Source organism: Aulostomus chinensis, chromosome 22, assembly GCF_037954235.1.
Source record: "Aulostomus chinensis isolate RoL2024-O1b breed Wild chromosome 22, RoL_Achi_v1.0, whole genome shotgun sequence".
NCBI lineage: Eukaryota > Metazoa > Chordata > Actinopteri > Syngnathiformes > Aulostomidae > Aulostomus > Aulostomus chinensis.
Window position 1 is genome coordinate 2,541,515 of NC_141341.1, and position 60,948 is coordinate 2,602,462.

The following is a 60,948-nucleotide window of genomic DNA, read 5'->3' on the forward strand; positions in this document are numbered from 1 at the left end:
GGATTCCAGGGGTGGTGCTGGTCGTTGGTTGTAGTTTGAAGTTTATTTTTCACGAAAACGTTGCTCACAGGTGAAGGAGCTCTGTTTACCCTCCCTTAACTCACTGTTAACTCTCTCTCTTAACTCTCTCTGAACTCCCTCTCTCTCTGTTAACTCCCTCTCTTAAGTCTCTGTTAACTCCCTCTCTTAACTCTGTTAACTCCCTCTCTTAACTCTGTTAACTCCCTCTCTTAATTCTGTTAACTCCCTCTCTTAACTCTGTTAACTCCCTCTCTTAAGTCTCTGTTAACTCCCTCTCTTAACTCTGTTAACTCCTTCTCTTAACTCTCTCTCTGCTCTGTCTTCCAGAAAGCTGCCCTGAAAATGGAGTAGTTGGATATCCACTTTTCCTTTTAACCCTTAAGACTTATTTTTGATAGCAGAGGGAAGATCAAATATAGAGATGCAGAGTAAATATTAGAATCATTTTTTCTCCATTAGTCTTGAAGAATCCATGATTAATTCATATGGCGTGCGTATTTACGTGCCTGGAGAGTCTTGCAGCTTCTCCTGAATGTCCCACTTCTCTTGTTACTTTTGGAAGTGACGGTGTTTCACCGCGTCAGTAAACGTGCCATTTAAACCGTGTGAATGAAAGCTGTCCTCCTCTGACTGTGGAGCCGATGAGCTGAGATATTTAGGAGGCTGCAGTCCACCTGCGCAGGTGAACTCAGGATCCTGGCTGACGGAGCGTGTGACGAATGCAGGATTCTGACAATCTGAGAAATATATTCACACCTTAAACCAGTATTTTGAGGTTTTGGGGAATGTTCCTATTCCAGGAGGAAGTTCTAAGTAGGTCTGGGATTTGGGAATCTTGGGGTTTTTTTTGGTTTTTTTGTTTGTTTCTTCTAATTTCTTTGCAAAATATTTGTAACTGCTGTGGGAATGAAGGAAGATATTTGTGAATGATATCAATACATGGGGACTGACGTGAGTGTTTTGGAATGAGCAGGAGTAAACTGGATATTTTGTTGGTATTTGTGCTCCAGGGAACTCTACGTACCGCTGAGAACATTTATTATTTCAACTCATGTTTTTTTTTGTTTTGTTCACTGAAGGAATCTGCTTGTTGATCAAGTGTTTATGTCTCTATGTGACGAGGTAAAGCAGTTGGTAGAAGCGACCCTGAAATCTCCACTTCATTCCTTCTAATCTCCATGGAAAGTTTCCAACTGTTCAGAATTCTTCGCCTCTAATATTATAGTTGCTTGCCGCTGGCTAGGTTAGCTTAGCTTGACAGAGCTAACTAAACCAGGCTGCTAGCAACGCTAAAACTCACGAATGGTGAATTTTTTGGGATTTGTCCACGTTCGTCCCAACAAAGGGCAGCTTGCCACCTGAGCTAACGTGCTAGGCGAACCCAGAACGATGCCGGTGATGGTTTTATTGCCTTTGATTGTCGTAACGGCAGCAAATGAAATGTTAATAAACGCTCAGAAAAGGTTTTGACTTCACCGTTTACAGGACGGACGGACAAAACGCTTCCTGACTGAACTTTCCTGTGGGTTGATTATCAATCCACGTGGACTGTGCGTCACTGGTACGAAGAGACAGCGCCGATTGTTCCGACTTGTTGGATTTGTGTGTTGTGTTTACGTTGCTTGTATCGCTGGCTAAATTATAAAGACGCCTCCCATGTCTCACTCATTCCATTGGTGGGCATCACTTGAGCAGTTTCATGAGAAAGAGGCAATAAATCCTTTGAAAGGACGTGTGGAATCTTCTTGTACAGACTTCCACTCAGATCGGTGGTGAATGAAGCAGCTGAGTGGTTTCTCTTTGTTTTGGGGTCATTAATCAGTAAAACCAGACGAGCAGTGGCGGTAACGCTGGCGTGAGCCATGCAGACGACCGGATGAACCTGATGGTGAGACGCAGCGTGAAAACACATGTCCAACATTGATTGTCTTTGAATTTCTTCAATTATGGCTCAAAAGACTCGAGGGTGAATTAAAAAACCTTGTTGGAGGTCAAAGGTCAGGGTCGCTGTCTCCTCACATGTCCAGGAACCCGGTGCCATGTCCTGAGGTCTCGCACAAACGTCCACTGGGACCCGCAGATGATCTCGGGGGAGCAAAGATTATATTTTAACTCTGAATCGGTGTCCACCCGTATCAAAAATTTTGGCACTTAAGAAAAAGCAACATTTGCCAGGAAAATAACGATTTTTCTTGGGGTTTTTTTGTGTTCCTGCTGGGTTCTCTCTGGTACTCCGGCTTCCTCCACAGTCCAAAGACATCAAGAGGGGACCAGGTTGATCCAGACTCTAAATTGACCGTAGGCGTGGCTGGGAGAATGTTGAATGTTTCACTGTATTCCAGTTTGCCTGTCAGACTTTGATGTCGCGTCTCTCCATGGCAGGAATCTTACGACTCTAAACGTCCCCCGACCGTGAAACTAAAGCTGATCCTGTTCCACCCAACTCAATTAGAACTGCGCGGCTCTCTTGAGTGGAGGATCTGAACGCTTCCTCCTGTACGTGGAGGGATCTCTCCTTTCGCTCTCTGTCAGAAGGAAGCTAGTTAGGCTGGCGAGAAAGTGACATTCGAGGTGAGGTCAGGACATGACCTCATCGCAGCTTTTAGCTCTGCTGACAGACAGAAAAAAGAGAGCATCAGACAGCTGGAGAGACAGAGGGAGGACGAGAAGAGGAAACCGGTGGAATCTTCACTTCTCGCTATCCTGAGAGCTTCGGCTCCGACGCGATTCGTCTTCCTCTGATTTCCACGTTACCTCTCCTGGCCTCAGAGGCTCTTTTAGTGTTTTGGCATGTAACTAAAACTATGACGCCACCCAACATCAGGCTCCGTGTGCGTGTGTGTGTGTGTGTGTGTGTGAAAATGCATGTGAAACCATGAGTGTGTTGATGTGTGCGATCCCCCCTCGATCAGGGTCACCTCCTGATGGTAACCCAAACCCTGTCCAGCTCGCGTCATTTCGACATTCCCATCTGTGCTGCTGCCAAACATAAATTAAAGAGAAATTCAGGGCTTTTAATGCACCTGATACTCCGTGTGCCGGCTGAAGATTCTGTTTCTGCTCCCGGAGAACTTTCCCCTCTGTCATCATCGCTGTGGCGAAGGATCACATTCAGAGATTCCTGCTCCGACTCGAATACACGCTGTGAGCCAGAGACGGCGCCACCGTAGAGAGGGATTCTGTATCTCACACACCAGGTTCCAAACTGAGCCGATCGGCTCGTAGAACACCTTTGAATCAACGCAGCTGGAAGAAGGGAAGGTTCCTCATCCTGCAGAATTGTTCTAAATGAACCTTTGAGTTTGTGGAACTTGGTTGCACGGATTTGATGGTTGTTCACGTCAGGTCCACTCAGGTGTGACAGGTGTGCATGCTGAGTCACTGGGATGGGTGTGGCTGTAAATAAAATGGAACCGACAGGAACTCGTGTGGTTCCTGCCTCTCCCTGGAAGAGCTGCTCTAAAACCACCATTGTTCTGTCTTCCAGGGGGAGATGGATGTAGGAGTCAGTTCAGGCTCCACCCATGCTTATGCTAGCAGTTCTCACCAACCAAATTAGGTTTTAGCCTCTGGGAAACTCCTGTTTCCATTTCATTTTTCAAGTTTTCCTGTTTTTCTTATCTACATCACATATGTTGGAAAACCTGAACTGTAGGAAGAGTGTTGTAGTGAAAGCTAACAGGCTAACATGAGTTATTGGTCCTGTTCCTGTCTTTTCAAATTAGCTACTCACTCATGGTTAACAGGACACACCGTTAGCATGTTAGCTAGCATGCTAGCTAGCATGCGCCGTCTCCAGCCGTGTGTAAATAAATGCAGTTCCTTGATTAGAACAGCAGGGGGCATTACCTTTTATGTTTTAACACACTGATGGACAAAACTACGTGGACTAAACGAGGCGTAAAGGTGACGCTATGTTTTTGTGGTGGACATCAGGGAGCAACCACTTAGCTTTTTGTTGGAAGCAGCAAAACATCTTGTGTTTATTGACCCCCCCACCGTCCAAGTCCCCTCTGAGGGCCTTTACCACCGGCAGGTTTCGTAGGTCCCTGTTAGCCCTGCTAGCTCGTGTATTTGGGGCAGGAGTGTGTGGTGATCACACCTGCTCAATAACCGCATCACAGTCTAATTAGCTGTTTATGACATAATGCCATTAAATTATATGGTATATTATGATACACCCTCTCCCATTTCTGTTTGCACGTTCTCTTCCCCCTCTCTGTCTCTCTCTCTCACACACACACACACACACAGACAACCTGGCATACTGAAGACAGATGGTGTTAATGCAACACATCAGTTGAAATTTCAGGAGTGGTGTTTGGATTGGACGGACCACTGGCCGGTGTCCCCACCTGGGTGCGCTTGCTTCCCCAGCGTGACATGAGAACCTGTCTCTCCTTAACAAGCTGCCTAATTGATGCTATCTGGACAAGGAAGCTCCTCCTCCTCCTCCTCCTCCTCATCTCAGCTCTGCCACTTGAGCGACTCCACTGTTCGTTGTTTCAAACCAGGAGCTGATGTGCGACATAAAACCCGAAGCGCCGGGCCGACTGAAGGCCTGACAGATGGAGAGGAGAGGGTCAAAGGTTAGAGTCACTCAGGGTTACATTTTCAGGGGAACTTGAAGCATCAGGCCGTGCCGGGGGGGGGGGGGGTCGGCGCTGGTTAGTTGTGTTTATGACTGAGAACCTTAAGGTGTAAATCCATCCTTAGAACCCTGTCGTCTCCTCCAACTGACCACTCAAAGCCCAAGAATAACATTTAGTTGTTTGTTTCCTGTTGTCCTCCAAATTTAGGACACTTGGACACACAGGACCTCCACCATCAGTGTGTTTGTGTGTGTGTGTGTGTGTGTGTGTGTGTGTGTGTGTGTGAGAGAGAGAGAACAGGTGTAGCTCACTCTGAGTGCTGTAAAGACAGAGCGGTGCGGTATAAATACAGCCCACTGACCATCAGTTGACCTTCTGGAAGGTTCTGCTTGAACTCAAATCATTCAATTAGTACAAGAGTTGAAGTCAACAGTCCAAAACCTCCCGACAGCCGCGAGGGACTTTGGTCAGATAAGCCAAGCATGTCCAGGATGAAGCGATGAAAGCTCAAAGGTCAAAGTTCACCGTGACGCCATTTCTGGCGTGACTCAAGAACTCACACGCTAGTAATGATGACAAAACAAAAAAAGTGATATTTTACTTTCAGGTCATAGGTGAACCGCAATTTGTAGACGTAAAGTGCAGCTTTTGCAAGTGTTCTCCAGGTCCTGTGTGTGGGCACAATTAAAATACTGAGGCATAAAACCCACGTCAAACAGAAGCCAGCACTGCAGGCCACTGGCAGCCTTCGGATCAAACCTCTGTAGGCTCAGTCTTCAGGGCAGAGTTCTAGTTCCAACACAGACAACAAAAATAATCTGGAGGCCATCAGGGGTTTGCTGTTTGTTCTCTGACTCCTCAGATCGTTGCGATCTTTCATTTCGTGTGACGAATTTATCGTTCGTGTAAAATAATCTATTAATAATTCATGCGCAGCTGCGTGTCTACAATTTTTGCGCGGCTGTCAGCGAGCACTCAACTGCATCTGAAGCAAATGAAAGGTTTCAAATCCTTCGGGGATGAACGTGGATAAAGCACATCGGGGACATTTTACAGTGTTTTGGAGTCTTGTCGAGTTTTATACTCGCGGTATTTTCACCGAACCAAGGATTGTAGGCAGCTCCTCATCTGAGATGCTGTATGTGGCGTGCTTGTGCTGATGGCTGCAGCTCTGCGGTCATCAGAATTGGCGCGTTCAGCGTGTGACTCGGCTGATCTTTGGCGGCTGAGGGATCAGAGCTGAACCAACATGGTGCTGAAAAGACGAAGTGTCAAGTTTACGGTCCTGAATCTATTTTTGATACCACCTGGGGAAGCTGGCCAGATGGGCCCCACTCCGCGTTGACGAGTGTATTCATGCTCAGACTGCTCTTCAAATGGGTTGAATTTGTAATTAATCTGGAGAATAAAAGTTACTGTGTATAAACGGATGTGCAAGGCATCATTTTGATTATTTTTAAAACACCTTTTATTTAATGGCATCTTGTCTATGAACTCCAATCCGTAGAAATAGTTACAGAAACAAGGAACTTCACGGACATGGACAACACCTCAAGGCATATTGTACTTACTCACAACAATCTGTAAAAAACTATAAAGTGCTGATGCTAAGATAGAAAAAGCTAAATTTTGCTAGCTAGCTGCCAACTTCTACTCTGGTGGAAATGTCTGCCAGTGCCAAAGCCGTTGAGATTATGTCTTTTTAACCTTTGAATCCACGACGAGGAACTGGCCGCGGGGTTGAAACGGGAGCCCCACGCCTGACTACAGTCGTGTTTACAGCTGTACAAACTGGCACTAAAGTTTGTGCGCTTCATGGCTTCCTTTGCACTCGCAGTTAAAATTCTCGACCCAAATATAGTTACAGTGCAATAAGATAGGTTTCTTTTTCAGTGCTGCGAGGACGTTACAGCTCCACCACACATAAATTATCTCCATCTGTGTGGAGGCTTTTCATTCGTGGCTGCTTTAGACTGGAGTCACAATGACATGACTAATAACTCCATGTCAGTCTCCTCAAGGCTTCAACTGGGGATGCCAGTTTCTGTTCATTTTGATTCAACGTGTTTCAACCATCAACTCACTTTTTCCCCAGGAACTTTTGGAACCTTGGTTGTTGCCGGCGTTAGAACCACAGCTGTCGGCTGCTCCACCAGACCCCCGGGTGGCTGATGGTACTTTCCGCTGGCCCGCTGTTGCTAGTTTCATCTGCATCACAAGCAGCTATTGAGGCCTGGACCTCGTCATCGGTCCCTTGGTCGTAAGCTTTACTAAATGTGGTCGTTGCGGCTGATAAAGTCTCAGGTCCTGGAACAGCTAGGACTCTGGGGGGGCGGTTAAAGTCCCTGAGACTAAATTTTGTCCTGTACTTTTGAAATCAAGGTGGTTCCTTCTGGGGTTCCTAGTTCCAGGGTAAAGTTCCAGTGGTTGAAAAGCGACTTGTGGTGCCTTTGCACTTTCCATGTATTTGAAGCAGTGAACTCTCTAGAAAAGGCGATAAATTAACCAATAGACCAACATCTACAATCTGAATAAAAATATTTTGTGTTTAATCAGCTATGTTTAACAACTGACATCCCCGGTTTCCAAGACTGATCATTTCCTCACCTCTCGACCAAATATCGAATTATTTGTTATATCCATCATCATCTTCCACTTATTCCTCACTAGTAAGGGTCGCGGGGGGTGGAGCCTATCCCAGCGTGTACGGGCGAGAGGCGGGGTTCACCCTGGACAGGTCGCCAGTTTATTTGTTATATTATATATTATATTTGTTTCTCCATTTAAAGACAGCAGAAAGTTATTCTATCAACATCAAAATGCTGGAAAGAGTTTTACAAAGGATAACTTCAACGTCACTCTTGGCTGCAGTGTCCACAGTCGCGGAGGCTAAAAGCTGCGCTCGAGACGCTCGCTAAAACAAGTTAACGTTGGGAAAGCCCATGTTTCATGCTAGAGGAGACCAAGACTCATCTGGTCATCGCTCTCCTCTCCCCTCCATCTCTTTCATATTCCTGATTGCTCCTTTCCGTCTGCTCTTCTTCCTCTCCTCCTCTAGTCGAACCTTCTCTTGCTCCATCATCCAGTCCCCTCCGAGGTATGCCAACGCATCCTCAGGCCGCCCACGGAGCTGTGGCCTCGGGTCAAGGAGAGACCGGAATAGCAAGCAGGCCAGCGGGGTGAAGCAGGCAAACTGGGGTGCAACAGGGGGGCGATCCTTCTTTCCAAAGTCTGCGTCGTTCAAATTAATATCGCGGTCCATGCTGTCTTGATGAGGCTCCGTCCACACGTCCAGCTCGTCTTCTGGGCCTTTCGTTCTGTCAGACCATTCCTGATATTTCAGGTATGAGTAGCAATCGCTGGTTGTCTCTGCCCAGGGGTGACTACCTGTCAGCATGGCATAAGTCAGGATTCCTAAGGCCCAGCTGTCAGTGCTGGGCTCCACAGACACCCAGACTCTTTTCTTCTGCTCCTCCTCACCCTCTTTCATGTTATCATTCTTGTTATTTATGCTACTCCAGCTATCCTCATTTCCTCGCGCAACCTCAGCCTCAGGGGTGCAGTAGGGAGAGCTGTACCAGACCTCAGGGACCCGCGTGCCTCTGGCCTTCACCTGGGTGGAGTATTCAAATATTGAGTATCTACAGGTACAGGATATCCCATTGATGACTGTAGCTTGATTTTCACTGACAGGATTATGGCGAATACATGTATTGCTTAGCTAGTCATACCAATCTATCAGGCTACCGGCTCATGCTGCACACTGACCATGCCGAAATCTCCCAGTTTGACCCAGCGGCAGGCCGGGTCACACAGGAAGACGTTCTCTGGCTTAAGGTCTCTGTGGACGAAGCCAAGGGAGTGCAGGTGGGACAGAGCGCCGCACAGCTGGGACACAACCCGCTGGACACAGTCCTCCTCCATACCAACCTGGCAGAAAAAAGGAGCATCATATTTGTAAGGGGATGATTCCGCAGTGGTCCATCTCAGCCAGGACCAGCGGCTGCATCCTGATCTTTCCCTGGAGTTCATCACTCTGCAGTAACATCCCTGTCCTGAGATGAAGCAGCAGCCAAAGACACTCAGCGATCCCATCCTTTCACCACCCAAAGCTTGTGACCCCAGCCGAGCATCTCCGTTTCAACCCTAGGGTTTGACTCAATATTCTGGTCTTACACTGCCAGCCAGTGATTTGGAAAATGAAATATGAAGCACTAGCTTGTTGAGATGGGCCACATATTCTTCCTCTAAACCGCCCTGCATACCTCAGGCATGATGATGTCATAGAGATCACCGTGGAGGCCGGCTTGCTGAGCAAAGATGTAGTGCGAAGGTGTAGAGTAGGCGATTCCCAGGGCTCTGGTCAGGGACGGATGCGTGCAGAATGACAGAGAGAGGTTGTACTCTCTCAGGAAAGAGGCGAGGCAGGTGGACTCTCGGGGGAAGAACTTCAGAGCCATGGGAGTTCCTGCAGGAGCGGGAAAGACATTTGCATGGATCTAGAAATATTGCTTTGATAACATCCGTGATCATATCCTTTTCTTTTTCCTTCCTCACCTTTCTTCCGGTGCACTGCCAGCATTACTTTACCATACGAGCCTTCACCAAGGAGCTTTAGGACCTTGAAGTGCTCCGATGTGTCCATTGATGTCAGAGACTGAGCCGTCAGATGGCACATCTCATCGAGAAGCTTGGTGGCAGCCTGAGCACAGACGCAGAGAACAAAATGGCCATTCACTGATTTGTGCATTGAATGGAGTTGGAGCACAAGTTTGACCAGTGCCACTCCCAACCTTTTCCTCAATGGAAACCGGCTGCTTTAAGTTTATGTTTTGTAGATAGGATAGAATTGAATATAAGCGGTTTCTACTTGACCCTAAGATAAGTTGGTGATGTCTGCACGCAACAAATCTCATCTTGTCACTTGAAAACAACAGCATGGAAAGAAAAACATAAAATTTTAGGCAAATGTGATTTGAAAAGGGAAGAATGTTCCCTCTAAGGGATGATACTGGTCTGCAAGAGACCAGGAGTGCACCCTTGTCAAGGGTCCGAGGTGGACTGAAGGGTACACATTGCCCTTCAAAAGGCACTCCCTCAGTGACCAGCGTTTGTACACTATCAAGTACACACCAGTACTTCTATTTATGATTGTGCACCAACAGCAGTGATAGAGGAATGTGTTATACACTTCCAAGACTGAAGCTGCAAAACCAAAAGGCAAGAAGACGAAAAGGCAATGATTTATTCTGGTGGCTTTTGGACGGCGAGCGTTGGTGTGCTGGCTTCCTCCTCAGAGGGTCTGAATATTACCTCTGACTCCGAGGGAACAGTGAAACAACTGTTTCCCCCTGGAACATTTGAAAGACAGCAATGAGGTGATAAATCTTCTTTCACACCTGCTCTGGAACCAATCACACCCAATGCAGCGATGTTTGTCGTCATGGCGATGCTGGCAGCGCTGGTCCACGGGTATAAACACGTCTGTTAATAGCTTGATGAAATCCTCTGAGAGGGGGTTCTTTATTTTGTCTGGTGGTCCGTTGATGTTTCCACCACAGCTGGCAGGTGTTTGGTGTCACCCGTTCATGCAGACACGTGCAGGAGAAGCTCATTAGCCTTCGTAAGAGCTGCCAGTGTCCCGTCCACGAACGCTATCCGTCTTGTTTACGCCCACAGTCACAAAGACAGGGGGGGGGGGGGCACATTTCATCGGGTCTTCCTGATTAATGGAGTGAAATTTTGAATAATGAAGCTGTAGGCGATCACAGGACGATGACGCGACTCTCTATTAGTGGAACAGAAGGAAAGGCAACACTGCAAAGACACCAGTTACATAACCCTTTTGAGGTGGTGAGAATGATGCCTGGAGAACTATCGAGCACTGCTCTGTTCCATCCTGGTCAGCCGTGTGATCAAAAGTGTGAATTCATCTGTCCAGTGGGTGGTCTGAGTGGCCTGAATTCTCCGGGCTCTAAATTTCTGAATGATTCAAGTCAGAGGCAAATTCCTCTCGATGCTAGAAGGCTTCAATACGCATAATTTACGAGAGTTTTGGCTTTGCATGAATGATTGTGTCGGTGTATCTTTGATTGATGCACGACAGGGAGGAAGTTAACATTTTTTAAAAGTAACTGCTTCAACCTTCAAGCATTTTTCTCCTCTTGCACCACTTGTTGGCAATTCCAGAAAGCAGAAAGAACCAGCCGTGCACATTTAGCTTGAAGCTAACTGAGCTGATGGCGGATGGGGAGAAAGCTGTTAAAAAAGAACGAATAATCTTGTGATCTCCAGAGGGTTTTCTTGTTATCTCAAGAAAGCAAAAGGCCAATGGGGCGACTCCATTAACTGCTTGTCGCGAGCATTAATTGAGATGTGTTAGCAATTAACTGGGTAAATTAAGGCTGAAAAATCTTTATCATCCTTATGGGGCATTAATACCTATTAATTATTGTTTATTAACTCTTTGATATAAAAAGCTACTGTGTGTTGAAGTCATTATTGGGAAAAATCTGTCTTGGTGTCTTTAGATAATGAGATACATGAATCTGTAATCATGAGAAAACAAGCTGTTATTGTGAGCCAACACAAGAATAAATTTGCAGTCTCAAGATAACGACAATAAATTAAAAGGTAAGTACAAGAATTCTGGGTTTAGAATTTCTGCCAGATGAAAAGATCTTGAAACAAATGTAGCGGATGTTCATCCTCCATCAAAGACATGAATGCAACTGCAGACACTCACTTGTAAATTCCTGCTGTGATTAGTGGAGCATGACAGGTTTTGCTGACAGTGTGATGGCATGTGGGGGTTTGGGGACGGGGATTCCAGGGGTATTCAGTGAGCGGCATAGCAGACGTGCCTGGAGCTGGTTGGGTTTTTAAATCCCTGCGAAGAGGCGACACCGGCCACCGCTGACCAACAGCTCCTCCGTCAGCCGCCGGACCGAATACTCTGGTTACATAAGAGCTTGGCCCTATTTGACCGGTGTTTGTTGAAGAGATGAATGTCCCGCCGATGTCCTCTACATGGGAGGGGACCCCTGTGGACCGGAGCGATGAATGACAAGATGTTTGTCTGTGTGGATATGACTGGACGAGGAATATCCACATCCCTGTGTGGTCACACGGATGATGGAGACAGTGGTTATGGTGTCTGGCTACAAGGAGGAAAGGTTTTTGAGTTTCTGAGGGCTCAGGGAGGTTTGAGGTGAAAAATATACCTGCTCCGCTGCTAAATAAACAATAATCATCATCATAATCTCTTCATTGTTCATAGGGTGCCAAAGGCATGACATATTTTTATGTAGTCCAACAAAGAAAGTCCTAAGAGAAGGTAGCAGCTCCATGGGTCCCCTGCAACAAGTGCCAGCGGGACTTTTACACTGGATTCCCGATCACTTCTTTAAATCAACGCTGTGGGGCACAAACGTTCATGAGATTCAGGGTTTTGAAGGGCAAATGCAATCATTAGAAGGAAAAAGCCAACGCGAACAGATAAACTCATTTTGTGCTTCTTCTGCTTTTGGCTCGGTTGAGTGTCCAATGTCCGGAGCTCATTTAACCACTTGTTTCATCAGCGCTGTTTTTGGGACAGCCGGAATTCAACAGCCATGACATTTATTGACGTATTATTTTGCTGAGTAAAGCCGTGGTCTTATTTTAGGGTAACTCGCGAACCGAAAGTCCATCCAGACGTCTGTGAGACGAGGGGGCCGATGTTCACCAATGCTCGTTTGTTTTTGTTCTCAGGGCTCAGACCCTCACCTGCCTGCTGAGGTCGTCCTCATTGATGCAGGTGATTGTGATCTCCAGTGTTTCTTCCCAGTTGCCTTTTGCAAATTTGCCTCTTTTATTTTGGGGGGTGTTGCTGATGCTAGGCTGCATAATGTTGCCCCTCTGTATTCTCATAGCACATACAGTAGCAGGCAGAAGTGATCGAGTGTGTGTGTGTGTGTGTGTGTGTGTCAAAGAGAGAGAGAAACACTATTTCAGCTGGCAAGCGAGGCACGAATTCAACTTTGAAAGCATCGTCCATCCAAGACGGGTTTTATTTTAAGAGCTGGCATGTTCATGACATTTCAAATAAACAACTATGAACAGAGTTTGGCTGCGTTACCGTACCGCGTGACTGCGTTCTAACGGACGACAGGAGAATTTAGTTTACACGGTCAGATGTTTATATTCGGTATTTACAATGAATCAGAAGATATTGCACATGAAAATATAGAAAGTATAACATGTAAAACGAGACCATCAATATGACACCAATAAAACAGGACCTTCCTGACTAAATGGCGTGTTTGAAGAACTATTTATTTATGGGCTTTGGTAGGTTTGTTAGATAACCAGGCGGTTCTTCATGAGGTTGATATCGAACTAAATAGTATTTGAAGACATCCACTCTTCCTGTCCAAAGGCAGCAATGTGGCGTTTTGCTGGACTGTCAGAGAACTCATAATTTAACTGCCCATTCATAACTGAGGTGTTGAACGGGACGGCTTTAAAATTGAGAGGCGTTTCTAATATTTTGGCTCGCCTCGTCACATACTTGAGAGGAGCAGAATATGAGAAATACCTCTCAGTATGGCGAAGCCCAGTTCAACCTCGCAGCTCACCACAACGTCAGTGAGGAAACATCGATGACCTCTCTGACAGTGACGACAGAAAGTGACGAATTATACGCTTCGAAATTTACAGGAACTAATTCCAGAGCCGCTGCATCAGACCCTGGGACTCTGTGCAAGGGATGAAGTCCATATTCTGTGAGTAACTTCAATATTAAAGGGTTGGATTTCGGAGGCTAACCCCAAACCTGGATTCTGCTGGAATAAATTTGCTTGACGCAATGTAACTGTCAACGCACAACGTCCTCAGCTGACTTGATAAGCACCTGTTTTCCACCTCCAGTGACTTTTATCAGCCCTGACAGTTTTGATTTAGAGGTTCTCTTCTCTTTCACCAACGCCCACCTCCACAGCTCTCAGCGGGACTTTGTCTTCTCTGGAAACGCATTGCAATGACTTATCCAGAGAAGCTGCAACAGTGATACCAGACGGATGTTTTCAGCGTCTGTTGTTAGTCGCTCAGCACCTCCAGCCTGTTGTCTTACAGAAGCAGGTCATTTTTAGATGGACGGTCACTTTAAACGCATACAAACATTCCCATAGTTCGACCAGTGAAGGAGCTCCTAGACTTACTGTCATTTTGCAGCCTCCGTTTAGAGTCATCGATCCTCAGTTCCGTCTGACACTAACGCCGCTCTCAGGTGGACTGGTCCAAAACGGATCCTGCAGGGTCACAGTGCCGTCGATGAGCAAACACCCCCTGATGGGGATTCTCACGGCTTCTGCTGTAGAAACTTTTACTCTAGACTGTTTTGTTCTCACCTCCACTGCTCCTCCTTTTCCTCCCCCTGTGCGCTGCAGGGCGGATCCTGGAGAGCGGTGCATGTGTGTGTGTGTGTGTGTGTATGACAGAGAGAGAGAGAGAGAGAGAGCGAGAGAGATGGTTTTGTTGCCAACTACTGAAGACCTTTTCTGGTATCAACACTAAACTTATCAGGATTTCTAATCCTCGTGAATCCAACACTGGTCCTAATGTGGCTAAATGTGATTTTTTTTTAAAGATTTAAATTTAATCAGAGCTACAAAGGATGGCTGTGCAAACCTGTGCGTTTGCTCACAAACAATGAGGGGACATACGTCTGTCATACAGCTACGTTACGAGGACTCAATCCTTTTCTTTAGATGAAAAACGAGTCCCTGTAATGTGGCTCATTAAATTTTATGGTGGAGACTTGATTTAGAGGTTGAACGAGCCCCCAGGGGAGGAACACAAGTCAGTGTGTGCCAACATGGAAGCACCCCAGTTCTATTCTTTAAGGGTGGTTCCCTTGCCACAGTGGTACCAGAATTGTGAGCCAGGCAGGCAGACACTTCTCTTCATCGCCCAGGTCACTCTCTGTATACTCAAGACTGTGACATATTTTACCAGAGGCCCTGCAAGCATGTGGAACCACCATAAAAACACACTCCTCTCCATCGACTCCCATATGAGCAAGGATTTTCAAGGAGACAGCTTGTTTTTCTTACCTCCGAAGTTTGACATCCTTTCCCCCCACTGGTTACTGCTTAGAAATGCTGTGTCATTATGGCTGCCAACTGGCATACGGAGCTTATTTGGCGGGAGTAACCATAGCAACCTAACAGCTGCCAAACATGTCCCTCATCAAGTCTGCTCAAACGGGCAGTTGATATTTAACATTAAAGTGGTTCTCAACAGACTCCTTCGAGTCCAACTCAACTGCCTCCCTGTGCCCCCCCTCCCCCCCGCCCAGAGGAATTCAACCAACACGTTTTTTTTAACTCTTTAACTCTATATCTCTCTATAATCTTTCATATTTTTTCAGATTAGCTCACTTTTCGTTTCCAGTTCTTAAAAATGTAAATGTTCCCCATGAGTCTAAACACTGACACCCTAAGCCCCCTCTCTTCCTGTGTGTTGCCCAACATGGAGCTTTGTTGCGCGAGCTCAAGCCTGGAAGTCCTTGAGTCACAATTACAGCTAAAAGTAACTGCAATACGGTAAAACTGCGGTTCACGTTGTTGGCAGTGACATCTGACGACACCAAAAATGTTTTTAAAAAAATCTATTAAAAAGATCAAAACTTTTTCTGAAAAAGAACCCCAATATCACACATCGTAAATGTAATGATAAATAAATGTAATTATTATCAATTAGTAGGGTTTACAGAGATTATTTGATCAGTATCCATGACAAACCAGACCAGTCGTACCACAGTCATTTAACAGATTTCACTTGTGAAATTTAATGGATCACTTAACATTCCAAACACTCCATAATTACTACAACTACTGTCAAAATAACTCACACAATTAAAGATGAAGACTTTGTGCTGAAATGGTGAGGAAAAATCCATTTAACCACTAACACAATGTGGTTTTAGCCTCCAGACCTCAATATAAAAACAATTCATAAAAAAATAAGATTAATTAAGTATTTCATGGATCAGAGCATTTCATGATCTCAATGGGAGATGCGTAGAGAAGGCTAATTTCCTCACAGCACAATATGACAGTAGAAATTGCTCAATGTAGGAATTCTTATACAGTATCAAAAATAAAATGATTTTCTTTTACTCCTCTTTATAGAAGCCAATTATCAAGTTGCGATTAACATCCTCCTCCAGCCTGCTGAGCTTTATTCAATGGAAGTGGTTATTACCTCTGCAAATGACATCATGGCGTTGGTCAAAATGTGATGTAGTTCAAAAACAAGAGCATAAAAACCCTGATTTGTTGCACTTCGACAATTTCATGCAGCAGACGCTTTTGTCCGAGGTCACGTACAACACAAGCAAGTTGGAGCCTCTACAGAGAAGCATAAAGCGTGATGAAGATTTAAATTTAAAATAAGGAACTGAAACTGCAAACGTACAGTGTCACAGGAGGACGCAAGAGTCTGACCCGACAGACCCGACCTACTTCAGATTAAAATCTTAATCACTACATTCAATTTTGTGAGCCTGTCTGCGTGTGTGCCAGACTATGAAGGGTAAATTACAGAGGCAGGTTTTATTCAGTCGCAGAGGGAAAAAAATGCCAGTGTCAGAAAGGCCCTTCAAGTACAAACAGGTTTTAAACTTGGGAGTTTTATAAAAACGTAATGTCACATTTGCTCCACCCACACACTTTGAGGAGCGGCAGTTTCACGCTGTACTGACGCTTTTTTTCTCCCCCAGTCTGGAGCAAGTAGCAGTACAGTGGCATCCAATCTGATCGCCATTTCTTAGGGTGCATTCACACTTGGTTTGGCTGCGCTGCTGAGGTACGATGGTCCCGCCTCCACACTCAAACAAAGCCGCTCTGACCTGGGCACGCTGACGCCATCGCTGAGCTACAGAGTTTGCGTTTGGCCTGTAGAATGATAATATTTCATTTTTGCAATATAACTTGCTGCATCCACTAGATGGTGCTAGAGAACATTTCCCCAGCAACATGATGGCAACAGTGTGGGTTTGATGTTTGATATGTCAGGCTTGCTTAATGGGTGTGGCGCCATTACTTAGTTTCAGCTTGGAGATGACATCACGTAGCAGGAAGAGATCCGACTCTTAACAGGCGGTTCTATGGTTAAATTAACCACATCAGAAAACCACAAATTAACAAACCTCACACTGACCTATCAACAAAGTGTCTGACTGGGTACCACTGGGTAGCGCTATAACTGATCTGCCTCAAAATGTAACAGTTTCTTCCTCAGCCTCATAGTTTTTCCATAATCCTGTTCACCATTGCCATCAAATACATGGAGGAGCTTTGAAGAGGTAACGACGTGACACATTCAGGGAGTCAGATTCTGTAAATACACGTTTGCTGTCGCTGCCACACACACACACACACACACACACACGTGTTTTAGCTGCATTTCTAAGCAGTTGCTACTGTCGCACCAATGAACCTCCCATTCTTCCCTTTACATGCTGGTGCATCTATCAATCTATGAGTTTAATTCAAATGCATAGAAGAAAAAAAAGATGTCACTTCACTCAACGTCACTCGAGAAATTAGCTGGACGGAAAAAGAATTAGGGTTTCTAGCACCAGAAAGAAGAGACTAGTTTTCCTACTTCCAGCAGAATGACAATGCTTGAAGAATGCGTGTGATTCCCCTCGGGCGACGCTCAGGCTGTCCTACAGCCGTCTGCGGCACCATCAAGATGCCGGAGTGTCAGATTACAACTGGGAATTGAGTGAGCAGATATCGCCGTGGTAACCGGTGCGTCCTCATCCTGAGATGGCTTTCAATTTTTTTGGACTACCTGCACCTGTCAAGAGGAATAGAGAGTAAAGCAGCGATCAAACTTTGCCCAAACAGAATTAAAAACGTTTCAAGGTATGACAGTGGGACGGCCCGGTGGAGCAGTGGTCCTCACTGTGGCCCCCATCAAGAAGGTTGTGGGTGGAGCCCCGGCTGCAGCACGGGGTCTTTCTGGGTGAGTCTCCATGTTCTCCCTGTTCCTGCTGGGTTCTCTCTGGTACTCCAGCTTCCTCCACAGTCCAAAGACATCAAGAGGGACCAGGTTAATCCAGACTCTAAATTGACCGTAGGCGTGGCTGGGAGAGCCAATGGTTGTCTGTCTCTATGTGTTGGCCCTGCCATGGACTGGTGACCTGTCCAGGGGGAAGGCTGCTGGGATAGGCTCCACCCCCCCCCCCCCCCCCCCCCACGGTAGAAAATGGATGGAAGGATGGTAGAATACTTACCAACATCAGGGAGGCAGCCTGAAATAAAGATGGGAGACCAAAAATTACAAAATGAATCATATTTCCATGCATGCCAGAACCACGCAGCTGGCAGTGCGGCACCCACGTTGGGTCACAGGGTTTTGTGCTCCTGGGTCTTCATCGTCTCTCCGTCGATCACCTTCTGCTCTTCTGTAGAAAAGAAATCCAGTGATGGCGACGGCCAGCAGCAAAAGTCCTGCCAACCCAGCCCCGAGTGGTACAGCAAACCTGGCGGGATGAACTGCAGCCAAAACACAAAATATGCACAGTCAGTTTTCACCAACCCTGCTTTCATCTACGTTTGAATTAAGCGCTGATGATACTGTCAGTCTCTTTTGGAATATTGATTCATGATTGGGGTGGCACGGTGGTGCAGTGGTCCCCCGGCTGCAGCACAGGGTCTTTCTGGGTGAGTCTCCATGTTCTCCCTGTTCCTGCTGGGTTCTCTCTGGTACTCCAGCTTCCTCCACAGTCCAAAGACATCAAGAGGGACCAGGTTAATCCAGACTCTAAATTGACCGTAGGCGTGGCTGGGAGAGCCAATGGTTGTCTGTCTCTATGTGTTGGCCCTGCCATGGACTGGTGACCTGTCCAGGGGGAAGGCTGCTGAGATAGGCTCCACCTCCACCACCCCGGCCACCGTTAACAGGATAAACAGTAGAATTGGGATGGATTTGTGATTAGTCAAGTGTACCGAAACAACCTAGCAGGTGGGAGCTCATTCTACACCTCTCTTTATCTCTCTCTCTCTGCGGTTTCTCAAAGTCCCCCTTGGTACATACAAACCATCATCCCCTGGGCTATGGTCCCAAACAAGCTGCATTAGTTTTGATTCCAGTCTCACCCCAGTTCGTCTTGATGGCTGTTTTGTCCAGCTTGGTGACAAACAGGTCCTTGGCACCAGAAAGACGAAACACACAGTCGTACTTCTCCCATTCCTCAGCTGGGATTGATGTCACGTTCAGGTCGGCGGCCATCTGGAAGGTTCCGTCGTGGTTGGGGAGGATCTCTCCCAGGTCCACGTCCTCGTGAAGCTCCTCCCCACCTTTCCTCCAGAACATGGCGGCTCTGTTGGGGTAGAAACCTGTAGCGAAGCAGCTGACCGGCGAGGAGGGAGACTTCTGGAGGAGAGACACTGATGGAGGCACTGGGGGGACAAAGAGTCATGAATCTGCCTTTTAGTTCAGATCTTCCATCACATTTGCACTGATTTATCAATATAGACAGAAATCAAAATCAATGTCTTTGTAGGGCAGCACGGTGGTGTAGTGGTTAGCACGTTCCCCCCACAGCAAGAACCCCGCCTCTGGCCTGAAGGCTGCTGGGACAGGCTCCATCCCGGCGACCCTTTACAGGATACATGGTAGAAGATGGATGGATGTCTTTTGTATTTTTATTCAACAAAGGGCCACAGCCTTTTAGTTCCTTGACAAAGTCAAAATGCACCTTTTATGAAGCACTTTTGAGTGCCATAGAGACAAATGTGCTCATGTTGCAATGAGATGGACGCCCATGAGTAGCGCCATTTATCGCTGAGCCAGCAGAAATGGTACATCCTGGTATTCTCTTGCCCCAGAATACTGTGGTTGCACACCCTTTCATGTGGATTTTGACTTCTTTACCATTTTTATGTGTGCTTGAAACAGCAGACGAAGAAGCCAGCTGGTCCTACCTGTTCTCTGCAGGGTGCTCTTCCCATAGTGCAAATACGTCCTCAGCAGCTCGGGGCATTTCTCCATGCAGAAGTACTTATTAAATTCCAATCGGGTTTTCTCAATATCCCATCTGTGTTTGGTGGAGACAGCCTGCTGAGTCGGAGCGACCCACGTCAGCGTCTCCAGGTCCAGAGCTATGAAGTCTTCTCCATTGTAACCATACTGGTTAAAACCAACCACCTCTCCGGTCTCATCGTCCCACTCACAGCCACTCATCCTCTGTAGAATGACGGAATCTGAGAGAGGCAGAGACAAAGATCTCAGCAGTCGGTCGGTTACCACGGAGACGCGTCATGGAGCGACAACTTCTCTAGTGGACTCAGAGGACAAGGGTCAATAATTGCCTGGACAGTCACAAATCAGAGGGATTCTGTTCTGAATCAGTCAATCACACATTCCCTCTAGAAGGAAGGGCAATGTTTGATTGGCCATGATTGTGTTAGTGACCACACTGGCAGTCCTCGCAGGCAAGTTACCACAACTGGAAGGCTTCGCTGGTCCATCCACACGAAGACGTCGACTCGATTTTCCCGAGTGTGACCGGATTTAGGCTGACAGGTAAGCAAGCAGAGGATTTGGAAGGAAAAAAAAAAAGTTGAGCATGTGGGGGGAAAAAAAACATTCAAGGAATTTGACAGGGCTGCAGAGGACACTGCCGCCACGGCAAAGGCTGAAAAGACAGTCCCCACGACACCGAGGCCGATAAAACAGTGACACATTCGGCTTCCCTCTGTGCTGCCCTCTACCTCCACAGACAGCCAGCTCTCACACGGTGATACATTTTTTACCAAATTTGTTAGTCCGCTACAAAATAAACAGGTACAACTCTTGTCCCGCAAGCAGGGAAGAGCGTTGACCCTCAGAAAACCATCCCGTGTTGCATGCTACAGCGGAGCTCCTGGACCGGGCGGAATCATTTCAGCAGGAAAAACTTGAACGGAAACACAAAGATACTCTACCTCCAGTGTGGTTTAAGCGAACCTTCAAGCTGAAAATGCTGGAACTGAAGAACTGCTGGGCAGTGAAACACTTCAGAGCGTACCACTTCTTATGCTCGGGGTGCTCCTCAAACAGTCCCTCCATCCAGGCCTGTTTGGGTACGGTGGTCTTGATGATGCTGTCGTACTGACCCACTGGAACACCATCAACCATGGCGACGCCCACAAAGTCTGGGAGGTTCTCAAAGCCATTCATGGCAGAAACAAAAAATCGGAGGGTGTGTTTCACTGCAGGAAAAGGAAAGTTGACACTCTGTTCAGTACAGTTCTTTGGTGGATTGACTTACAGGTACTGAGTAGCCACAATCAAAGAGTTTAACAACTCAAAATATATCTGCAGTAAAAGCTGGCCTTAAAGCAATACTTCACTTTCAAATACTCACAGTTACTGCGAGCTAAAGAAAAACTGGCCTTTGTTCGGTCTTTCTGACTCCAGAAAGCAGAAAAAGCCAGCCACTTATATTTAGCTTGAAGCTAATGGCGACTCATGGCTAACAAACGCAAAACTGGCCGAAGCCAAAAGGGCAAGGGTCGGCGTTTTTGTCAAATGTACGACATGTGCACGACACACAGCACGGATGAAGTTTCAGTCCTCTCTGACCCACGGTGCAAACAAGCAATAAGCAAAGGATTACAAAAAAAAAACCAAAGTCAAGAGTGCGAAGAGTGTTTACAGATGTCGGTAGACAATGAACAGGCGGGGTAGAGCGCAAATGAGGTGTGGAGAACAAGCTCTCATGCTTGGTAATCCACAAGTATTTCGATCTTAAGTGGGAACCAACTGATGGGACTTGTAGTCCAACAGAGTTTGCTGGGGTGGTTTAGCTGTTGCTAGCCGTTAGCCGCCATTAGCTTCGAGCTAAACATACGTGGCTGGCTCCTTCGGCATTCAGGAGTCACGAAGACGAAGAGGGAAAAGAGTACCAAAGAAATCCGTTTGTGAGTGTAAAATATAATTTATGAGTCAAGAGTCCCTTTAAGTACCCCCCCCCCCCCATCTTGGATTTACTTCATATGAAAAACTTCCAGCGGGTTTATAAATCACGTTTGAATGTGATTATTTATGATGAACTGTGTGAGTGTTGCATGTGCGGCTATGGAGGAAATAAGTGATGCGCAGAGGAGTGGCGCTGCAGCCGCGTGACCATAAATTACATCAAAACTTAAGCTTATCAACGCTCTGGTCTTCCATAATCCAACCCGAACCCCCCGGAAAAAAGAGAGCACCGTCCATTTTTAAACCAGGAACTGGAGACTTGGTACTGCAGGAGTCGTCTCAGGATGTGGCATTTTCAAACACAGGCATGAAGTTGCATCATGCTGTGACAGCGACTCGTGGAGCGCGCGTACGACTTTGCGGGCGGAATCCAGCCGTTTAGCGGCTCAGTTCGGAGGTCATCGGCGGTTTTTACCTGATGACGCGACCTGAAACAAGACGAGCAGCAGAAGCAGCTTCATCCTGCCAGCAGCCGGTGGGATTCTTGGGGCTGAAACTTTCCAGACTCCTTTAAGTCCCCGAACAAGGCACCCGCAGCTGGAGGAAGCAGAGGCCAGACTCAGGAGAACTGCGTCGCCCCCACGTGAGGGGCTGACACCCAACGCAGGCGCGAGATGCCTCTTGTCGAGTCGCGATGCCGTCGCTGGAACTTGATTGCGCCACTACACGTTTCTTAACGACAAACGTGACGCCGCCATGAGTCACGGAGTGCAGTTAGAGCCATAAAAGGACCCGTGCCGCACTCACAGGTTGTTTGCCAAACTCACAACGTGTCACTAAACTACAGGTGGTCTTTGAGATTCCCGTGACAAACGAAACTGCGCCATGTTCTCGTTACTCAACCCCCCTGGCGTCTTCGTGAGGAGTGTAAATATGTATACTTGGCTTTTTTTTATTATGACGTGCGAAATATGCGTACTTGGTTATGCAGTACATTATGCAGAAACGCATCGTGCAAGACAACTGCATTTATTTTGTTGTTTTTCAAGCCAAACACGATACAGGCCAGGTTGCACATTTGTCATGTTTATTAATCTGTCACCAAAGTTGACGTGGTTGAGCTCCGTCTCCTCTCCAGGACGCCTTACCAGTTGGATCCGTATAATCCCGACCAGGCGCCCAAATAAAAAGAATAATCTCGCGATATTACCAGGAAGCGAATTCCTTTTGCTTCCTACATATGATCTAAAATCACTTATTGCAGTATTTATTGATGGAATTGTGCAGCCAACATGTCCTATATACATTCGCGCACCATCTTAATAACAAAAAGAAACAGTAAACATTTATTTTCCTTCTGTTCACAAACGGCAAGGGAGCACACACGGCGGGATACTCGGGATGGGATGCGTTCCCGCGAGATTTCGAGCGGGATGGGTTCAGTTAAGTAAATGCCACGTCTTAATAAACACAGCTACAAGCACCAAGTAAAGGGTTTTAGCTAACACGGGACCGACAGACACCCCGCCGCAGCGATAGTTGACGCTTCCAGGTAAGAACGACTCGTTTGCTTCTCAGTTGGTGTTGCTAGCGCTGCTGCTGCGACATGTTAGCAAGGCGGTTGTTAGCTAACTAGTTAGCCCGCTAGCTAACTAACTTAGCTACCGTTCCTCCTCGCGGTTCAGTGAAATCAGGGATGTTGATGTCCGGCTCTTCCTGTTTTCCTGGGAGATTAAAGTTGCACTTTTGTCAGCTCTGCACCAACACAATTGCACTCAAAGCTCCTTGTGTTCATCTGCGGCACACCTCAACATCTGAGGAGCTACAATTACCACGCAGGTCGGCCAGAAGCAGGAATTATGGATTCACAGCACTGACGCGGTGACGTCTCATAATTTAAAAAGCGTGATGAAACAAACAACGGACAGTAAAAATGGCTCTTAAAACCAATCTGCTAACAGCAATGGGGGCATGCTCATTCATGTGTGCATCATCAATCATGACCAGAGTATTAATATCGCGTCACGAGTGGAAATGTCAGGATGTATCCCAGCATATTTGCAGGCTGGATGAATTTGCCACCGTGGGTCTCCAGTCCCCCCACAGTGCTGCAGGCCCTGCAGCATCTGGTCTGTGTCTTCAGCCCTCTGGAAGTTATGAATCTGGTTCTGGGTGGATCAGGATCTTTGTTCAGGGGAACCCTGTTGAAGATGTGGTGTGGATGACGCCGTGTGAGCTGGGTGACTGATCACAGCGGCCCTTTGTGTAACTGCTTATTTACTTTGTGTCCTCATTTTCTTTTTTTGTCAAAGGAAGAATATGGGGTGTGTTCATCTGCCGGTGCTGACTGTGGCCACATCTGCTCTACTGCTGTTAGCCTCCCTTCCAACCATTGCTCACAGCCACACCCACGACCATCATGGACACGCCCATTCCCATGGCCACCACCACAGCCACCATCACCACGGTCACTCTCACGGAGAAGATGACCACCAGGAACCTGAGGTGAAGATGTTCCACGGAGCGAGCAAGTGGAGTGCTGAGGCGAACCTCCGCACACTTGAGGAGGAGCTTCATGGACACGCCCATGATCATGATCACGGACATGGACATGATCACGGGCATGGACATGATCACGGACATGGACATGATCACGGACATGGACATGATCACGGGCATGGACATGATCACGGACATGGACATGATCACGCCCGTGATCACGCCCGTGATCATGATCACGGACATGGACATGATCACGGACGTGATCATGATCACGGACATGGACATGATCACGGACATGGACATGATCACGGACATGGACATGATCATGATCACGCTCATGGACACGATCACGGACACGATCACGGACACGCCCACGATCACGGACATGCCCATCACGAGGATGTCGTTTGGGTGCACAAGGAGGGGAGGGGCCACGGGCACACACATGGAGGGGAGCGAGAGAAGAGGGAGCCAGAGGGAGAGAAGAGGAACATGATGGAGCTCTGGATGCAGGTAAGACCTGAAAGAACAGGTGCCAGTTTTGACACTGGAAAAACACTCAGAACCTTGTGCGACACCTGACCTGCATGTCCTGCGTGTCTTTGATGAGTCACAGAAACTCAGTCAATGTGGAAGTAAGATGAAATACTCACATGAGCTGCAGGGGGCAGTGTAGAGGTGGTGTAGGCCAGTTGAACGCCTTGAAGTCTGTTGTTTGCTGCAACTTTTGTGGAGGGAAATGCATCTCTCACTCTTTCTCTATGTGCATTTATCCATGAGTGGTATTTGGGGGTTTGATTGACAGCCTGTCCTCACACAGCTTTCATGAACCGATGGGAGATTTGGGGTCTGAACGGTAAAAGAGATCCACCTGGCTGGTGATCTCACAGCCTGTTTATGTTCTGCAGCAAAGGCTGACGACATCAATGAGAAGTCAACTTGTCTCTGTTCCTGTCCTCAGGCTATTGGCGCCACCCTGTTGATCAGCGCCGCGCCTTTCCTCATCCTGTTTCTGATCCCAGTTCAGTCCAACAGTGACCAGCACCAGAACCTGCTGAAGGTGCTGCTCAGCTTTGCCTCTGGGGGTTTGCTGGGTGACGCCTTTCTCCACCTCATCCCACACGCTCTGGGTAGGCTTCTTTACCTCCACCCTGGTTGCTTTCCTCCCACGTGGGAGGCCTCAGAGGTTCGTCCATGTCTTAATTATGCAACCAAAACAAACACTGGTTTGAGAGCAGAACTTCCCAAATTACAAACATAAGATAGCTTTGTTAGCAAAAGTTTCTACTCTGATTTTTTTTTCTTTTGTATAATTAAAAATATTTTGTAATAATTTCTACTTTTTGGGCAAATAAAGTTTTGCTCCCAAATGAAAGCCGCTGCTTGTGTTTGCCCTCCCTCACGCTGAGTTACCGCCTGCCTTTATTTTGCTATCAAAGGAAACACAACTGACAACTAAACTTCCCACACTGCGATCGAAAAATAGTTTGGATCGGAGAAGTTCCAAAAGTACAAAGATGAAGAGATTTGTCAGCAAAACCTTCCGCACAGCTACGTTCTGTAATGCAGGAATCAAGAATCATGTAGGAAACTGGGTTGGGTACAAGTCGCGTGTCTCGGTTCCACATTCTGAGTGCTAAATGATGACGACTCATCACCGACTGACTTTCTTCATCGGTTTGATGAGACGCAAATCACCTGTTAGCATTAAACTTCCAGAAAATAAAAGCATGTCTTGTGCTCTGCCTGCTGTGCCCAGAGCCTCACTCTCACCACGAAGACGGAGATCACGGCCATTCGCACGCTGGCGAGGAAACACATGACCACGGTCACTCTCACGGTATGCTAGTGACCTCTTAGACAGAGCCGAAAAGATGGGACGGACGTGGAACCGGTCCAAGCTGATTCTCTCTCTCTCTCTCTCTCTCTCTGTTGCACAGGAGCTGCCCACGGTCACATGATGTCGGTGGGTCTGTGGGTTCTCTGTGGGATCATCGCTTTCCTGGTGGTGGAGAAGTTTGTGCGCCTGCTGAAGGGCGGTCACGGTCACGGACATTCCCACAGCCACTCCCACGGTATTCAGGAGCTTCCTGCTCTGATGCATCTTCCTGAAATCCCAGCTTGTGGTTGTCACTTTGTGAGCATGAAGTGCAGAGCTTGTTCTAACATGTCGCATTTCCAGCTGCTGCCAAGGAGAAGGACAGTGACAATGAAGAAGAGAAGAAGACGGAGGAGAAAGAAAGCAAAGAGGAGACGGCGCCAAAGACTGAGGGCAAGAGCACAGGTGACCATGGAGCACTTGATGCAGCTGTGATTAGCACCAAAACACTGGATAAAGTGATGCTTGGAGGTGTGTTTCAACCCCAGGAGCAGGAGCCAGGGGTGCTGGGGTCCTTTACTCCTGAGTCAGGCCAGCCCCACAGTCCCTGCTTAGGGGGTTCATATTTAAAATGGTCCAGGAATGTTGGGGGCAGGGCCGGCGGTGCTTAATGTTTACCTCCCCCGTCAGGTTTAGTCTGCAGCAGAAAGCTCAGTTATGTGCGTGAGTGAACCTGCGGACGTTCTACGCTGTCGGTGGTCAGCATTAGCTGGCGGTTAGCATTAGCATGTAGCTTGCAAAAGTGATGAAACGGAAATTGTAGACTTGTGTGAGATCAACTTCATCAGCCGTCGAAGTTGCAGTCTTGATGAACTTCGCATCGACAGTGCAGCTCTTTGGACCCGACTGGGCTTTTCAAGTGTCCTCGTTTGAGCTCTCAGCTGAGGTGCTGACCATGTTGTCGTGAAGGGGTTGTGGGAACCATCAAGCCCAGCAGCTTCTGGATCCCGTCCTCCGTGAGCTGTGGTGGCAGAACACGCTCCTTGGTGTTGGGCGGTTCTGCCCCGCCAGTGAAGGTGTGTTTCCCTCCGACCGGCGGGAACCTCCTCCAGTAGAGGCGTGAGCTGCCACCAAGGAAATCTCTCCACCTCAGAAGTCTCCTGTAACCGTGTTGAATATCTAGGCTGCACTCGTGTGGCTTTCATACCAGAAATGCTTCCCCGCATGCCTGACCTGCCAGCCCCAGAACCACAAAGAAACATGTATCAGGAAACTGGTTCAAGGGTTCTAAAGAGCTCGTTCTATTTCCTCTCTTTACCTCAGACATCAAGGTGTCAGGTTACCTTAACCTGGCCGCTGACTTCACTCATAATTTCACGGATGGCCTGGCAATAGGAGCCTCGTTCCTGGTTGGTCCAGCAGTGGGCGCCATCACCACACTCACCATCCTGTTGCACGAGGTCCCGCACGAGATTGGAGACTTTGCCATCCTCGTTCAGTCTGGCTGCACCAAGAGGAAGGTAGAGTTGTGCTCGAGCAACACAGACCATTAAAGTCCAATTAGTGAGCATGGGTTCGTCAGGAGGAGACTCTGCTCACGACGGTTCGTCAGGAGGAGACTCTGCTCACGACGGTTCGTCAGGAGGAGACTCTGCTCACGACGTTGTTCCTAGTTTCACAACAGGAGGATGCTGTACTCCTGAAGTTAGTGTGACTACAACATGACCACAAGTGGCTTCGCGCTCATGAATTCCTCCTCTGTTCAGGTTGATGTTTGATGTCCCCTGACTTGAAATCAGCCGTCTTTTCTAGACTAAAAATGAGCGTGAAATCCGGTCGTTGTAGGCGCTGTGTTCGCCGCCTCGTTTTATGCTGTCAGACCAAATGTGAAAGTATCTTGTGCTAAGATGGCGTCGGGCCTCACACTGAAAACCCAACATGAATTTGAAGCAGAACCTCAAAACCAGTTGCCATCTTCTTCCTGTTTCCCATCAGGCCATGTGTCTCCAGCTGCTGACAGCCCTGGGCGCTCTGGCTGGTACTGCTTGCTCCCTGTTGGCTGAAGGCGTGGGCGCCGCGGCAACCGCCTGGATCCTCCCCTTCACAGCTGGTGGGTTTGTTTACATCGCCACGGTGACGGTGCTCCCAGAGCTGCTGGCTGGCCGCTCCAGTTTTGGACAGTCTCTGATGGAGATCCAGGCGCTGCTGTTTGGAGTGGGCATGATGGTTCTGATCGCCGAGTACGAGTGAGAGGCAGTGGAGCAGGGATGGGGGAACAGAGACGGAGAAGAGACGTTTAGAAGAAAATCCTTTTTAAATAAGAATTCAGTGGACTTGTTTGTTTGTTTGTTTTTTGTGGGGGTGCGGAACAATTTTTATGAAGTTGATTTTTCAGACTCAGATGGTTGAATTGTGTTCCAGTTTAAGGAAAGTGTCTTTCAAGGTTGCTGAAGGGCAGAGCTGGGAAGAGACACACGGAGGGAGCGGTCCTGAGAGGACGGATGCTTTTGTCCCTCCAGCAGGACGGGCTTCTCTCCGTTCCCCAGCCTCGCCACTTCCACGCCCGGCTGTCCGAGTCCAACTGACAGCTCCTCTGCAGCACAAGTGGGTGAATTTGTCACCGTTTTCCTGCCGCCGCACCACCAACTGCTCCGCCGCCGGTTACTCTTTAGTCAACATTGTAGGTCGGTCAGTGCCGGGTTCAGTTGTGACCGCTGGTCTGAGAGGAGATCTTCAATCTTGACTTTTTTTTTTTAAATGTTTTTTTTTTTTTTTAACATTCCACAGAATAAACTCTACAATATGAGCTTCTGTTGTTACAATAGTGGATGAAAGGAAACCATGTTGACATTCCCGTACAGTCGTCGTTGCTCTCCAGTCCGCGGTAACACCGACCGCCGTGACCTGCTGCCCCAGGTACGCTTTAGAAACCATGAATGCGCCTCAGCGTGAATTACAGCCTTGACGCTGCAGAGTGAGGAACCTGGAGGTTGTTGAAACACGACTGACGGGCAACCTGCCGTCCCGCCGGCGGTCATCAAGGTGGCGGCGGCGTCGGTAGTGGATTTCTTTGCTCGGATTAACCCGTGAAACACATTTGACTGAAACTGTCGTCGTCGTGTCGTGACTTTACAACTTCAAGGAAGCGCCTACACGGAATGTGCTGCACGTGTGCGAGTGATGGTTGGGTTTGAGAAGGAGCTTGAAAAAATGTCTGTGACAAATTAAAGAACAGTAGAGGGAGGAGGCGCTCGGCTCATGAGAGAGAATAAGTTACAGAGGGGGAGGTTTAATGAAATAAAAACCCAAAAGTAGCCGTTTTGTTCTTTCTTGTTGGCTCTGAATTTAACGTCCGGGGCGGAGATCGTTTTAGTTTTTAAGATGAAATTCAGCTTCGTTTGCCAGAGAGGCTGTTCTCACCTTGTTTTCTCACATTCATGTCCTTTCAAATGCATGAAAGTCCATCCGTCCATTTTCTCCCACTGATCCTGTTAAAGGCGGCTGGGGGTCTGCACGTGTCAGACCTGAGTGCTGTGGAGGGTTTTTATTACGTGTGTGTTTGTGTGTGTGTATTTTGTCGCGTTCCCTCTGCTGTGCCACATGGATGAAGAAACTCCATGAAAACACGTCATTGCTGTCCGTCGCCCCGTCTTCAGGGGCCAGCTGGGACAAACGGAAACCCGCCAGTTTAAACTGCTGCGAGTCGGTGAGGCAGCGGCTCGCCGACCCCTGGCGGGCCGAGTCGGGCTGAGACGCGTCAGTTCCCCTGCTGCCCCCTCATCGGGAATCTTTGGAGTCAATTTCAGTCAAACAGATTCGTGAAACGTTCCACTTGACCTTCTTCAGCAGACAAAGATCTTCTATGCAAGCGCGTTGTTGCTCCAACACAAACCAGGTGAATTTGTAGCCACAAGAAGAGTCCCAGGAGTGACCAGCGGAGGAGAGGAACGGCGGCAGGGCTCGGACCTCTCGTCCTGTGTTTCTGTGTTTGATTAGAAGCCGCAAACGACTGCGTCCGCCTGGGGGTTCATGTTGCCATGAGAGCTGCTGAATCCCCAGGAAGGAAGCACTCAGGCTGGGTTCACCCTCCTCCTCCTCCTCCCTCTGGGAAGGCCTACTTTGTACCTGCTGTGGCTCTTTTGAGCGCTTGTCTCAACACAACGTTTTCATCAGAAACTATATCAAAGGTCCTGATGACGTCAGTCAGCGTGGGTTCCATCGCTGAATGAAGCGCAACACAGCGCTGCTGCGGGTGGTGGACTTGCTGCTGCGTGCAGCCGCTCACCAGCTCCCGTTCAGTGACTCACTGAGCGTTTATCGTCGCGCCTGTGTGCCAAATCAGAAGTAGGTCATGCAATTGTGAATGACCTGTCCCTCAACAATCCAGTGCAATTTTTATTTTCTACCTTTGGGTGTGGCTCAGTCGTCAAAAGCTCAGGTTATTTGCATAAACAAGGAGCGCTCGAGTTTGTCCCGCAAAGATCAGCTGCCTCTCGTTCGAGGAGGAGCCTGGGCTCACATTTCATCTCTTTCTTTGGTGATCAAAATTGTATTTATTATTATTAGGGCCTGAGCCAGTCCCTGGGCGGCATGGCTCAGGGGTGGAGTGGCCGTCTAGCAACCAAAGGGTCGCTGGTTATATTCCACTTTGAAGCATCAAATGCAGACTTATTTGACTTTCACACAATAAAAATGTGCTTTTTTCAGCTGCTCTCCACTCCTGCACAGATGGCAGAGATTTGTTTACTGTAGTCATGGAAACCACAATTGGAGGGTCTCTGCCCTCATGTACATACTCTACAACAAACACTTGTAGCTTCTAAACTAAAAGACTCACACCTTCAAAAAACACACCATTGAATTCCTGACAAAAAGCTCTACGCACTGATGTCTTTACATTCCACTTTTGACCACCATATGCTGAGTTATGACTGTGTTTCACAGTAAAACTGCCAAATCCCCCCCCCCGTCAGTGTCATGTCCGCTGATGTGATGTGACCTGATGGTTGCTTATTTGAATCCAGAGAAACCTGATGTCAGATGTTTACGGAAATCAAATAGCAGTTTGAGGAAGTTATTGAAATGAATTCCCCCACCCCTCCAGGCTTGGCACCTGCAGCAACGTCCATTGTCTTTGACAGCAAGTAATGAAATGAAAATTTAGAGACAGACAGAACTGCACTTCCTGGCTAGGCGCCATGATTTCATGTAGCACCTCAAAAGCTCCACGCTAAAGTTGCTAAGTGCTAGTTGAGCGCCCGCTGCTACTAAACACCGGGGTCCTAGTTAGGACGAGAGGACGAGGAGCCTCTCTGCTAAACAAACCACCACCCTGATACACGGAGCAGGAACTACAAGTTTGGAAGCTGAGCAGGCAAGATGGAGGGATGCTAACCACACTTTTCCACGACCACTCATTGTGCTAAGCTAACTAGCGTGGGTCTCAGCTCACTAATGCAGCACAGAGGACAGAAGGGCCTTCGCCTTCTCGTTTGGTTTTGGTAACAAAGGGCATTAAATGTATTTCTCAAAGAAGTTGACTTTTTTTTTCTATAAATAGAAAAATACTACACTGTTCACCTTGGACCTGTTTTGTTGTTGTTGGTCAGTTATTATTTCCTCCATTTGACAAAAAAACCAACTAAAACTTCTTATTCTTGCTTCTTATTCCTCTTGTTTTTTTCTCATCCGACACAGGTTTGTTTTTGGGGGTGGATGAGTCTAATATCTTGACGTACATAAGTGGCGCCCGATGCGATGCTCTGACCACACCTCCTTTTGACATTGACACACGCATGGGTGCAGAAAGTTCAGCATTTACTAGTTAAACAATGTGGATGGAGGGCGACGAAATAACAACTGCATTGGTCATAAATCATCAGTCGCAAATGAGCAGCGCCGCATGCTAGAGTGGAGCTGGTGTTTGCCATCAGTTGCAGTCCCAATGAAAGTGGTGGGGCGGCGTGGCTCGGAGGTCGCGTGGCCGTCGAGCAACCGAAGGGCCGCTGGTTCCATCCCCACTTCCCCCAGTGACCATGTCCAAGTGTCCTTGAGCAAGACACTGAACCCGTTTGCTCCTGATGGCTCTGTGACGGACCGGTGACCCGTCCAGGGTGAAACCTGCCTCTCACCCAATGTTCACCTTTTGTGTGAACAGTTGCTTCAAGACCAAGGCAGTTCCACTCAACACTACAAACACAACACACAGCCACACACACACACACACACACACACACACACAAATCAAGGGTCCCAGTCTCTGTGTTTCCATCTCAAGCGGTGGAGTCGCACCTGCAGTCTTAAACATCGATTGGAACACATTTAACATCCTGGTGTGATCATGGATGATTACTGCTCAGGCTCGTCTCCATCAACCTCCCCCCCCAGCGCTCTGGGAGGTGATGCTTCGCGAGTGAGTCATGCCAGTCGTTAAAAGCTGCGCCTCAATCTGAGCGCCTCTATTTGCATCTGTCACCATGGAGGAGGACACAGGTATCCAGAAGTGAGTACAGCTGTTTATGTCACCCGTTGTAAGTCTTAAAACAAACCAACTGGTTATTCTCTGTTAATCATTGTGGCATAAACTTCTCTTGTAAGCTGCGTTTAATGTAAAGCTCTTTTAAACTATTAATATCATGGACAAAGCTGCTCTTTTTAGCGTGAACCCGAACCCTGGGGAGTTGTCAAATACTGACCCAATTAAGGAAGAAAAAAAAAAAGTTTTCATAGTGTGTTTTGCATATTAACTCGTCAAGTAGATCTTCTATCGGTCAATAAATAACCGGATGCCACGTTTTATACATGTATTTATCGCTTAATTTCCAACATTGTTAAAACTTCTCAGTATGAAAAAAAACAAACCATCAGAAAACTGGCGGCAGGTTTGCTGTCGACTTCCAGTAAAGACAACGTGGTTTTGCTGCTCCGCAAATTTGCAGTTCAGTACTGTTGATGAAAACTACAGTAAAACCCGGTTCACTTACTTACACCAACATTTACAGTGAGTCAATGTTCATGAAAAACATGTTTTTTATTTTTTATACATTTTATTACTTTATGCTATTTAGTTTGTCCTACATACATCATAGTGACATTAAACCATTAAACACACTTTTGCCAACAAAATGTCAGTCCTTCAACAAATCTCTGTCCAGACTGGGTGACAAACATGGAGACGAAGCGCGCAAACAATTTCAAATTTCAACAAGTCCAAAAAAGCAGAACAAAAAAATATATGACTTTTATTTATTTATTTATTTTTTTAATTTGGTAACTGACACTTAAGCTTCACCTGATCAGCACCTTCATGCATCAGCTTGTTCCTGGCCGCTGCCGTCTGCTGCTCGGCGCGCTGCGACGCCTCACCCCCACCGTTAAACTTCATTCATCCTCAGGCAAAATACTGGGGTTGCTTTGAAGCAACAGAGACGGCCTCTGGTTGAAAATCGCAGGTTAAAGCTGTTAAGATGGCGCCGATCTTCTACGTCCGCCTCTTCTACTTTCAGAGGACAAATGTTCCTTTTCTGCCTTTTAATGGGCTTTGTCATTGTTACCCATGTCCTGCACTGCCAGTGCTCTACCTTCCTATTTCAGACTCTGACATTTTCCTTTCCTTCCCCAAGGCGGCCGTGGGACACCTGTCGAGAAGTTCCAGTCATCAAAGATGAGCAAACGCCCTGGAGACTCATCAAGCTACTGAAGGTCATCGTGCTGTGCGTCGTGTGCATCTTGGTGTTTGGATTCGCGCTATGTAGCAAGGTACTGGCGCGGTGTTGGAAGCCCTTTTTTTGGGGGCACGGTGTTAAAAATGTTGGCAAAGGTGACCGGATTGTTTCCATTCTGAAAGTGTTTTATGGGCAACAGGAAGTGGGTCACCATACCTGAATATTCACCGTTCCGGTCTCAGACCAGGACAGGCTTCATATTTATATAATGACTCCACCAAAGTAGCTCACAAGTGCAAAGCAGCTGGTGATTCGACGCTGCCCGCATTTCCTAACAATTAAGTAGAGCTTGTTATTCGACCCCAGTTTAGCCAGGCTAGTTGAAAGCTGTTTTATGTAGGAAGGAAGGAAGGAAGAGCCAGTCGTGTACATTTAGCTTGAAGCTAATGACCATTCACTGCTAACAGCTGCAAAGTGTCCCAGAGATGAAAACAAACTACAACACTGTCAGTGAGCAGCTGAAGTGGACTTTCTGAGTACTCAAAAGACACTTCTGGTTAAAGTATCGCTTTAATTGAAAAACTAAATTCATTGTGCTTTTATTTTTATGCCCCCCCCCAGACTTCTTTCCTTCTCCTGATCACCGTGGCAAACAAAAGCACGAGGATCCTCTCGACTGAGCAGAAACCCGTCGCCCTGCTGTGCATCGGTTGCTCTCTCATTGCTTCTAGTGTCCTGCTAATCCCCCAAAGCATTTGGAAAGCATGCTACAAAAAGCCGAAAATACCACGAAGATCAACCATTGCCTTGGTGAGCGTCTTTTCCCTCTTCAGCCGATACCTGGAATGTGTCTTTGGGCTTTTTTTTTTTTTTTCCCAATGATGATGTGCCTCTACCTCCCCTTCAGGTCATGTTCTTTGAGTTTCTGGTGTCGCTGGGTGCAGCAATCCTCACCATAGTGGCCATGCCGCACTTGGACATCGTGACCAACGTGACCATCCTAAATGGTGTCGGCGTCCTCTCTGCGCTGCTCCAGGTGACGACGCAGTGCTGTGGCAAAGAAAGGGGCTTCTTCCTGCTGACGTCCATCACCGCCTGCCTCCTCTTTCTGATTGGTTACATCTTGTTTGTTGTCCTTTACATTTGGAAAGACCCCAGTGACATCAAGATGGCAATATGGGTGGGTCTAGCCGTTGGGGGGTCACTCTTGGTGTCGTTCAACTGGTGGGAAAACTACTTCAGACTGATGAGTGTGAACAGCCGCTCTGTCTTCTTCAAGAACTTTACCAAAGATGTGAAAAAGTGCCAGAACATCCTCAATATCCTCTCCGGCCTGCTCAGAATCGCGGTGACAGCTTGTGTGCTCGGTGCCTTTGTGCCTCTGTCCAAAATGGACTGGGATGTGGTGACGGCCATCCCGAGACAAGAGACAAGGATTATAGCCATCATGATTGGAGTCCAGCTCTTTTCCTCTCTACTGTGTCACTGGTGTTCTTTGGCGGCCTGTAAGATGCACGCCCTGCGAAGATGCTTCATCATTCCGTTGTACCTGGCCTCTCTGGCTGTCATGGCTCTGCTGGTTGTCCCGGTTATCGTTTACTATTATGACTACAGATCAAGTCTGAACGGGACTGCAGCCATCAACTTCACGGGCTACTGCCACAATGTTGTGTACGGAAGAGACCAAAACCTGAACGGGAGCGTGTTCCCACACCTGGTTCTGGATGTCACACACACTCTGTGTTTCCTCGACATGTCGAAGATGCTGGACATCGGAATGCTCACAGGTGATAAAGTCACGTCTGGTACCACCAACAATGCAGTTACAGGCAAAAACATAAATTCAGATCAAAGTTGGAGGTTCAGGAGGCCCCACACTTTGTACAGCACATATAGAGTAATACTTTAAATAGTTACTGGTAGGTCACATGAGTTTTGCCCGACAAAATATTTTTCAAACAAAATATATTAAAAAAATCCATGGCCAGCAAAGGCATTCAGTGTTTATCAATAAATGTACCATTAATGTCCAGTAAAGTTAATCTGACGAAGTCGCTGCTGTACTAGCGTCGATGCTAACCGCTGCTTAGATGTTTGGACCTTCTCTTCTTCGCTCAGGTGAAGCAGTGTCCTTGTGGCTTGGACTCGTTCTGGCCACCATCCACCTCTGGCACCTCAATGTGTTTCGTATCGAAAGGACCCAAAACCTGTTCATCAGGAGGCTGTACGAGGGAAGCTTTATCGAACAGTCCCTGCTCCTCAACACCCGATTTGACTTTCCCATCAAAAGAAAAAAGAAAAAGTGAGTGCGTGTGGAGAGTAATTACATTGCAGCAGTTGAAGCTGTGAGCGTGTGATGGTTGGATGTGCATTGATTCAGAGGCCTCACACACTTTTATGTCATTCTGTTTTTGATTCAGCTTCAAAGTCTTTGAACCAGCAAATGTGTACGTGTGTGCGACCATGTGGCACGAGACCTACGATGAAATGATGAACATCATCATTTCCTTATTCAGGTGAGTTTTTAACGTTAAATCCAGAATAAGGCAGTTGTTCCTAATTATTCCGTTCCTATTATTTGAAACCAAGCTCACATGGATTCAGTTTTTTGCCTTCAAGTGGAGTCAGCGGCCAGAACACTGGCCAAAGTTTGGAGCTTCTCGCTCCTCTGACTTCCTCTTGAGACGCTCATTTCATGACGAACGTGAAGGCAGATCAAACAAACCAAATCAAATCAAACTCTATTTATCGAGCACCTTTCATACATACAAGAAATGCAACTCAAAGTGCTTTACATTAAAAGACATAAAAGTAAATAAACCTTCATGACCCCCCCCCCCGCACCCTCATTCATGCACACACACACACACACCCTTGAACACACAGCGTACTACCCAGATGCATACAACCCAGGTAAACCCCCACCCCTCACTCTTCCACCCTTGAGGAATATTGAACTATGGAGTATGACTGAGCGCTGCTGGACCAGTTAAGGAGACACCATCATATGGGAGCCATCCGCTCCAAGTAACTCAGTTAAAAGCTAAGTTAAAAAGATAGGTTTTGAGTTTGCCCTTAAAAGAATCAATAGATTCGGCAGCCCTGAGGCCCTTTGGCAGGGTGTTCCACAGGTGTGGGCCATAATAATGGAATGAGGCTTCACCGAATGTTTTAGTTCTGACATTGGGAACAGCTAAAAGACCAGCACCAGAGGACCTTGAGGGCCGATAGGGTCCAAGCAGGTCAGACAGATAAGAAGGCCCAAGGCCATTAAGACACTTAAAAACAAGTAAGACAACATGTAAAATCGATCCTGAAGCGCACAGGGAGCCAATGCAGCGATCCTAAAACTGGTGTAACGTGCTCCCGCCTTCTGGTCCTCGTCAGCACACGTGCGGCTGAGTTCTGGAGCAGTTGGAGCTGAGTAATGCTCTTTTTAGGGAGACCAGAAAGCAGGGCATTGCAGTAATCTAACCTGCTAGAGATAAAGGCATGCATTCGCACCTCTGTGCTGGCCAGAGAGAGAAACAGGTGAACTCTGGCTACATTCTTAAGGTGATAGAAGCCTATCTTTGGGATATTTCTGATGTGTGGAATAAAATCAAGCTCAGAGTCTAAAAGGACGCCCAGGTTTTTCACGCACTGTGACGGCTTAAAACCACTTAGTTTTGGTAAAAGTTTCTCTCTCTTGCCTTCAGGACCAATAACTAAAACCTCTGTTTTATCCTGGTTGAGCTGTAAGAAGTTCTCTGCCATCCATGATTTTATATCTAAAATACAGTTTAAGAGGAAATCAATTGGCCCTGTGTCATCAGGAGACACGGCGATGTAAAGCTGTGTGTCATCAGAAGAGCTGTGAAACCTGATGCCATGCCTCCTGATGATGTCCCCAAGGTGAAGCATGTACAAATTAAAAAGTAATGGACCTAAAATTGAACCTTGGGGTACCCCACATTTAATTTCATGGGTTCTGGAGGAAGACGTATCCAAACTTACCAAGAACCGATGATCTGTGAGGTAGGAATAAAACCAGTTGAGAACAACAGCAGAGAGCTTCTGCGACCAAAGACCCTTGCCTTCTTTTTTAGCAGCAAGTCCTCAACCCAAAGAACCATGCATTTGTTCTGACCCCATGGTACGACACATAAAATATTCCTGCTTTATGACGCGCTAAAGTTGGTTCGGTCTTAGATTTTTCTTTTTTTTTGTGTGTGTGTGTTTTTTTAACATTACAGGCTGGACGTCTACAGATCGAAGAATGAGCCAAAGTTCAACGATTTTACCTTCGAGGCCCACATTTACTTTGATGATGCTTTCAAAGATGTCAAAGGGCAGGAGGGGCGAGGACTCAACGAATATGCGAAAAACCTTGTTAAAGTCCTAACCGAGGTTTACGTGTAAGAACTATACTTATTGTTCTCTTACTGATTGAGTTTTTACAATTTAATAGAATACCAAGGCATGTAAAACTGTCAAGAATACATTTTCATGATGTATGAACATCACGTACCATTCTCTGTCTCCAGCATCTTCCTCAACATCGACACAAAGCTCTTCAAGAAGCACCGGCAGGTTCCTGACCAGATAATCATGAGGACGTCCTATGGAGGTCAGCTGGTGTTCACTATGCCAGAGGGAAACACCATCGTGGTTCACTTCAAAGACAAAGATCTCATCCGCCACAAGAAGAGATGGTCTCAGGTATCATCTGCTGCGAGCTCATGCTGTTATAAAATCCCCGAAAAGCCCCTGAAAGAAACATTTGGTTGACGCAAATCTGACTTTTCACCACAGTGGGAAAAGGGTTTAGACAGCAGTCTTGGTCCTCTTTCAACGATCAATACTACGATCAGAATTCTATTTTATGCATAGGTTCACGATTTAGTGTAATGTGCGCATTGATAATGTAGTTTTATATTTCTAATGTTGTATTTTTGGCATTTTGGTCCTTATTTATACTGTCAGTCACTTTGAACTCGACCTCGAACGCAGCACTATGGTGCGTTTTGTCATCTCCCACAAAAACTCGTGTAAAGTGTGAAGTAAACTGTTATTTTTCCAGGTCATGTACTTGTACTATCTCCTTGGCTGGAAACTCATGACCAAATATTACAAGCGCTGGAAAAAAGGAGAGGATGAGGATGAAATTACTGCACAGGTCCTGGTAAGAAAAGAGGAGACGCGTGCAATAACTTGTTTACACTGTGAACAGTGGTGTGTTCAGCAACTGTGCAATCATGAGCGTTTCCACGGACTTTGGCTTTAATCCTTAATTTAATGTATGTAGTTTAGGTTCAGACTGCAAACTGTGATTGATTTTTCAGAACGAGAAGCACAACACCTACCTACTGGCCTTGGATGGAGACACAGACTTCCATCCCACCGCTTTGATGCTGCTCATCGATCGGCTGAGAATTTATCCGAATGTTGGGGCAGCGTGTGGCAGGATCCACCCCACTGGCACAGGTTGGCACATTTAGAAGGAGAAAACATCCCTGAGTGGCATGGAGGCGATGAAGCGTGAAAACTTTGCGACTGTACCTGTCTAGAATCACCAGGAAGTATCCTTACTGGGCATGAGTGTTTATTTTCATGACAAAGTTTTATTTTTCCTTTACTTTCTCTTCTACTTCTTCCAGCCTCAAAACTGGTCTGTTAGTTTACTTGTCGTGCATTTGAGCAGAAATAATTAAATCGCTAAGTTTTTTTAGTCTTCAGCCTTTTTTGCTTTTGCACGTACACAAATACATTTACCCGTACTTGGACTGGAGTGAAGCTTACCATGCTCCATGTGTCCGGATGTCCTCGGCAGGTCCGACGGTGTGGTTCCAGAAGTTCGAGTATGCTGTCAGCCATTGGCTACAGAAGACGGCGGAGCACGTGTTTGGCTGTGTGCTGTGTAGTCCAGGCTGCTTCAGTCTGTTCAGGGCAGAGGCTCTCATGGATGACAATGTGATGAAGAGATATGCCACCAAGTCCATGGAAGCGAGCCACTACGTCCAGTATGATCAGGGTAATGGCAGCACCTCTGCCAGCTGACTGCCTCCACAGCCGGTCTCCCTCCTCCTCTTACGTAAATGCTGTCCCCTGCAGGTGAGGACCGCTGGCTGTGCACTCTGCTGCTGAAGCAAGGATGGAGAATCGAGTACAACGCTGCATCCGATGCCTACACCAATGCCCCCATTGACTTCAAGGAACTGTTCAACCAGGTGAATGCAGGAGTCAATCAAAACTTAAACACTACATCAAGTTTTGACAACACAATATCTGTGACTTTTCTGATAGCGGACATCAAGTTATAACTGGTCCATAACTGAGTTTTCACCCTGTGCATTAAAGGAAAACAGACCTTTTTGGTAAATATGTTTCCACCCCCCATCAGGATAAACAGAAGAAAATGGATGGATGGACACTAACTGGTCACTGGCCCTAGATAAATGCCCCTCTGTATGTTGCATTAGGGAACTGAGACCCTCACAGACCGGCTAACTGCTAGTCAGCTACACCCAATGAATGGTGGTGATAGGAAGTGGTGGCACATCGCCATGTTGCTGCTTAGCGTCCAAAATCTGTAGAAAGTAGTTTCTACTCTGTGTCCGATTCTCGTCATTTTACGTGGTTTCGCAGCTGAAAGCGAATTTGCTAAGCACAGCGAATGGTAGTGAGCGTGAAGGTTAGCATACCTCTGTGTGATGTCATCAAATTCCACTTATCTCCAAAACTGTCTTTGCCACCAACCTGCAGCATTTTAATGAAATGATCATTTAAAATCACGTGGCAGGTAATCTTAGAACGAGACACATCGCCAGAACTACTTTCCTGAGCGGGCGCAGTGATTTGATGTAGCATCTCTTAACCTCCGCCGTCAGTGGATCTATCTTCTTGTCAGGCTCTGGGGGGGAGTGTGGACTGTGAACGCTGGCGTGGTTCGTACTTTTTTCATGCTGATCTTTGCTTTGCCTCCATCAGCGTCGGCGATGGGGACCCTCCACATTTGCCAACGTTGTCGATATTCTCGGAGACACCACCATGATTTCTAAAAGGAACTCGTCCATGTCCAAGCTCTTCATGATCTACCTGCTCTTTGCCATCACTTCGGCCATCATGGCGCCTGCAACTATTTGCCTTATGATTGCAGGTTGGGTTCGTTTGTTACTTTGAGGACGATGCAACATTTTAGAACTGGTTTGATGTTGAACTGAACCCAAACGTGTTTGTTTGGTTGTTTTTTCTGGAATGTTACTGAAACACCTTCTGTGTATTTTAGGGAGTTTGGCTTTTGTGTTTAACATACATTCGAGCGCCGCCCTGGTCATCGCTGTGATTCCTCCCATCATCTACCTCATTCTTTGCTTCAAGCTCAAACCAGACACCCAGATCAAAGTTGCCGCCATCTTCAGCATAGTGTACGCCTTCCTCATGTTGGTGGTCATGATGTCCATCATTGGTAAGGCCCGCACTGACAAACACTCATGTAGCTGTTTGATGAGGAGTTGGTGTAACCTTCTCAGGCAACTGCATCAAGCTCTTCTCTTCCCTCCACCCTTCTACTTCCAGGCACAATGGTGAAGGACAAAACCATCCTGACGCCAAGCAGCATCTTCGTTATCGCCATGGCGATCATTTACATCACCACAGCTTTCATGCATCCGCAGGAATTTTCTCTTGTCTTCCATGGCTTTCTCTACATCCTCTGCATCCCCAGCGCCTACCTCCTGCTCATTATTTACTCCATGGTCAACATGAACAACGTGTCCTGGGGCACCAGGGAGGTTAAAGCTCCTCCTGAGACTCTCAAGCCAGCAGTCAGCACAACCCAAACTGTAGCCCAGAGAGGTAGGTGTGGGCCAAGGAACGTGCCTCATCCATCCTCCCCAGAGCCACACAAGAAGACAGAGACCCCCATCTCTTTTACCCTCTTCTAGTTAGCTTAGCACAATGAATGACAGTGGATGGGAAGTGTTAGCATAGCGCCATCTTGCCAGCTCAGATTCCAAAACCTGTAAAATGTGTTTCCAACTATAAATCTGGTTCTAAAATTACAATGTCCCCTTTTAAATTATTTCGACAAAGAAGCACATTAACTAAAACATTTGTGCGCGCTTTAAAGCCTAAATATGGAATTAACGAGTATTAAACCGGTATGAACGCCTGACCTGATTAAACTGAAGCCGAGTTTCACCTTTGCAGTCAAAAGTGAATGGGCACGTTTCATCGCGTGGTTCAAATGCTGTAAGAAGTCCAACCAGCCAGCGATGGAGAGACGAATCTCGGTCCTGATCAGTGAACCCGAACAGGCCCAACCAGAACCCCAGAACACCATCGTGGAGGACGTGAGGATCTTGCAGGAAGAGGAGGAGAGGTATTTCCTGAAGATGGAACACTCAAATCTAAAAAGTTTGGCAGTGATACTAATCATTTTATGAAATTATGTTCTAGTCATGAAGATCCTGCTCTTGAACGTCCAGTCCATTGTAAGTCTTGTCTGTTTTGAAAAAAACAACAGCAACAAAAAAAACCTGCTCTATTTGTTGTTGTTGTTGTTTTTAAGACATCCACTCAGATTTTGCTCCTGTTATTGACTATTCTCAGGTTGGGTCGAAGCGTTGAAGACGTATTCGGAGGACATGCACCTGCACGAGGACACGCTCAATGAGGTGCGTTGGTCTGGTTTCCTAACAGCTGTCGGCCTCTGGAACACTCGAAGCGGGTCACGCAGGTCTGTTGTTGGTTGGTGGCAGCCTGCTGACGTACTGTTTGCCTGCAGATAAACTCAATCTGATCTGAAACACAACAGGCTGAAATGCGGTTGGGGGAATGTCAGTAGTTTAGGTGTAATGAATGCAATTATCGGTGCTCATGTGAGCCACTGTGTCAAATACCTGGTCGCCAAAGTGGAGCACAGCCGTCACCAGCTGTTATTAATTGCATGTGTTTCACCTGCTGCTGCTGCTGCAAAACAAAAACAAAAAAACCCTGTTTTAATTAAAATGATTCTCCTCATGTTGACCCAACATGGCCCAAAACAGGTGTTACAGATGTGGCTGATTAGTTCATAAAAACCCTGCAGTCTCGTTCATTCATTTCACGACAACAACAAACGCAGGAATGAAATCACCTCAAATGACCAGGTTTGACCGTCGTGCTCATTCCCCTTTTTATCTACTTGCCTGACACATTCGCTATCTGTTAATCAAGGGTTACTAATGGGTACTTGACTAATACTTCGAGTTGTACCCTGACTTTCCCATCTGTATTTACTTTCATAATTTGTTCCAATTTGTTTTTCACTCAATTATATCAAATCAGTAACCAGTTTTGATTTTTTGAAGTATTTGTTAAACAAGTATATTGCGTGCATTCAGACGCTGACTCTGTGTGTGTGCGTGTGTGTGTGTGTGTGTGTGTGTGTGTGTGTGTGCGTGTGCGTGTGTGTGTGTCTCTACTCTGTGTCTGTCTGCAGGAGGAGGACATGTTCTGGCGGGAGCTGCAGGAAAAGTACCTGGAGCCTCTTCACTACGATAAAGAGAAGCAGGACATCATTGCCAGTGACCTTCACGACCTGAGGAACAAGGTGCGCACAGGGAGCTGATTGACAACCTTGACAGGAAAACCACTGTGCTGCATCATGGAATGAATCGTGTCTGTGTCTCCAGATCAACTTCGTCTTCTTCACCCTGAACGCCCTTTGGCTCGTGGCGACTTTTACCCTCCAGCTCTTTAACGCCACCTTCTCCATCCAGCTCCCCAAGTTTGACCTGAACATGGAAAACACCGGAGAAAGTGTCCAAATCGATCCCATAGCCTTCATGTTCATTCTGGGTTTCGCCTTGTCAGTGGTCATCCAGTTCTTTGCCATGCTGTACCACAGGTGACCACCCGCTCAACGTAAAGTGACTGTTTTCTTCTCCCAAAGGAGAGAGAATCTTCATTTTCATTCAAAAATCCCAGTTACTTTTGAGACGAAGGACCCAGACGTCTTTTTCTTACTCATTTATTTTATGACTGCCCTGCTCTGTGTTTATAGAGCTGTTTTATTTAGATGAATTGTCATGTGTTTTTCAGAGTATGCACCCTGATCCATTATGTTGCCTTTCTGGACACGGAGCCTGTTGAGAAAAAGCCAGAAGAACCAGAGTACCTACCAGGCAAAAAGGTAAACTAGTACTACTGATATTTATACTGCAACTGCAACGTCTGTCAATGCTGCTACTACTTCTACTGTTATTACTGCAAATGATCTGCAAGGGAAGTACCCTGAGGAAGAGAGATAGAGAATCTTCTGAGTGCTGCTAGTTAGCTTAGCACAATGAATAGTGGTGGGGGGGAGTGTTCGCATCATCTAGACCAGGTTCAGATGTTGGTTTGTCCAGAAGTAACAGAATGTTTCAGAGAAAAGTGAGGGTTTTTTCCCTCTGACTTCTGAGGCAGTCACACTAACACTTCCCATCCACCCGACCGTTGATGCCGCGACTATGAACAAGCCTCCGGTTATGGAGAGTAATTCTTTGTTTGTTTGTCCTGTTTTTCTTCACTTGCTGTCACCGCTCAGTTACCTGCCAGTGAATATTCAGCCTCGTCCGTGGCTGACAGCCTCTCCACCAACACCTCCATCGGCGCTGACGACTCTTGGGATGAAAGTGATGATGATATCATCGAGTTTGTCGGACAAGGGGAAGCAACTTCTCTGTAAACATCTTGCCAATCCTGAACTTTTATGCTTTTGCACTTTGTAAGATCCACTGCATGTGACATGCTGCACTGTATTAGATTTATGTTTTGTGTACATTTAGTTAAGTCAGAATTATGTAAAACTTTGCTTTTGTTTGATGTTGGTCACGAAGTGCATCAGAGAGGTCTGAAAACATGGAGCTGCACGTGAGACAGAACCGGGCGCGCAAAAACAACTCAAACAGTAGAAACGTGTCCACGCGACGGCTAAAATCTGTCCTTGGAAAAGTGACGGCTTTCACTGAAGGAAATGAAGTGGAAAACAAAACGTTCTTATATTTTGCTGATGATCTGTTGACATGAATGTGTTAGCGGCGCTCTGCAAAGGAGGGACATTCAAATGTAGAATGGAAAAATATGAAGAAATGTCGAAGATATAATATTTACTATATTTATTGTGGTGCATGAATTGATGTTCTTAATAAGTACATAATCAAATATGATGTGAATGATTTGTGTTTGCAGTAAAAACTGAGGAAAAAGTGTCTTTTCTTTTCAATGCCGTTCAATGTCGGCAGCTGCAGCAGAGTCGGCTGCTCGGCTGAGTGTCCTCAATACACGGATCCATGATGATATTTTGGAAAAAAAGGTGCCGGAGGAGGTTCATCAGATGAATTTCCTGAGAAAACTTGTGTGTCGATGTTGTGCATCCATTGAATACATGAGAGCCGAGCAACAGTGAAGTAGTTTTAGGACCAGCAAAAGGACAATGTAAAAAAAAAAAAATTAGTGCATTGTGACAAAAAATCTTCCAGCTTTGGGAGCGTTCTGGTATGTGAATGCTGTCACTCCCAAGCTACAGCACAAGATATTCCACCTCAGCGTCATGATGGCGTGTAATTATGTGTGCTTGACTTACAGTCTTCTAGTTGACGCCCTTGAAATACCTTTGAATAAAGTAACCAGCTGACAGGGACAGTGGGAGAGAAATAATTCACCTCTTCATTCACTTATTCATCGACTTAATTATCCTTAATTGTACATCAAAAAAGGACACATACTGTAGGTAGTAGGTGGAGTTATATGAAAGTATAGGTGGAGTTCCTGCTAATGACTGCAAATGAATGGGGTATGTTCCAAAGTAATTACAAAATCATTAAAACTGTGTGACATGATTATGTTTAGCGCACGCCATTATTCCTGCTGTCAAGATGAGCTGGCGTTTCCGACGGCTTGTTTGTCAGCAGAATTACACAAAAGAACGGTGAGACCAAAACTTGCTAGGGAGCGGATGAACCGGCATCAGAGGAAACTCCTAAAAGACTCAGTTTTTAAATCTATAAAACAGAATTGAGTTTAGAACTTTACTGACCTTTAGGAGCCTTTGCACAATGAATCCATAAAGATATTGAGCACCTTTTATGAGTTTAAATCCATTTTTTGCCATATCACTGCAGTCACTCGTCATCATGTGCTGCTGCTCCATTTATACAGTGCTTTAGAAACAACCGCAAACAAAGTGATGAACACAAGGAGGCAAAACAAAAGAGACTAAAGCAATTAAAAAACAATAAATAAAAGAAAGCCATAAAACTCTAAAACAAGACCAGAGCCTCATGCAGGATTGAAAGCCAAGGAATAAAAAAGGGTTTTAAGATGAGTTCTAAAAATGGGCAGTGAGGGGGCCCGTCTAATGTGCAGTTTAGCTCATTCCATAATGTAGGAGCCACAACAGAGAACGCTCTATCCCCTCTGAGCGTCCGTTTTGACCTCGGCACCTCCAGGAGCAGCTGATCAGCTGAGCAGGGGTGTAGGGATGAAGGAGCTCAGAGAGGTAAGGTGGGGCAAGACCATTTAAAGATTTAAAATAAATAAAAGAATCTTAAAATGGACTCTAAAATGCACAGGCAGCCAGTGGAGGGAGAGTTATGTGCTCCCTCTTATGTCGTCAGCATGACATTAGAAAGAGATGCCATACTTTCTCAGGATGGAGCTCAGAGGTAGTAAACACAAAGAGAAAAGCAGGAGCCTAAGATCGACCCCTGTGGAACCCCATATAACAGTGGAGCAGAGCTGGACTCCAGATTTCCAAGGCTTACACTCATACTTCTGTCAGCCAGATAAGATTTGAACCACACTTGTACAGTACCACAGATGCCCACTAGATGGTGTAACTGAGCCGCTAGGGTCAATTAGGTCTGACAGAACAAGAATTACATGGTCACCAGAGTCATCAGCCAGGGAGATATCGTTAAAAACTCCTCAGAAAGCCGACTTGGTGCTATGCAGAGTTTTAAAGCCTGATTGAAAGACCACCAGAACATTGCGCTCATCCAAAAAGGACTTAACTGAGCACCAACAACTTTCCGCAAGATTTTAGAAATAAAAGACAGCTTGGAATGGGCGTAAAATTGGCCAGCATGCTGAGATCAAGGCCAGGATTCTTAAGGAGGAGCTGCATGTTTAAAACTTAGGGAAACAACACCAGAAGACAGACTGCTATTCCTGATAGCCAAGACCCACTGCCTTGTTCTAAGACAAGCCTTCTTAAAGAAATGAGGCGAGAGAGAATCTCAGGGAGAACCTGATGGCTAGATATGGCCGAGCAGATGTTCTAAAAACGACAGAGACACCGGCTCAAACTTATCAAGGGCTACAGAACAAGGAGCAGGGTCAGAGGGGGCAGATTCAGGATTCAGGCATTAAGAACAGAGAGCAGGTCGTGACGATTGGACTCAATGATGCTCTACTCTTGGTCTCCTGAACGGTGCTCTGCTAACAGCCCCAGCAGTCCTTTAGGATTCGGAAGGAAACCTGCTGCTTGTCCTTCTTCCACCGGCGCTCAGCTTTGCGGCAGCTCCTGTCTGGCTGTGCATGTTCCCTCAGAATTAACTCTGGGCTGCAAGGGTTTTACTGGAGCCACGGAGTCCAGTATGGTTCAGCAGGAGCAGTGAAGCCAGGAGTGAAGCTCTGTGTTAACAGAGGCAGCAACAAACAGAAGCATGTAGCCTACAACTGTCACAGTTAACAATGCTAACATTTGCAGTGTGGTGATTGTTTTCCCGCCTCTCTAATGATTGACAGGCGCGAACGACCACAACCTTAAGCTCGTCACCTGAATCCTCTGCAGGAAGACGAAGAAGAAGACGAAGAGGAGGACGAGCGAGAGCAGAGCGCCGTGTGATGTTGCAGCAGCTGCTTTCTCTCATCTGATGATTGTCATGTGGCAGTTTTCAACTATATCTTCTTATTCTTGAGTGACAATTTGACACAAAGTGCTCATAACAACATCTTTTTACACGGGTATCAAAAAGTCTTCACTACTCTTAAATGTGAAATGTATTTCTTTTAAAATGGAGGAAATGAGTCAACACTCTAGAAACCTCCGTAGCTTCAGTTGAGGGTTTTTACTTCATGCTTTCCTGCATGAAAGTGTGAAGCCAATTGGAATCGTGTGTTTCCGTCTGCTGCAGTGCACACAGTAGATGAATACTTTCTTCTGTCAGGTTTTAAGTCACTGAGTCTTGACTGGACGAAGCAGGAAACGGATCACATCCTCTTTTCAGGTTTTCATTTCTGCTTCCTCTCTTAATTCTGACCCGGAGCCTGACCATTCATGATGCGATCATTTTATCTTTATCGGCTCTAAGAAGGTGCGCTTGAACGTCTCGGCTCAGTTGTGCTTTGGCCCACGTTCGGCTTTGAATGACGGTTTTGGGCAAAAGTTCAATATGAGAGATTTGTGTTCCCCTGGTTCTTCGTCTTTCTCTGGGGGAGAACATTAACATTTTTTTCAGTGAAATAAAATGATTGACAGCAAACTTGGAAATAAACATTTGCGAGCTGTGCTAATTTGGTGACAGTGACGTCAAGCGCTGTGATTGGTCCCTGAGGAGGACTCGCTCTCGCCCCAAGAACCTGGTGAAACTGGACAATAAAGAGACTCCAACCATAAATCAGTCTGTCTGGCGAGCTTTTTACTGGACAAATTTCCATCAAGTTCTTTGAGTCCAAGTGAGTCACGTTTCACGTATTCTGGCACCGTGATGCCGATATTATGGTCGATATCCCTGAAATCTGAATGTATTTGATGAAACTTGGTGACCCTTGTTGATTGGGGGTTGAGGATTGAGCTCTGCGACTCTGAACGATAACCAAGATTAATTTTATTTTTCAGTTTTTCAGTGCTCCACGGGTGAGACTTATTTGGTGGTGGTGGTGGGGGGGTTGAACTGAACAGTTATTTTTAGCAGCTTTAAAACCTTTTATTACTTTTTCCCGTGATCTGAAAGTTCTATTTGCAGATTGATATCATCACATTTTCCGGGAAAAACGTACAAGCAAAGAACTTCCCTTATGATCAGCCCTACAATTCCAGCCTACCGCACGATGTCAGGTCACCGTGACTGCTGCTGCACAGTGAGCCAGGAATGCTACACCACTTGCGGGGTTTTACGAGCCGGTTGCTCAGCGAGTTGCTAAGGCCTTCAGCTTCATTCCTGCTGGCTGTCCCCGACTTTGGTGCTTTGGTGTTTGAATAAAGCCATAAATGTTGTGCCTGGTGCTGTCATCAGCTCAAACATGGAAAACAACTGACAGGTGGGTCAAAATGCGGTGGGCTGGTTTGTTTGTACAAAGATGGTTCTTCTCTAACGCCTCCACAGTCAAGACCACACCATCAAGTTTATTTCTCTCACTTCCCTTTAACTTCCGTCCCGTCCGCTCAAAATTACCACAGTTCCACTTTGTCAAAACACAACTTCCACAAGTCGATTTTGCAAGAAATGGCATGACCGTCGTTTATTTATAGCCTCCTGAAGAAGCCTAAACTGTGGGTTCAAATACATAAATACATATACAAGCACACAAACAAAATGTATTTACAAAACCACGATGGATAAATAATTTTCTTTCACACTTCTTCCTCATCTTATTGATGACCGCAACATTTCAACTGCAGCTGAAATCAGTTACTGACATCTGAGAAAGAAAGAAGACTTTGTAGCTGCTACAGGACCAAGAGAGAGAGAGAGAAAAAACAGCAAATCTGAATTAACTGACATGTTTTCAGTTTTGTTTGGATATTTTTGTCTTGCTAGTCCACGCGCGTGCGCACACACACGCACACACACACACACACACACACACACACACACACACACAAAATATCATGTCATACTCAAAATCTGACATATGCCAAGCAGACACTGATATCAGTGGCTGAAAAGGAAGATGTAGTTAATGCAACGGTGACCTTGATAGTTTTTAAACAGAGATTTCCTTGGGCAGTTTTGCTGTTGTTAGCCATCGGTCTCCGTTAGCTTTGAGCTAAATAAACGTGGCTGGCTCTTCCTGCATTCTGAAGATGCGGAGAAGTGATGCAGGAGGGGAAGAAGGTGTTTGTGAGAGCTTCCCTGGGTGGAGTAACACTTTACTGAGTAAGGATATCTATAAAACAACATCCTTGGAGCTCAGGAATCATTTTGAGAGATTTAAACTTTGGCCACGCCCTCTGGACGCTGACTCCTTCCTGCTGCCGTGACGCTGCTGTACTTGGACCCGCTGCTGTCATCCAGGGAGCGTTCGTTGGACTGAGTCGTCTGTCCGTCCAGGTCGTCAGCCAGAGCTTTCCTGTACACCCCTGCCAGACTCTGCCTGAACGCCCCCCTCACGTTCAGCCCCATGCAGAAGTACAACAGCGGGTTGACGCAGCTGTTGATGTAGGCGATGCCCTTCGCCACGGGCTGCCAGATCTTCAGCACAGCAGCCTTACTGTCCACCATCTTGACGAGCAGGAGCCAGTGGTACGGCCCCCAGCACAGGAAGAAGGCAATGACAAGTGCTGCTAATATGCGGAGGGGGCGGGACTTCCCTGACAGGCGGGTGCGTTTGATGCCGACTCCAGCCAAGACGTAGCAGATGAGGATGACCAGGAAGGGCAACAGGAAGCCGCACAGGAAGCGGATGGAGTAGAGCGCCAGTTTAGCATCGTTGTCCCCCTCCTTTGCCTCCTTCACAGCGAGGGAACACTTACTCAGGTTGTTCTTGCCCGGGTAGACTTGGCGGTAGACGTAATAGGGACTGCTGAAGATGACTGCGGTGACCCAGGTGCAGACAGCCACAACCCTCGCCACCCACAAGGTGCGATGGCGCTTGGTGAAGACCGGCAGCCACACGCACAGGGCTCGGTCCAGACTGATCACAGCCAAGAAGAAAACGGAACAAAACATGTTGGCGTATTTGAAGAAGCCATTGAACTTGCACAGGAAGAGTCCAAAGGGCCAGTGATCGAACCAGAGCTTCTTAATGAGGGAGAAGACTCGCGTGAAGCAGAAGATGAGGTCTGCCACCGCCAGATTGACCAGCCACACGTTGGTGACCTTTGGCTGCAGGAAGAAGGCAAGCAGAGGAATGAATTTAGAAATTTCTACGACCTCTCATGTTTAGGTTTTTACTTCTCTTGTGTATGCTTTGTGCATCCCTTTATTTTTTCAGAATTTGTTCTTGAATCTTTCGGGAAGTTCTTGTAAAACATTATCATCATTAAGAGAAACTCTTGCTCTAGGAAACTTTTGGAAATACAATTCCTGATCAAATCCCTGCACAACAATGACAAAACAACGAGCTTTGAAAATGTTTCATTTGTCCGTCAAAAAGTATCTTTATCCACCTTGAGCTTGAACCCTGCCACCCAGATCACCACAGAGTTCCCGGGTATTCCGAGCACCACGGTCACCGTGTACAGGACGATGGAGACATTGTCCATGATGGCGTCAATGTCCACGGTGGTTGCTTCGTCATTCTTAGAGGAGCTGAGGACGGTGTAAGGCGCAGAAGCATTGGGCGACATTGCGGCACTGGGAAAGAGAGGACGCAAGAACATCCTGAAAAACAACCTTTTAAGCACATGTTCCAGGCTCAACAGCTGATTAGGCGTAAGACATTCGAGGAGCAGAGAGAAATGACGACGGACTGAACCACGTGTGAATGTCGGAGGTGGCACAACACTGTGTTTGACAGCCAAGATCAAAACATCCAAAATGGAAAGTAGAAGCAAGCAGCACTCACTTCCCCGGGTCTGACTGCTGACCAACCTACCCTAAAGGGAACTTCCTTTTTTTTTTAATCAACCTGAATTCTGTTTTCCTAACTTGTTTTAGTCTGAGTGAGTGAGGCAACCAACCTTTTTTTTTTTTTTTTTAAATCTCTCCAGTATGGAGCTGCCCGCAGCCCCACAGCTCACTATCATGACCACTGGGCCAACTGGCCACCGTCAAATAAGACCCAATAAAAGTGTAAGCTGTCAGGTCTCCGCGTGCTGCAGAATATCACATTACGTAACGTTCCTAGTCTTGAGTCTTCACGCTACGGTTTTGAGGAACTGAAGGAATTTGAAGGAGGAATAAGGATTTTTCTTCACCAGGCAACACACGCAAAACATCCTCGGGAAGATTAAATTCTGGGGATTCAAGATGGAGTCAGACCAGCAGCTACGACCTTCAAACATCTGCTTGCAAAACACATTCAGATTCTGTTTCAGTGCGTTAGAACTGTTTCGAACAATTTGCAGTAACAAAATACCGTATTCACAGTAATACATGTTTTAAGTTCAGCAAGATCATCATCAAAGAACAAGAACTCACAATGAAGTGAAAACTCTACAAAAAATGGCCCTGATTTTACTGGGCCTTCCTCTCCTCTTATCAAGTCAATTTTGAATGCTACATCGGGGATGAATAAAGTTTTCTAAACTTGAATCTCGGAATCTAAATAATTATTGCTGTGAATATCCCTCCCACCATCAACAATTACAAGAGGAAAAATAATAGCGTATGAAAGGAGCATCTTGATTTGATATTGTTCAACGACGAGTAATGCGAGCAGTGTCATAAATATTGTAACAAATTACCAGTCCACAGGAGAAATCAAGTAAGCCAGGAGCAAATGTCAACTATGTGACTTTTTTTGGGGGGGGGGTAAGGACCCCAAAACTGCTTCGTGGACAGAGGCGATTCTTGGGGTTGGAGGTAAATCCTGAGTGGCGCCGTTCGAAAGAGGCCGAAGCCTCGTCTGTCCTCTACGTGGTTCAAGCACCACGCCGAGTTCACTTGGAAAGGTGCTCAGAAGCCGATTCTCACAGGTCAACGGCAGCCTAGTAACAGACGTGGCGCGCTGACTCCGTCCGTCCAGACGCTGATGTCTTCATTCAGCGCTGATGCTTTTTCTCCAGGCGTGACTCACATTACCTGAGAGTCACAGCTGGTCAGACGCCAGACGGGTCGTGATCAACCTCGCGTCCACCAAAATAGATTCTGTGCGAACGAAGATGGAAACGTAAATAAACAGAAAAGGAGCACAAAAAACGTGTGATGTTGACCAGTCAGACGTCAAATTGACCCGGATGAGTCATCGTGCCTCAGTGTCTCAGTGTGTGTGTGTGTGTGTGTGTGTGTGTGTGTGTGTGTGTATGTGTGTTTTCTGTATCCCTATTGTCTGTGTGAGATGTGTGTCACTGCAGAAACTAACATACAAAAGGATATGTAATGAAACATGATTACTGTGTGTTACAACATTAGGCTGCATGTTACAATACAATACGTCATATGTTACTGTACTTTATGTTACTGTACTTTATGTTACATCATGTTATTGTACTTTATGTTACTGTACTTTATGTTACATTATGTTACTGTGTGTTATGTAACATCATGTCACTGTACTTTATGTAACATCGTTACTGTACTTTATGTTCCATCATGTTACTGTACTTTTGCGTTACATGATGTTACTGTACGTTATGTAACATCATGTCACTGTACTTTATGTAACATCGTTACTGTACTTTATGTTCCATCATGTTACTGTACTTTTGCGTTACATGATGTTACTGTACGTTATGTAACATCATGTCACTGTACTTTATGTTACATTATATTACTGTACTTTATGTTCCATCGTAACTGCACTTTATGTTACATTATGTTACTGTACATTATGTAACATCATGTTACTGTACATTATGTAACATCATGTTACTGTACAACATGATATATTACAATAAGTCATAATACTGTACATTATGTTACATTATGTTCGTGTAGGTTATATAAGTGACACTCCTCAAGTTACAGTATTTTACTGTACTTCTCACTGTATTGTTACTTTACATTGCATTAGATTTTGTTACTGTGCGTTGTGATATGATGCATGGCGATGAGTCCCACTGCAGTACGTGAGGTTAGCTCCTATAACATTTCATCTCATTACTGTTACAGTATGTTACAAGTCACACGGTGATGTGTTACATCATGTCAGGTTACGTTACTTGAGCACAGTACATTGCACTACTGTACAATACGATAAAATACAACGGACTATGATTACGTTACATTATGTCATGTTGCTTTATGTAAATTAGATTAACTTACAAGAAAACACACATTACATTATGTTACGTAAGTATAAGGAGCCAGCATGGCTCAGAGGTAGTGTGGCCGTCTAGTAAACCAAGGTTCGCTGGTTCAATCCCCACTTCCCCTGTTGACCATGTCCAAGTGTCCTTGAGCAAGTTGCTGAGCCCCTAATTACTGTCATCCCACCTCTCACCCAATGTCAGCTGGGAAAGGCTCCACCCCCCGTGACCCTTAATGTTTAAGTGGTATAGAAAATGGATGGACGTTTAAGTGTAAGTTATAGTGTAGTTTTGTTACGTCACAAAACCTCATCAATGACGTGATGCAGTTTCCCCTTAAGTTTCTTGTTCGTCTGTGGGATGCGGGGAGCGCCTCAGCAGAGGTGAGTTCATAGGAAGCAGTCGTAAGGAAACTGCCAGTGAGCTTCACGGAGAAGTGAAACATTTATGAGATCTTTGCTGCTCATGAAACAGAAGCGTAGCTCTCGGTTGTTCGTCCACCCCCCAGTTCCAGCCGGGTTGGACTATGTCCAAAGTCGAGGACAGAATTTGTGAGTATCTGTAAAGACGCCGGCAGCAGAAACAGCAGAGTCGGGCGGGTCACTTTCAAAACGTGACAAATATGACACTTACTTTGATTTCAAAGTAATAATACTCTCCAACATTACTCTCCCGGCACAGTAATCAGTCACACATCAATCAAAAAAAGAAGAAGGTGGTCTGTATTCAGTAATTCTGTCATGGCGAGTTCAGGACCGTGATGGATCTGTTGTTCAAAGACTGCAAACAGTCGTGGAAGCTCCAGGCTGGATTGTGAAGCTCCTGAGAGGGAGAAAGCTGCTCTGGACCAGACTGAGAGCGGAGCAGCGCTCTGCTCCCCGCAGCTTCTCACTGAGAGCAAACTGGTTCTTCCCCTGGAAGATAAAAATCTAGTAACCGACAAGAGGGTGAATCTCAGGTAGCTGCAGGAATATCGCTGGACGCTGCTCAGTCTCAGTGGACGTGAGAGAATTTTCCTCTGCTCGTTACAGGCACGCATCACAGCGGCAACACACAAATGTTTGTGATGTGTTCATATCAGGAGCTGAGGGAAACCTCTGATGTGGTCAGGAGTGAAAGAATGAAGTCGAAATCTCGCTGCTTCTCAGAATGTGGGGTTTCTCTTTTTGTTGTCGAGCCATCGTTCCTTTTTCCAGCAAGAAGATTTGACCCAAAAAATAAAGAACCACAGCTTACCTGCAGATGTTGATGTGGTATCACAGTCTGGAGGGAAGACGCGCTGTAGCTGTCTCCCTCTCAACCTCTTCACCCCCACCACACACACACACACACGCACGCACGCACGCACACACACAGACTAGAAGACTTCCTCTTTCTCTTTTGTTATGTCACGTGTCTCTCTGTCTGTGGTCGCTTCTCTCTTTTTTTCGATGAGTCTCTTTGGATGCAAGAAACAAGTTGAATGACCATCAAACATCATCAACCAATCAGATTCCTGCCAGAGGGGACAATGACCTCTTGTTATTATAACAAATAACTCTAGATTCCTCCAGGAAAATGGCCCAATTGATGCATCCTGGAAAACAAGTCATCCTGCAGTAAAACATGAAGTAAAGTTGCTGAATTTTTTTCCCATGGGGGGGGGGGGGGGGGGGTCCCATGCAGTAAACATACTTCCACCAAATGTATTTTGCTAGGAGTCCATGTGGTTTCTCACGACGACTAAATCTTAGCCCCGTTGTCCCCTTCAGCCTCCAATAAAAGACAAGACAAACATGCCAGGGAGAGCATCTGGGTTTAATCAAGCCCCGTTTCCCTCTGCCCCTCAGCAGCGCTACGCTCTGTAAAAACGTCCGCCGTCTGCGTTCCCCTCCACCGCTCTGAGACGAACGCCGTGGTCTGGAAGGTCCGAAGAGTGACGCTCTGGTCGACTCTCGTACACAATCACAGGGCAGCTTGAGGGTATTGGTATTGAAAAGAGAGCAACCACATTTTGGGAAGTGAACTTGTGTACTATAAAGTGTGCATTAGACCATGCTAAGTGCATGCGGCTGTAAAACACCGCCGTCCACACGGGCGCTCAGTCCATCCGTTCGCCTCAGTGAGCTCCCGGTTTGACAGGCTGATGGATTAAGACTTCCTCCTCCACATCCCCTCACGTTTGAATGTCGTAGAGCCCATCAGAGGAGGCTGGAGAGCAGCACCATCTTCGCCTGAAAACTTTGTCATGAATGTGTTTGTGTCATTTGTTTTACAATCGTGCGGAAAGTGAAGGTGAGCGGAGCGGCGGGCGCCGGCGTCGAGGCTGCCGACGAATCCAGGAGCGCATCTGCTCCAACGGGGGTTCTGCAGGTGTTTCACCGTGAGCGCTGGCAGAAGTCTGGTTCTGTTCATGTTCAGCTTCTATCTGCAATAAAACCGATGGACAACAAGTGCACGAGAAGAGAGTTGGAGTGTGTGGTCGTCGCGGTGTGGTGGCGCGCGTTTCTCCCAGCTTTATGCAGGACATTCATGGAGGAATATGACGGTCGAGAAGAGGAAGAGCAGCCAGCAGTGTGACACCAAACCACGTCCAGATCGGGATCCCGTCAAAACAAAAACCATGTCACCCGTGAACGTATTTCAGCGCGTCCTGTGTTCCCCTCCAGTCGATGAGAACCGACGGACTGAAAATTGTGTCCTTCGCCTCAAAGAGGAACCTTGTGGTAAAATCAGTTTCTAAAGAATTCAGTGGTCCTCCGTCAGTGTGTGACCTCATGTTGGGCACTTGTGTTTTACAAGCCTGACTCATTCATCGCTTTCATCATCAACGGGCCTTTTAATGATCAAATAAGTGAAAGATGGCGATTTTTTTCGCCTGATGGTGTCGAAAATTCCCATCTTAGGAAAAAAGAATATCAACATCAAGTTTACACGGTTGAGGATCTGGTGACTCGGCATGTCGGCTTACTTTAGTGATCGACTGTCAGAATGAAATCTGTTTAACTGATCCTTGTGTCGTGATCCAGTCTTCCTGCGCCCCCTCCCGTGATGACCTCATGCGCCTCACCTGTGATTATTGCCCCACCCGTGTCTCGTTCCCCCGCGTGTATTTAACCTCTGTGTGTCAGTCTGTCTCTGGTTTTGTCCCCGTCGTGCTCCGTTTCCACGTCGCGCTCCCTCCTCCGTGTTTCTTGTGAGTTCAGTTTTCGTTTGGTTTTGTTTGTACTTTTATTGAGTTTAACTTTCAGTCCGGTTTAATCTCGGTTTTATTGTACTTCTCACACGTCCGAGCTCCGGCCTGTGGGCTCCTTTGTCTGATGCTTTGCTTCCTTGGGCTGTACTTTGAAAGCCTGTTGTTTCTTTGCCTTTTTGCATTAAATACCGTTTGTCAAACACTTCCTGCCTGCCGTCTGTGTTTGGCTCCTGTTTTCCCCACAAACCCTAACATAAATGGTAAAAGCAATTAAACAGGAATGTTCTGTAGTTGTACTTCTAAAAGCTGCATACTAATACTGCATTGGCAGTTCAGGTGTGTGTTCTGGGGTTGTGTGTGTGTGTGTGTGTCTTGCCTATGCTGCCCTCTGGTGGGTAAAATATCACTTGCATCTGTGGTTTGTCAGATTTTGAAGCACTTCAATGACGGGACTGAAACAAAAACTCTGACTTCAGTGACCCAAAATTCAAGTCGATGCTTTTTCTTGCAGCAACAGACCTGCTCAGCTCAGCGCTTCCACTGATGCTTCCTCACATCTCTGCAGTACAACTTGATCAGGTACTCCCACTTAGCCCCCGCTGTTGTATTTGCACCTAAACTCCTGATGGGTGGCTGAACCCCCCCCTTGTTATCTCGGTCATGTTGGGATGTTTTCCACCTTTTGGGAAGATGTGGAACCTCTTGGCTTTGGGACCCTGGACTAGATCAGCTCTGTACCTTCAGGACAGACGAGAAAAGCAGGGACCAACGGGTACATAGAGCGCGCGCGCGCGTGTGTGTCTCTCTCTTGCTGGTCTTGCTCGACTTCCTTCCTTTCACTGATGTCACCCGTGTCACATTCATCAGTAGCTATATGCAGTACAGTTACTACATTATTCCTGTATCTTTTGTGTTCCTCTTGTTTTTAAGAGTGCGTTGGGATTCTTGCCCTTTCAGTGACTCTTGTATGTGGGTCATGCTGAGTTTCCTCTGCAGGATCAATGTGGGCACGTGTCTGGTGGGCTGTAGAGCCTGAAGTGCCCTTTGAGGTAAATAAAGCTTCAGTACTTCATCCTCTGCAGACTTGTGCTGCTGTAATACTTCGTTCTGCTGCTGTAATACTTCCTTCTGCTGCTGTAATACTTCCTTCTGCTGCTGTAATACTTCCTTCTGCTGCTGTTGGACCAGACACAGAATTCCTTCCACTGCTCAGGGTTTTTTTTTTCCTCTCTACATCAGGAATGCAGAAGTGCAGTTTCTACATAAAGAATCTCAAAAGGAGGACTTAACCTTGACATTTTGCACGCGATACATCAAAAAAAAATTCCGTGGATTTGCTCAGACAATATTTCATTCATTTAGTGGAACAGCATAAATGTCTTAATTTAAAAAAAAGTTTGTTTTTTCCAGATGTTTTGTGATTATGAGAAAAGGCTTTGATTCAGCGTCGGTATATTTGTGTTTTATTAGGTGACTGCTGTGCCTCTTTCACCTGTTGTTTTTCTCCCAGGAGAGTCGCACAGAGATGAATAAAGTTGCAATGAATATGGTAAAGGTGATTATTTTTGATCTCTGAAGCTCTAGATTCAGTTAATGGAATTAAATACACAAAGATGGCCAGCAGGTGGTGCTGTAATATCTATATTTACAACCCACCTGACTACATTTCCCTCAAATTTAGAATTTTTTTTGCTTCAGCGAGACTTCACCCCAGGAGTGTATTTCACCTCTCTAGTACTCACTAACAGGAGTCTTGAGCTTACAAATGTTATTTCCCCCCCTCCTGCATCACTTCTGTGACTCTGGGATGCAGAGGGGCCAGCCACGTATATTTAGCTTGGAGCTAATGGAGACTGACAGCCTAACTGGCAGTACAACATCACTTTATAAACTCTCAGACGCAGCATCCAGGATAATCCACATCCTCCTAATCCAACCGAGTGCTCAGTAACAGGGTTTTACAGTTGTCAGTAGCCTTTAGCTACCAGCTAAATAAACAGGCGCCTAACAGTTCTAGTAATAGTAGCGCCACCTGCAACAGGAAGTGAAGCTGATGATGACGTTGGTGAGTCTCCACAGTCTGCCGGGTCACGGTGACTCTGGTTCTGTGTCATCGGTAAACCTCAAGACAAAACTCCAGCTGCTTACGACGACGCAGTAAAAGAGCCGATAACAGATGTTTCCCTCAGGCAGCCATGATCCATCACCCTGACCAGTAGCAATGACGACCACACACACACACACACACACACACACACACACACACACACACACACACAGGCCTTTTACATTTAAAGTCAATTAAAAGCTTTCACTAGGGGTCTAATCTGAATTCACACTCCTCCTAAAGCTGCACGGTCTAAAACGCTCAGGAGAACCTTGCTGCTTTCTCCTGGAAACAAGGAGTCGTCTCCATGGTAACTCCAAGCTCATTTTGCCGAATATCTACCTTTTTTTTTTTTTCTGTTAGCCTAACAAGCTACAGAACACCCGTAAACCAACCAATCTCCGCAGCAGGAATCAGGGCTGCTGTATGATGAATAAATACACGTTACATTCAGCGGCAGGACCACCCTACAACTTGGATTCCATGCTGTTTCCTCCATTCTCTGTCGTGCTGATTGGCGTTGGAGTCCTGACGCTGATGGATGTTAGCGCCACTAACCCAGATTACAGGACCACAGAGGTCTTGTCCCTGCATGACTGTGTCTGACTGACCTGAAGGGGATTTTTTCTTTCTTTCTTAAAGTCGGAAGTGTTTTTTTTTTTTTAACCCAGCGAGTGTTTGAAGATGGGAACTTGTCTTAACTTGTCAAAAGAACCACAGAAATACTTCCGCTAATGTGTTGTGGTGGAGCAGCGATGAAGTGTCTCCTACATGCGACCCACTGATGTGCACATGGCTGCAAGTGCTGCTTTCGAAGTGATGCAGCGTGAGAGTCGGAGTTTCTAAGTTGGGAGGTCGTTCCTCTGCCTTTGTTGTCATCCAGTGTTCATTTCGTTCATGAAATACATGTCGAAAGGTCTTCGTTGACGACCTTTTTTTAAATGTCTAAGACAAGACGTTGACGAGCTAAAAGTAGATCTTTGATCATAAAAACGAGGATGAAATGTTTCATTTCTGTTGATGAGACTGAGACAGGACTGGAGTGTGAGTGGTGTGCTACTGCACATTCAAAGTGCTTGATATTTTCCCCAATTGTGTGTCTAGTCTGTCTGTCAAAATGCATCCCTGTCATTGGTTGAATTGGTTGAGGGACATGCGCAGCGGGAACCCCTGCCAGATGTCAGAACGACAGCAAGTTAATGACGTGACGGCAAGTTCAGCACAAAAGGGGTTTGGAACAAAGATTAACTATACGGGCGCACTTCAGTGGCCACCCAGCGGAAAGGAAAACTGGCTGCACCGAACTAACAGGAGATGGAGAGACGCCCTGTGGCTTCAAGTCAGGCGGCAAGAACACAACCAGTCTCAAGAGACACTTAAAGGTGCACCACCCCTCCATTTATGACACGGTAAATTAGCTAACTGTAGCGGCTAATGTTAAATGATAAGTCCTGATGCTAACTAGCGTGAAGTCAATGTCACCGGGCAGTTGCTAAGTCCACTGGCAAATTTCTAGCATGTGAAATGCGCTTACTGCCTCAGATCGGACAGGACAGCCCAGCAGCATCTCAGAGACGTCTGGAGACATCCGCCTGAGGTCAGGAGTCCGTGGATTTCAGGTGAAGTCATGAGTGAAATGTTGCTCTGTGAATTTCAACACTTAATACAACCTGTCACCTTCGTTCCAGTTTTCGATGCCTGTATTAGCCTAATTGAATTATTTTAAAAAGAGAAAACATTTTCACTAAGAGTCGAGTAAAATGTAAGGACTTTTCTATGAAAATTTCAAGGAAAACAAAGACTAAAATGTGACTAAAACTAATAAGTACTTTCGCCTAAAGACCAAGTCTAAATCTAAAGTAGCTGCCAAAATTAACACCGTCGTCTTCCTGATCTTTCCAGAGAAGAAGAGCGATGCCGTGAACATGAGTTGCATTTTAATGCCCAGAGCCCTTCAACAAACATTAAAGTGGGAATTTCACCCCCAAAAATGAAACCTCAGTCATAATCTACCCTCCCGATGGTG

General features: G+C 46.4%; 6 protein-coding genes across 11 annotated transcripts in view; 3 read left to right on the forward strand and 3 right to left on the reverse strand.

Moving 5' to 3' along the window:
- LOC147240316 (adaptin ear-binding coat-associated protein 1-like) overlaps window positions 1-4,651 on the forward strand; it is a 10,187-nt gene extending 5,536 nt beyond the window's left edge. For 3 of the 4 annotated variants that reach the window (XM_086193542.1, XM_086193541.1, XM_086193543.1), the window contains exon 8: window positions 1-4,647. This exon is cut by the window's left edge and continues 1,346 nt beyond it. The gene's annotated coding sequence lies outside the window, so the exon portion shown is untranslated. The other variant, XR_015111228.1, reaches the window with a different exon arrangement.
- A 1,409-nt stretch (window positions 4,652-6,060) lies between these two features.
- Window positions 6,061-14,814, reverse strand: LOC147240317 (serine/threonine-protein kinase SBK2-like). 2 transcript variants are annotated; one of them, XM_086193441.1, is made up of 8 exons: window positions 14,708-14,778; window positions 14,003-14,049; window positions 13,814-13,903; window positions 11,359-11,656; window positions 9,171-9,315; window positions 8,879-9,081; window positions 8,382-8,543; window positions 6,061-8,226 (listed from the first exon to the last, which is right to left on the reverse strand). In XM_086193441.1, the coding sequence occupies exons 4-8, from the start codon at window positions 11,416-11,418 to the stop codon at window positions 7,591-7,593; spliced, it is 1,206 nt and encodes a 401-aa protein (XP_086049567.1). In that variant the 5' UTR covers window positions 11,419-11,656; window positions 13,814-13,903; window positions 14,003-14,049; window positions 14,708-14,778; the 3' UTR covers window positions 6,061-7,590. The 2 variants fall into 2 exon arrangements, with proteins under 2 accessions (XP_086049567.1, XP_086049568.1); XM_086193442.1 differs by lacking the exon at window positions 11,359-11,656 and having other exon boundaries at window positions 6,062-8,226; window positions 14,708-14,814.
- Window positions 14,815-15,367: 553 nt separating this feature from the next.
- LOC147240318 (major histocompatibility complex class I-related protein 1-like) lies at window positions 15,368-23,003 on the reverse strand. The gene is made up of 7 exons (XM_086193474.1): window positions 22,048-23,003; window positions 20,597-20,863; window positions 19,595-19,873; window positions 18,767-19,069; window positions 18,008-18,163; window positions 17,902-17,919; window positions 15,368-17,462 (listed from the first exon to the last, which is right to left on the reverse strand). Exons 1-7 carry the CDS (start codon window positions 22,091-22,093, stop codon window positions 17,422-17,424), a joined length of 1,110 nt encoding a protein of 369 aa, XP_086049600.1. The 5' UTR covers window positions 22,094-23,003; the 3' UTR covers window positions 15,368-17,421.
- slc39a7 (solute carrier family 39 member 7) lies at window positions 21,944-28,673 on the forward strand. 2 transcript variants are annotated; one of them, XM_086193378.1, is made up of 8 exons: window positions 21,944-22,381; window positions 23,885-24,587; window positions 25,036-25,204; window positions 25,834-25,914; window positions 26,015-26,149; window positions 26,257-26,358; window positions 27,217-27,413; window positions 27,889-28,673. In XM_086193378.1, the coding sequence occupies exons 2-8, from the start codon at window positions 23,892-23,894 to the stop codon at window positions 28,141-28,143; spliced, it is 1,635 nt and encodes a 544-aa protein (XP_086049504.1). In that variant the 5' UTR covers window positions 21,944-22,381; window positions 23,885-23,891; the 3' UTR covers window positions 28,144-28,673. The 2 variants fall into 2 exon arrangements, with proteins under 2 accessions (XP_086049504.1, XP_086049503.1); XM_086193377.1 differs by lacking the exon at window positions 21,944-22,381 and adding an exon at window positions 22,884-23,124.
- Window positions 28,674-33,282: 4,609 nt separating this feature from the next.
- LOC147240320 (chitin synthase chs-2-like) lies at window positions 33,283-44,758 on the forward strand. The gene is made up of 21 exons (XM_086193313.1): window positions 33,283-33,651; window positions 34,179-34,367; window positions 34,465-35,344; window positions 35,676-35,859; window positions 35,978-36,073; window positions 37,793-37,954; window positions 38,084-38,258; window positions 38,620-38,721; window positions 38,882-39,023; window positions 39,370-39,570; window positions 39,651-39,766; window positions 40,527-40,695; window positions 40,825-41,004; window positions 41,115-41,393; window positions 41,748-41,919; window positions 41,997-42,031; window positions 42,150-42,214; window positions 43,021-43,131; window positions 43,214-43,428; window positions 43,623-43,713; window positions 44,110-44,758. The coding sequence occupies exons 1-21, from the start codon at window positions 33,406-33,408 to the stop codon at window positions 44,248-44,250; spliced, it is 3,951 nt and encodes a 1,316-aa protein (XP_086049439.1). The 5' UTR covers window positions 33,283-33,405; the 3' UTR covers window positions 44,251-44,758.
- Window positions 44,759-49,065: 4,307 nt separating this feature from the next.
- LOC147240321 (N-formyl peptide receptor 1-like) lies at window positions 49,066-54,974 on the reverse strand. Its single transcript, XM_086193489.1, has 3 exons — window positions 54,877-54,974; window positions 50,899-51,085; window positions 49,066-50,614 (listed from the first exon to the last, which is right to left on the reverse strand). The coding sequence occupies exons 2-3, from the start codon at window positions 51,076-51,078 to the stop codon at window positions 49,721-49,723; spliced, it is 1,074 nt and encodes a 357-aa protein (XP_086049615.1). The 5' UTR covers window positions 51,079-51,085; window positions 54,877-54,974; the 3' UTR covers window positions 49,066-49,720.
- Window positions 54,975-60,948: the final 5,974 nt, after the last annotated feature.

What these genes read in the sequence shown, in the direction of transcription:
- LOC147240317 (XM_086193441.1), bottom strand. Translation starts at nt 11,418, where the DNA reads ATGCCATCACACTGTCAGCAAAACCTGTCATGCTCCACTAATCACAGC. An exon ending in GGCAGTGCACCGGAAGAAAG is followed by an intron (nt 9,082 to 9,170) that starts GTGAGGAAGGAA and finishes CCGCTCCTGCAG; the next exon opens with GAACTCCCATGGCTCTGAAG. An exon ending in AACTGGGAGATTTCGGCATG is followed by an intron (nt 8,227 to 8,381) that starts GTCAGTGTGCAG and finishes TACTCCACCCAG; the next exon opens with GTGAAGGCCAGAGGCACGCG.
- LOC147240318 (XM_086193474.1), bottom strand. Translation starts at nt 22,093, where the DNA reads ATGAAGCTGCTTCTGCTGCTCGTCTTGTTTCAGGTCGCGTCATCAG. An exon ending in GTTTCAGGTCGCGTCATCAG is followed by an intron (nt 20,864 to 22,047) that starts GTAAAAACCGCC and finishes CTTTTCCTGCAG; the next exon opens with TGAAACACACCCTCCGATTT. An exon ending in GAGCACCCTGCAGAGAACAG is followed by an intron (nt 19,070 to 19,594) that starts GTAGGACCAGCT and finishes TTGTCCCCCCAG; the next exon opens with TGCCTCCATCAGTGTCTCTC.
- slc39a7 (XM_086193378.1), top strand. Translation starts at nt 23,892, where the DNA reads ATGGGGTGTGTTCATCTGCCGGTGCTGACTGTGGCCACATCTGCTCTA. An exon ending in CCTCATCCCACACGCTCTGG is followed by an intron (nt 25,205 to 25,833) that starts GTAGGCTTCTTT and finishes TGCTGTGCCCAG; the next exon opens with AGCCTCACTCTCACCACGAA. An exon ending in TGACCACGGTCACTCTCACG is followed by an intron (nt 25,915 to 26,014) that starts GTATGCTAGTGA and finishes TCTGTTGCACAG; the next exon opens with GAGCTGCCCACGGTCACATG.
- LOC147240320 (XM_086193313.1), top strand. Translation starts at nt 33,406, where the DNA reads ATGTTCCTTTTCTGCCTTTTAATGGGCTTTGTCATTGTTACCCATGTC. An exon ending in GGACATCGGAATGCTCACAG is followed by an intron (nt 35,345 to 35,675) that starts GTGATAAAGTCA and finishes TTCTTCGCTCAG; the next exon opens with GTGAAGCAGTGTCCTTGTGG. An exon ending in CTACGTCCAGTATGATCAGG is followed by an intron (nt 39,571 to 39,650) that starts GTAATGGCAGCA and finishes TGTCCCCTGCAG; the next exon opens with GTGAGGACCGCTGGCTGTGC.
- LOC147240321 (XM_086193489.1), bottom strand. Translation starts at nt 51,078, where the DNA reads ATGTCGCCCAATGCTTCTGCGCCTTACACCGTCCTCAGCTCCTCTAAG. An exon ending in TGGCAGGGTTCAAGCTCAAG is followed by an intron (nt 50,615 to 50,898) that starts GTGGATAAAGAT and finishes TTCTTCCTGCAG; the next exon opens with CCAAAGGTCACCAACGTGTG.